Source organism: Melospiza georgiana, chromosome 12, assembly GCF_028018845.1.
Source record: "Melospiza georgiana isolate bMelGeo1 chromosome 12, bMelGeo1.pri, whole genome shotgun sequence".
NCBI classification, from domain to species: domain Eukaryota; kingdom Metazoa; phylum Chordata; class Aves; order Passeriformes; family Passerellidae; genus Melospiza; species Melospiza georgiana.
The window spans coordinates 6321395-6390485 of record NC_080441.1 but is presented as its reverse complement, the minus strand read 5'-3'; the positions used below and the strand labels follow the sequence as shown (position 1 = coordinate 6390485).

General features: G+C 47.7%; 4 protein-coding genes across 6 annotated transcripts in view; 2 read left to right on the top strand and 2 right to left on the bottom strand.

The window, feature by feature from the left end:
* Positions 1-3352: 3352 nt before the first annotated feature.
* On the bottom strand, positions 3353-11272 carry LOC131088735 (V-set and immunoglobulin domain-containing protein 4-like). Its single transcript, XM_058032994.1, has 9 exons — positions 11218-11272; positions 10213-10569; positions 8919-9200; positions 7935-8018; positions 7249-7326; positions 6897-6965; positions 6119-6232; positions 4982-5003; positions 3353-3881 (listed from the first exon to the last, which is right to left on the bottom strand). Exons 1-9 carry the CDS (start codon positions 11270-11272, stop codon positions 3701-3703), a joined length of 1242 nt encoding a protein of 413 aa, XP_057888977.1. The 3' UTR covers positions 3353-3700.
* Positions 11273-14680: 3408 nt separating this feature from the next.
* On the bottom strand, positions 14681-30249 carry LOC131088734 (heat shock factor protein 3-like). Its single transcript, XM_058032993.1, has 13 exons — positions 30112-30249; positions 28887-28995; positions 27220-27347; positions 24202-24326; positions 23267-23342; positions 22542-22603; positions 22041-22122; positions 21630-21763; positions 20613-20858; positions 19321-19426; positions 18713-18778; positions 17794-17860; positions 14681-17177 (listed from the first exon to the last, which is right to left on the bottom strand). The coding sequence occupies exons 1-13, from the start codon at positions 30247-30249 to the stop codon at positions 16846-16848; spliced, it is 1671 nt and encodes a 556-aa protein (XP_057888976.1). The 3' UTR covers positions 14681-16845.
* A 224-nt stretch (positions 30250-30473) lies between these two features.
* Positions 30474-52635, top strand: HEPH (hephaestin). 3 transcript variants are annotated; one of them, XM_058032984.1, is made up of 21 exons: positions 30474-30537; positions 33736-33933; positions 36001-36245; positions 36721-36933; positions 37502-37681; positions 38026-38280; positions 38855-39023; positions 40156-40295; positions 41091-41222; positions 41379-41590; positions 43150-43300; positions 43612-43824; positions 44151-44355; positions 44623-44762; positions 45647-45778; positions 46676-46782; positions 47516-47738; positions 49000-49139; positions 49499-49661; positions 50346-50378; positions 51929-52635. In XM_058032984.1, the coding sequence occupies exons 2-21, from the start codon at positions 33773-33775 to the stop codon at positions 52171-52173; spliced, it is 3459 nt and encodes a 1152-aa protein (XP_057888967.1). In that variant the 5' UTR covers positions 30474-30537; positions 33736-33772; the 3' UTR covers positions 52174-52635. The 3 variants fall into 3 exon arrangements, with proteins under 3 accessions (XP_057888967.1, XP_057888968.1, XP_057888969.1); XM_058032985.1 differs by lacking the exon at positions 30474-30537 and adding an exon at positions 30846-30884; XM_058032986.1 differs by lacking the exons at positions 30474-30537; positions 33736-33933 and having other exon boundaries at positions 36125-36245; positions 36750-36933.
* Positions 52636-68340: 15705 nt separating this feature from the next.
* Positions 68341-69091, top strand: part of LOC131088584 (G-protein coupled receptor 83-like) — a 5513-nt gene continuing 4762 nt past the window's right edge. Inside the window, exon 1 of the mRNA XM_058032753.1 lies at positions 68341-68839. Within this exon, the coding sequence (XP_057888736.1) occupies positions 68462-68839 (378 nt within the window). The 5' untranslated portion in view covers positions 68341-68461. The remainder of the gene's footprint in view (positions 68840-69091) is intronic.

Sequence of the window (69091 nt, the reverse complement as noted above, 5' to 3'; positions counted from 1 at the left end):
AATCTGCAAGTGACACAGTAAAGTCCCCTGGTCCCCCCATGGTGACTCAGACCCTGTTCATAGGGACCAGCTCTGCTGAGACTACATCTTACATTCATCTTCTGACAGAATTTGCCAATGGCCACAGAAGTTTGCTATCATTTTTCTGGTGATGAACAAGATTCTTAGCATTCAAGGAGATGAAATTCAATACTCAACTATGAGCAAATAATCAAAAAAGTAGATAATCTAAGAAGAAGGGTCTTAAAGTGCTCTTTCTCAACCATGTGCACTCAAAAAAGAAGCAATTTTTGCCTTAGACTTTCTTGTTTGGTCCAGCCATAGCTAACTGACAGATCTGACTCAACAGTGTATTTTGCTAAGTACTTTTTGGATGTCCCTCAGAAGCTGGTTGTGTGATCTCCCCCAGCCATTCACACCACAGTTCTGTCACATCAGATAATCATAGAGTCAGTCATCAAAACATGTCCTTGTTCCACTTCAAGAAACAGAAATTGGTGTAAATTAGCATTTCCCCTTAAAGCTTGTGTGACAGAAGAAACATGATGTACAAGTGCTCTCTCTGAAAAATTCACTTCCCTTCCCAGGAATTCCCAGGTCAATGACATTAGTTCTGGGTTGCTTTTAGCTTGGCCAAATCCTTGTAAACAGCTCCTGATTCCAGGAAAGTGCCCCATGTGTTCGATGCCTTCTGAGTTCTCGTTTCTTTCCTGGTGCTGCAGGTGGGCTGCACTCCCCAGGCACCACAGATGTCCCTTACCTGCAGCCACCACGCACCACTGCTGCTGCTCCCTGCAGGCTCCCTCAGCACCAGCTGATGCTGGCTTTTTGCAGGCTGCCCAGCTCCTCCTCCCAGTGCTTTGCAGAGGCTGGCTCAGCTCTGGGTTTGGTAAATCTGCTGCTCTGGGATGTGTCACAGACACATTCTATGAAAAACCCTTTTGTTAGGATCTTTTCTCCTGAGAAGCTGAGGGGCCTCAGAAACAAAATGTAAACAATGATTATCGGCTGCTGTGGAATGCAACAGGTGCATCTTTGATTGGTCTCATGTGGTTGTTTTTAATTAATGGCCAATCACAGTCAGCTGTCTTGGACTCTGGTCAGTCCAGTCATTCAATTTCCCCTTTCCTTTCAATGAAATACTTTCTTCTATTCTTTTAGTGTAGTTCTAATATATCATTTTCTTTTAATATAATATATATCATAAATAATAAATAAGCCTTCTGAAACATGGAGTTAAGATTCTCCTATCTTCCCTCATCCTGGGACCCCTGTGAACACCACCACAGGGATGAGCTGCTGTGACCTCAGCTCATCCTCTGCCACTGCCCAGGGCGCCCAGCAGCTGCTCTTCACCCCAGGTACACCCCAGATCAAGCTGGACCTGGACCTTGTCCAGCTGTCCCACAGTGCATGCAGACACAAACCACATGGAGACCAGAATTCATGGAATTATTTTCAGTTTAATGAGCTTGCCTTACAACAGCTGTATTTAATATCATCAGCTCCTGCTGCTGGCTGTCCAGCCAGGATAACACTGCTGTTTAACCACACTGGGAGGGCTGCATTGCCTGTGGCTTTGCAGTGCAGCTGGAATTGAGTGATTTTGGGGCAAGCTGTGGGATTCCTCGCAGCCCTTACCCATGGGGTTCCAGCAGTGAGAGCTCAGTGTGACTGAGCACCCTGTCCCTCGGTGGGACACCCTGCATCTCTGCCTTCCCTCAGTGCTCCCTGCTCCTCTGGCTGGAGCTCTGGCCACATCAGACCCCTCAGATGAAGAGCTCTGCGGGCCATTCCAGGTGGCCACAGCAGTCAGGCTGAGCTCAGGTGGATGGGCTGTGCTCCAGCTCCTGCCACATTTCCTTCCCACCCCTCTGACCTCACACAGCAGAACGCGCACTCACACCTCTTTTCTCCACATCTGCAATAAGCTGCATGTACATGTTGGCAGTTTTCTCCATGACAGCGCCAGTAGCTGCTATGTATTTCTTTTTCATTCAGAAATCAAGATTTCAGCCCTTGATTTTTAAGTATATTGTTAATAAAGAGAAATAAAACTTGTAGCACAGGAGAAAGTATAAGGTCATTGATAAGTGCCTGGTAGTTTGTGCATTCTGATGAACTTCTAAATCATTAATTCCTCTAATTTCCCATTAAACCTCTGGCTCTCAGCCCTGGGTGAGCAGCACTGTGTTCCACATTTATTTGTGTTGCATAAAAAGAAGTGCTTTTCCTTGCCCCTTTGAAAGTGCTACCAGATAATTATCATTAATTTCTGCATCCTTTTCAGAGAAGCTGTAAACAAGCTGTAGCCTCTTCACCTTCTCAGCCCTGACCCCCATGGGCACTCTGCTCATTTGTTTCTTCTCTTTTTTCTAAGAGACTGTTGGCACAGATGTGGTTTTGTACCAATTATTATTCTTTACAACATTTCTCAGTAACTTTTCTTGCTCTGCTAAACCCAAGATGAGGCCAACATGCACACATAAGTTACTGACATTCCATGGACTTTATAGTACCACAATCCAGGTTTTTGACCAGAATACCTTTCCATTAGCACCTCATACTCCGTTTGAATTCTGGTGAGTTTTGAACTGATGCTCAGAGGCCTGCAGATGCAGAGCTGTCCTGAGTGTGAGTAGCACAGCTGGGGGCCCATTAATCCAGTGTCTGTGTTACCAACATTTTGCTCATCCCTTGGGTCACGCCCTCTGTTTTACACCTGCCTGCATGGCTTTAATGGGACACAGAATTGCCCTGATTGTTATAAAAAGGTTCCTCCATAACTCTGCATAACAGATTAACTCAGGGCAGTAGAAATTATTCATAACTTACCCTTCAGGCCTTTTAAACTGGGAGAAAAGTACTTCTTGAGTATCTAGTGAGGGGCTGTGAGTGGCTTGCTGGCATTCCAGAATGAGCCAGTTGTGCAGAAACGCACACAGCAAAATATGTGAGGCATGTGTAAGCAATCCTACTCCAGACTTATGGAAAAGTACCTAATTTCTTTCAAATATCCATCATGCACTTAAAGAGAAAACAGAGAAGATGAGCTCAGTAAGAAAGTGCCTGGTTGCAGTGCCAGAAGCAGCCAGAGCTGTGGCCAGTGTGCCTGGACCTCACTGCAGGGCTTACAGGGGGATCAAGGGCATCACAAGGACAGCAAGGACATTCCTGCTTCCTGCACTGCTTCTCCTGCTGTGGCAGGTTCCTGAGTTTCTCTTGGCTTTAATCTGCCTTCCGTTGTTTCTATAAAATCTGTAATATTAAATCTGTGCAGCATCAGGTGGGCAGGAGGGGAGCCAGCCATTCCCAAGCCAGCCTCATCCTGCCCTGCTCACCCATGGGGAGGTTACACTGAGCACCCCTGGCTCTCCTCCCATCACACAAAGGCTGCAAACACTGCTCCTTTGGGACAGATACAGCAGTAAGATCAGTACAGTGCTCCTAGCCTGGGACCTGCAGCATTCAAAGGGCTTTAGTGGATACAGGTGTGAAAGGGAATCAAGGAAAACAAAATCAGAAATTCTATACAGCAGTCTGTAACTGAAGTTCCTGCATTTTCACTGCAGGGACTGTGGAGGGAGAGCAACCACTGCTTGTCCAACCTATTTGTCAGGGGCAGAAGGGAAAATAAATATGTATTTTGTCTGGGTGAAGGTGCTCCTCAGGACTGGTATCTGCAGAGCATTGCTGGGTCTCAGGAAGTGTCCCCTACTTCATACTCAGATTCCTGGGCGTTTGCCACACAGCCAGACACATCCTTATTTACTTCTTCAGAGACTTTGCTTTCCCCAAGCTCCATCACATAGTGGTTTTCAGTGGCAGAGATGGGTTCCTCATAGTGACCTGTGCTTGAGGAAGCTGCTCTCGAGTTGTGGCTGAAATTAAAAAAACAAAAAGAACAGCAACCAGAGTAAACAAAGCATCTCCAACCATCAGGATTTTGACAGTATTACAGTCTGACCCAAACCTGTGTAAACTTAGGCCACTGGGCTATAGCAATATTCTGAAGGAGAGAATTTTGTCCTTTGCTTTCTGGTGGGCATTGTGGCAGCTCGCTTCCAACCCTGAGAAAGTTTCCAGGGAGAGGCAACAAAGGGCATGCAAGTAATGAAAGGATTACCACCATTTCTTGCAAAATCACACAATTGCTGAAGAGAAAAAAAGATTTATAAAAAATATTGGAGGAAGTGTAAATTGAGAACTGAAAACAGCTCACATCCACTGTCTGGCTTATGGTATCTAATATTTTTAAAATTAAGGTAGAGCCTCTGAGGAGAAATGTAATCACAGCATTTGTTCCATTGCTCAGGGTTCAAATGTTCTTTAAACTGCTGCCTTACACACTGCTGGGGAGGCCCAGCACTGGGATGCTGGCACAGCCCACTGTAATACTCAAATTAGCAGCACTTTATACCTAGAGAAGTGGTTCTGCTTGTATGTTTTGACCAGATTATGAGGCTTTTCAGTAAAACTTCCACAGGTTACAAGTGGATCAGGATGTGAAACCTGAGTTTAGAAATAGTTATAACTTCCTTCCTAGCTATGGTTAGAAGAAACTAATTCAGCCAGGGATGTTTTCAGGACAAAGCAGACTATAACCAGTGGTCTCCAGAAGGGGAGTTCCTTTCCTTTCCTTTGCATTTGAAAAAACACTGGGAATTTAGCCTTGGAAAAACACAGAGAATTTAGCCTTGGCAACCATCTTCAGTAGCCTCCCCTGGGCTTAGGAGTCAATGAGCAGCCCTTGCTCTCTTCTACAATTCTGATATTGCCATGAAAAAAGCTCTTTCTTCTACATTATTTGTTGCTGTGGAAAACCCACAAGCCATTCTACAACGTGCTGTTGAGCTAATTTTGAACTTCTTCACCCAGACTGCTTAAGGGGGTTTTCATTATGACAGCTAATACTATTTATTTCTGCTCTGATACCTCCCCCCAGGACTCATCAATGTGCCAGAGAAAGGGTTATACTCACAATTTTACATCATAGACTTGAGCTGGAAAAGAAAAATCAGAATTTGTGTCAATAATTTGTATTTACATTCCTTAAAAAAGAATTTGTTTAACTTCTTGGTTTAAGAAAATGACTTCTCAAGGCAGAATAAAAATAACAGCCTTGGATATCATGTCAGGTGGGTGATGACTCAGTTTCCCAGGATTCAGTCCAAGAAAACAAAAACAACTCGGCTATCACACAACTGGGTTACTTTGACCCAATGTCAAAGATAAAGTTGAGGTCAGAAACTAGAAGTTCACAGTTTCCCTATTCATTAGAAGTCCATAAAGAACAGTTTTGAAAGTGGCTATTCTGGATTCCTTTAAAAAAAAGGGAAGAAAAATAAGGAAAACGGAAAAATAAATATCTGACAATTTTATTATTAATTGGTAGCATGGAGTCGTAGAAAGGTCATTAGTGAAACAAAGGAGAAAATGAAGTCTCATAACTCAAAGCACATCTCATAACTCAAAGCACATCTGTGTGCTCCCTGCACAGCTGGTGAGGAGAGGGCTTCAAGGAACATTTGGTCAAGGGGTTTCTGAGCATTCAGTGAATGGATCCTGTGACCAAAGACCAGAGAGGAAACAAATTCACATGGAACAGGGAGAATTGACAGCGACCTCTTCCCTGTGGGTGCCAACTGCAGGAACAGCTGAGCAGCACCTGCTGCCAAAGGCTCTTCCCAGCAGCAGGGCAGGATGAACCCTCTGCCAGGGACTTTAAAGATTTGGAACTGTGAACCTGAGCCCTGGGATGTCTGTGAGGAGCAGTGGGAAACAACAATCCCAAGGCTCTGTGGCAGACTGAGCCACACACCTTGGGATGGGCTGCAGGGCAGGGATTCAGCTGCCCCAGAGCCAGAGCAGGGATGGAGGGTACAGCTCAGGTGCAGGTCAGAAACACCAGGACCACTGCTGCCCCAGTCCCACAGCTGGTGCATGGAAGACCCTCCTGGCTGCAAGGACTTCTCTGCCTCTTTGGGTCTCCCACCATCTGTGTCATCTGCTGCCTGCTGGTGGCTGCCAGCTCTGCTCCAGGCCCCAAAACCCATTAAAGGTAAAGCCATGCTGGGCATGTGTAAAACATTCAGGTTTTCCAGAACATTCTACTCACCTTCTTTGGGCTTTCTAATGCAAGTGATAAGAGAGATGATAAGGAAAACCACAGCACCACACACCACAGCAATCAGGATGACCATGTACAGGGACAAGCCAGTCCTCTGGAACTCTGAAGCAATAAAACAGAGGGATTTCAGACAGGGGAGCCCTCCTGGGTGACAGCAGCAGCAGGGACATGACATTCACCATGTCCCCAAGGCCAGCCCTGCCTGAGCACATGGGGCTGTGTCCCCACAGAGCCTTGGTGCTGTGGCTGTGAGTGGTGTTATGTGTCCCAGCACTGTGTACACCTCACCAAGGGACCCCAGCTGTACAGACAGTGTCCATCCCATGCTGAGGTGACCAGGGGTGTGAGCTGGGCAGGATAACTGCACTGCATGTCATGAAATAAAGCTTGCCATTCAAGGATGCTGCTCAGTTCTGTATGGGAAGTATCTAAACCATTCACAATGCTGCAAAGCTGGAGGATGTGTAGGTCTGCTTCAGGCACACATTGAGGTTTTTCTGCTGTTTCAACTTGGACAGTCCAAGATAAAAATGGACTGACTGCTCAGGAGCACAGCAACAACTCTGTGTGCCCCATATGTCAACATTTTTTAAAAATTCTTCCATAAAAACATCCAGAATCTTTAAAAGAGTCACCATAAATTATCTGGGTCCTTGGAGAACAGCTGTTAATGCAGTTTGCAGCTAAAAAGGCAGAATACTAATTTTGACTACAGAGAATCTGATTTGGGCCCTTAATCTTCTTCTCAGTTTGGTTCTGCTCTTACCCTGAATTGTTTCATTCTTCCCTGGATATCCCACACCACTCTCAGAAGTTGTTGCTGTTATGGGCAGATCTGAAAAACAAAGATGAGTTAAAGTCTGACAGTGCATTTCCAACCTCATTTTAGCACCAGGAGATCTGGAATTCGAGCTGTAGGATCAGAAGAGAATGCCTCCAGTCCCTTTACAAGGCAAACTACAGAAATGAGCACTATGTATACACTACACTATAGAGTGCCTGTAGTACCATATGGTCATGGAATGGATACTATATGTAGTATATATACATATGTATAGCCAAACTGCACAGACACACACCAGGTACGTGTGTGCATTTGCATGTCTGTACACACACACCTGCAGTAGTGGTGGGGCCCCAGAGAGTCCAGGAGATTGCTGAGGTACCTCCAGACACCAGCTCTGTTTCAGGTTTTTCTGCAAGAACAGTCAACATCTGTCAACATCTTCCCTCAGCTTCCACAATCCCCACGTGGTTGCTGGGGCACCATAAATCCAAATGAAACATAATCCAACAAGCAGACGTGCTCGAGTCCAAGCAAAAAGTCCCAAATCCCACAAAAACAAATGGGAAACCACAAGCCCTCCCTCAAACTGCTGTCCCTGGTCAAGTACATGTTTTCTGTTGGGTCTCAGGAAGCTTTTGCAGCCCTTGTGTCTGCCACTGGAGACACCACACCTGCCTCCCCTCAGCAGCTTTTATTCAGGATCAAATAACAGGCAAAAATACCCTTCAGAAAAGAACCAAACCCAGAATATTCCATCCCATATGATCTGCAGCTTAGGAAATGGCATTTTCAGCAGTGCTAAAATGCATACAGTCCCTCCTACAAAGACAACATATTAGCCCTGCAAGGATTGGAAACTGAGGGAAGGAAGATCTACTTTCAGAAACACCGAGTTAAAAATTGAGGCATATGGACTGAAGTTCAGTAGGGTCAAGGCTCTGTTCCCCAGCAATAAAACCACATGCAAGCACTGGTGGCACACTGCCCCAACACCCCTCCCCTGCCATCAGCTGCCACCGCTCTCACCCTGACCTGCGGTTGAGTGGAGTCCCCCCGTGGTTCCCACATTCCTCTGCAAGGCTGCTGTTGTTGTGGGCACATCTGCAAGGTGATGAGAAGGAGAGGCTCACACAGGGGTCTGCCCACCATGGAGATGCTGCTGTGGCGCAGAATTCCCCAGGGGTGGGAGCAGGAGGAAGCAGCCCCGTCCCAGCTGGCAGGAGGGGGATGCTGTGCCGGCGGCGCGGGGCAGCAGCTGCAGCACCGAGCCCCGTTCCTGTGCTGCTCCCTCCAGGGCGGCACTGCCGGGAAAAGCACCCAGGGCTTCACCAGAGCTCCGTGCCTGCGAGCTCAGCGGGCTCTGCCTCTTTCCCAGCCGCTGGGAGGTGCCTGAGCTTGGCTCTGCCATCAGGGGCTTCACAGCTGGGCTGATGCAGTCACCAGCCAAGGAGAGCTGCAGGTTTTCCACCAGGCGCCCATCAGGGAATTGAACAGACTGAAAAAAGCCTCTGAGGCCATTGAGTCCAAGCTGTGACACACTGTCCTGCAGAGCCTGGAGGTGTCAGAGCCTGGAATGAAGTGCAGTGTGTCCCCCTGGGACACGCAGCTGGTGGTGGGGAGCAAAGGCCAGCTTGGTTTGTTCTGCCACTGAATGACCACTCCCTTGTTCCTGCTTCTCCAAATAAAGCCCCAACTCCTTGTCTAAACTTGCTGAAGTGCAGTGGGTAACTTTACAGAGGCAGGGAGAACTTCAAAAAACCCACAGAGGAATAAATAAAGGAGTGTTTGAAGTAGAAATCCCGTTTTGCATCAGAAAAGAGCAGTTCCTCAAAGAGGAGGAAATTGAACAGAGGAAATGCAGCAGGACACAGGCTGGAGGCAGCGGGCAGGGCTGTGTCAGGGCGCTGAAGGCGTTTGGCATTTCCTCCTTGCCGGGCAGGTCAGGGCAGAGGCTGCGGTTCCTGGGCCCCTCGGCAGAGGGTTTGCCTGGCCGGCACTCACCTGTGACCGTCAGGCGCACGGCATCGCTGCGCTGCACGGCGCCGGCCCCGGCCCTGTTGTGCGCCTCGCAGAAGTACGTGCCGCTGTCCGAGGGCCGCAGGCCGCGCCAGGCCAGCTCGGCCCCGCTGCGCAGGAGCTCGGCCGTGCCCGCCGGGCCGCGGCGGAACCAGCGGTAGCTGATGGGAGGGGAGCCGCCGGCCTCGCAGCTCAGGCTGGTGCTGGCCCCGGCCGGCAGCGTCAGCCCCGGCTCCGCCGCTCTGATGATGGGCTTGGTGGCTGCCACTGCAACACAGAGCACAGGGGGGCCGGGTCACGGAGCCCTGGCTGGGCTGGGCACGCTCCCCCTGCCGCAGCAGCTCCCGCTTCCCAGGAGGAAGGGTTGAGCTCGCCTTTAGCATCGCCTCCCTGCACAGGATGAGCTCAGCTCTGCCGCACTGTAGCCATTATAATTATACAATATATAATATTATATGTAATAATAATATATAATAATATATAAATATATATATATAATTATAACATTATATTTTCTGAAAAATCCTTTCCTTACGAATTTTTCTCCTGAGAAGCTGAGAGGCCTCAGGAACAAAATGTAAACAAAGATTATCTGCTGCTGTGGGATGCAACAGGTGCATCTGTGATTGGTCTCATGTGGTTGTTTCTAATTAATGGCCAATCACAGTCCAGCTGTCCAGACTGTCTCGGTCAGTCACAAGACTTTGTTATCATTCTTTTTCTGTTCTTAGGATTTCATCAGAAGGCTAGCTTTCTTCTGTTCTTTTAGTATAGCTTTAATATAATATATAAAATAAAATAATAAATCAAGCCTTCTGAAACATGGAGTCAGATCCTCATCTCTTCCATCATCCTCAGACCCCTGTGAACACCACCACACCTCACGGGTGTCTGCAGCCTCTGTGCCCCTATAAACCCCCCACACTGGGCAGAGGGAGGGTGAGCACATGCTGGTAAAATTTAGTGAAAGAACAGCAATACAGTATTCCTGGGACTTCCCCATTACTGCATGCCACTGGGAAACATCGAGCCACTGGCTACAGATAGAGCCAGGGCTGAGCTGGTCCTTGAGGAGCCACAGGTCCTCCCTGAGCTGCAGGGTGCTGTGTCCTGGGCAGAATTCCTCTCTGACCTATTTGCTGTTTCTTGCTGGAGGCTGACACTGATCAGCAAAATGCTTCTGCATGCAAACATGCAGTCACTGCCTACCTGCTGTAATTCCCAAAAGCCTTCCTGAGCCAAGCCTTTCCCTCCTGAACAGCCTCCTTGCTGGATTTACCTTTAACAACCTCCAAGCTGGTGGTGATCTCCTTTGCTATCAGGCTGTTGTTGCTGTCTCTCCAGGTGACCTGGCAAGTGTAGGTTCCTTTGTCAGAGATCTCCAGGCTCAGGATGATGAGAGACACATTTCCTGGGTCATCCTTCGGGATGCTGACTCTGTCTCTATACTCAGACAGGAGAACCTGGTCCCCGGAGTCATCCCTCCGGATGATGGCACCTGAACCCTCGTCATGCACCACAGTCCAGGTGAGGGTTTGCTGCACGAGGTCCTCCACAGGCACATAGGCACAAGGCAGAGTGACAGAGTCCTTCCAGACCCCTTTGATCTCACTGGGGCCACTCAGCTCCAGAAAAGCTGCAGGAGGAAAGGAAGATGAAAATGAAGCCACAGAGCAGCCAGGGTGAAGGCAGCTCCCAGGTGGTGAAGCCCTAGCAAGAGCATGGCATGGAGAGCCCACCAGATGAGAAACACCAGCAGGCAGTGGGGAGTGTGAGGGGTTGGGCTGCCCAAAAATCAGTGTGGCATGAGGATGGGAGGTGGCTGATGGCTGGGCCACTGACTCCTGCCATGGGGGCAGCCTGGCCTCCTGCTCTGCCTGGTGCTTTCCTGCCACCACCAGCCCTGAGAAGAGCACAGGCTCAGAGTTATTGGATAACTCAGGCTTGGGGGAAGGAGCTGGTCTAAAGTCCAACTTGCAGCTCTCTGGTCTCAGCCAGTGTCTGCCCCCAACATCCCCCTTGGGCCTTCTGAGGAACAGCAAAGACTTCCCTCCTCCACTGCCTCTTTCCGAAACACACCATTCTCTCAGCCTAAGCCAAACATGAGAAACTTAAACCACTGGGTAAAGAAACTGAAAACTCTTTCTCCTGTAAAAAAGCAGCCCATTGCCTTTGTGCCAGTACATTTCTCTCACTCTGAGGAGTGAATCTGAGCTCTTCCCAAAGCAGAGCTGCCCCTGCCCAGCCCAGCCAGGGCAGGGCCCCGTGCCCAGCCCAGACTCACCATTACAGTGCAGAAGGGAGCTCAGGAGCACGGCTGCTCGCAGCACCGTTCCCATCCTTCCTGCAGGGCTGCTCCCCCTCCAGCCAGGCTGATCTGCCTTTCCCAGGCTGGGGTAAATCAGGAACTGATTTACCTGCCCTGCCCTGCCTGGGCTCTCTCTGACACCGAGCATCCGAGACAACAGCTGCTGGTTTTTCCTTCCTCTTTATCAGAAAAGTGTCTCAGTGACCACCAGAGGCGTGGGCAGAGCGGAAACCCTGAGGAAGGGTGCGAAGAAGAAAGTTCAGAAATTACATCTACTGTTTTTTGTATGTTCTGCTATGTTTTTCCCCCTTCTGTTTTTAATTTTTTTCCCTTTATTTCTTTTGATTCCCAGGCAACCATTTCTTCCTCTTTTCCTCCTTGTGTTGCTTGCTAACAAATAAGGTTTAACATGAAATTACACACACCCACAGGTCTGAGAGAGGACTCATAGGGAACTGAACCATCTAGGTCCTCATAATTCACTTTCTCACCAGCTTCTGTGGCACCCACCACTATGCTTTAAGTTAAGGATCATTAAACCCTTTAAATCTTTACATTACCAGTGCAAGACAGATTGCTGTAGACCTCTTCCAGCTGAAATACTCTATATCATTTATGAGAGGATGAATTCAGGTATACAGATCTAAAGCCAAAAGTTTCCTAAGAGCTGCAGGCATCTGAGCCACCAATCCCACTGCATCTCACAGATGGATCCTCCCTTCTCACAGAGCAATTTAGCTGCTTGGTTTAATTGGTTAATTGTTTTTAATTACAAGCCCTGATTGGGGCCATACATCCCTCCAGTGCCTTCAGATTACTTGGGAAACAGGTGAACATGGAGATGCCCAGAGAGAAAAACAGGAGCTTGTCACAGTCAAAAATCTTTGGGACCATGAAATCATGGTTTCTTTACTGTAATGATATATTACTATTCATTAAATGTTATAGTTAATCTCTATAATTCAGTAATTGAGCACTAGCCATAAGAGAAGTATCTGTTTTTCACTGAAATATCCCTTTCAAGGGATTTCACTGCCTTTTGCTGTTTTCTGCAGCTCTCAATTTTCCTTCTGCTCCAGTAAAAGAATCTCTTCTGCTTCCTTGCATTCAGCTGAACTGAAACGAGCCTTTGCTGTTGTTACACCCAAATTCAGCTAATTCAATGCAGCCAACCAAATCCCAGCCCCTGGTGTGGACACTCTTGTAGTGCTGGTGGGACATGGTTTGGCTCTGCAGTGGCACAGAGGGATCCTCCCTTGTGGCCCTGTATTCCTCCACCATGGCCATGAGATGCCAGAGCAGCCTGCAGCCACTGGGACAGGGGGAAGCAGCAAAAGCTGCCATGGGCTGCACTGTTCGTGTTCTTCTTGGTTCAGGGAAGGAAAAGACCATGTTAAGGTAAATCACTGCACCTCCTTTGCAGGGAACAGAGCTTGCTGGAGGAGGGTAGAAGCCTACATTGACTTGAACTGAGTCAAAGACAGTGGTTTGGCTGGGGTAGAATTAATTGTCCTCACAGTGGCTAATATGGGGTTATGTTTGCATTTGTGCTGAACATGAGGCTGACCATGCAGAGATGTTTTTGTTATTGCTGATCAGTGTTTACACAGAGCCAAGGCTTTTTCTGCTTTTTGTATGGCCACACTGGTGAGGGGGCTGGGGACACAGGGGAGATGGGGAGGGGACACAGCCAGGACAGGTGACCCCAACTGACCCTGCCACATGATAGCATTGAAAGCTGGGGGGAAGGAGGGGGGACACATGGAGTGTTTGTCTTCCCAAGCCACCATTACACGTGATGGGGCTCTGCTCTCCTGGAGGTGTCTGAACACCTGCCTGCCCTGGGAAGCAGTGAATGAATCCTTTGTTTTTCCTTGCTTGTGTGCCAGCTTTCACTTTCACTATTAATGTCTTTATCTCAACCCAGGTGTTTTCCAGCTTTCTAATTCTCTCCACAATCTCACTGGTGGGAGAGTGAGTGAGTGGCTGTGTGGTGCTTGATTGCTGGCTGGGGTGAAAACACAACAGGAATGTATCACTAGCAGGATCTGGACCAACCAGGAAGCTGAAACTCAAAGTGTGTGACTAAAAAAGACGTGTAGGTATTTTTTCATGTATTTACATTTACCCTGTTGGCTGGGGGGAACAGTGGCAGGAAAAGTTTTATCCTTTATAAAATGCAGGCATCCTTTATAAAATGCAGGTGCACCAGGCACCTGACTGTGGCAGCAACCCCTGGCTTCTGCTTTGGGCATCTGTGATACCATGATGCTGCTTTTCAAAACAAGAATCTTGTTTTAGCAGACAGCAAAACATTCTGAGCATGGATGGATGAGGTGGCATCACACAGCCCAGGAGAGACAGAGCAAAATCAGTTTTTCTTGTATTCTGGAAAGCTGTTAGCAAGCACACAGGAGATAGGAGCTGATGGCAAGGCTCCCACAGTTGGTGTGGGCAGGGCTGGGTGAGGACAGTGCAAGAGTAGATCTGAAAGGAGCTTGCAAGAGGAACTTGGCACTTTGTCAGCCTGCACCCGCCACGCCCGGGATGTGAACGATAAGGGAGAGCAATCTTTCCTCCCCAGACACAGAGATAAAGCCAAGGAGCCAGGCAGCAGCCATGGGCACTGATGTTGGACAAGGAAGGAAGCTGCTGCTGCGGCGGGGCCCTGCGGTCACGGTGACAAACTGGTGACACCTCAGGCTGCAGAGGGGCAGGGCCCCCACCCAGAAGGGCACAGGGGCCTGGCCACGGCCCTCAGGCACAGCCTGGGCAGCAGCTGCACTGGGCTGCAGATTCAGCCAGCTTGTCACAGCAGAGGAGTCTGTCCGCAGCTCCACATGGCAACTCCACGGCTGTGTCCTTGTTCCTGTCCTGAAGAGCGGCATGTTCTGTATAAAGATCCTTTTCCTTGGCAGTGGAAATGATCAACAGCTCCTTACTGCAAGGAAAATCCCACAAAAACTGTAATGCCTGTGGTGCCAGTCACGCTGGGCAGAGTCTGCACAAGGGTGCCAGATCTGGGGTCTGCCTGATGCTACAGATGATCTGGGCTGTTCCATTTCTTTCCTTCCATTTCCATTCACTATCTCCAGTGAATATTTTAATCCATACCTTATGGAGCTGAGGGCCTTTCCTACTGGGGTCTGTGGTGAATAGGTGCAGGTCTGCCCTAAATCTGTTGTATTTTTCAGCACACATGGTATTTTGAGCTTTCATGTCAACTCTTTTGAAAAACCCAGTCCCAGGTGCTGTTCTCCCATGCTCTGGAAACAGGCAGCAGGCTTTCCTCATCACCCTCATCCTGAACCAACAGCAGCTGCATCATGAGACCACGCCCCAGGAGCATGAAAGGTCTTAATTCTGGAGAAATCAGTAAACAGGTTTGAGAAACATTGGCACAAACAGGAACACAAAGAACGTACAAGAAACACAGTAATCTTTTTGCAATTCTTGAGTTTAATTACTTCAGCATGTGGGGTTTTTTTGTTATTCAGTCTTCCCCTTTCCATTGCAATCTTTCTTAGGAAAGTTGCACAAATACTTTTCCCAGACCTGTACATGAACCAGACACATAGATTTACAAACTTTTTTTTTCTTTTTGCAATTTTTGTAAGCCTTGGTTTCTTAGCTTCTTAAGAGAGAAAGTGTATTAAAAACCCATGATGCACTCAGACCCAATACCTGACAGTGAGCTGCACTGAGGGGAGATGACTGAGACAGAGGAACAGGACACTAATCCATCACAGAAATTACAGTCCAACCAGTGCAGGGAGTCAGAGACACAGATCAGCCTCCCAAAGAACTCTGCTGTCTGCACGGTGCTGCCAAACAGCACACCACAAAAGCCTGGTTTTCACTGATTCACTCTTGGCAAAACTCTGGCCTTTGGGAAGGAATTAACCAAACCTGACCTGGGACAGATGCAATATGCTCACCTCCCCCTCTCCCTTCAGCTCATGAACACTTGAGACTATTCAGCCCTTGACCTCAACAAGCCAGTGAAAGAAAGACTGAAGGCTTGAATAAGACAAACTTGACAAAAGGCAATTCAAAAGATGGAAACGAGAAGGGTCACGAGGTAAGAACAGGTACAGAAGCACAGAAATAAAATCACACTGAAGGTGTTACACACTCAGGAGCAGGACCTTCCTCTGCAACTCAGATTTGACAGTGAAGCACAAATCCAATGAAGTTGGGCCAGCACAGGTAACATGCATTATCTAGCAGGCTTCAGAATATCTACCTTGGATTCTCAAATATAGAAGAGCTCAGCACTTATTAGATCAGGAATATTAGAGAGAACAAAGCCTGCAGGTAGCCTGAATTCCTAAAACTGGAAAAAATTTAATGTAGTTGTGCTGGCAGGTGATATTATCCAAGGGGGTTTCTACCTGCATCCAGGCCTCTTGCAGCCCCAGCTGTCACCCCAGCACAGAGCAGGACTGAGTGGGCTGGTGGAGCTGTGCCAGGCTTGGAACCAACACACACCCTGCTGCTCCACTGACACTGGGGCTGGGCTCCACAGGGCAGCTGCTCAGAGAACTTGGGAAACAGTGCCAAAAGAAACTTTGGGGAATGACTTTTTGGTGAAGTAGAATAGTTTGTGTAAATCATTGTCAGAAGACTCAGATGCATCTGGTTGATTTGGCTTTAAGATTCCACGGGCAGAAACTGCAGCGTGAAACCTGAGTCCATACAGGGGCAGGGAACAAAAGCTGCTACCAGCAGAGACACCTTAATGTGAGTCAGTGCAAGGCACCCCAGGGCTCCCCTTCTCATTTCAGGGACAGCTGCTGGCCTTTGCTAAACATGAATCAGTCCTAGTGACTATCTCCAAGGACACACAACCTGTGAACTGGGGGCAGGTTACCCCGGAACTGCCATGCAATGTGCATGAGAAATCAGCACTACACAGGAGGGCAAGCACGTCCTACCACAACTCCTACAATCCAGGGCAATGGATGTGTGCTAGCATGTTAAAAAATAATACTCCACAGTTAAATGTCATTTTCCATAGGAAAAATGTTCCCTAAACCTAGGAGCAAATCTAGGAGTATGAAAGTAATCTAAGCAGATGCAAACAATCGTAGCCAGTAACTATCAAAAAAAGAAATCTCAAATTAAAAACAAAATTTAACAACAACTTAATTTCAAAAAGTAGGCAAGCCACCTATTGAAGCAGGCTCTCCAAAGAGTAAAACCCAGGTTTAAAATATTACACACCACATTACTATCCAGCTAATAAAAACAAACACCACCCCCCAACAAAAAAACCCAGCCAAACTTTACAAACAGGATACAAACAGATTTCCTCTTGCAATAAGAATATTGGATAAAAAGTTATGGAATACACTGTGGTATGTTTACAGGGTTGTTGTTCTTCCCCTCTGTCTGGTGCCTTCACTCCACCAGCTCTTGTTGTTGTTGAGCTTGTGTTCAGTTCTCCCAGATGTGCTCCCTGCTTGCAGCAAGAGAACTCCCATTTGTCTGTGCAGAGCAGGGTCCCCAGGAGCAGGTGAGGACCCAGCTCACACTTTTTGCTGCTTCACTCCTTTGATGGTTATTCCATAGCACTAAGCTGGTTACAGATGTTCTATGAGTTCAAGAAATTTCTATCTCAGAGGCCTCATCTATGAAGTTAGCAACAGGACTGAGAAGCAGGAGTGGAAACAGTTTATACTCTCCATTCCCATCTTCTGGGAGGAGAGGTGCATCACCCATTCCCAGAGTGTCCAGAGGCTCGGCCTGGCTTGCTGGAGCTGCAAGTGGCACCACAGTTCCACTGGCTGATGGAGGCTGGAGAGCAGGTTTCTCCTCCAGGGGAGGCAGCAGAAAGTCTTTGGGATCCTCTGCCTTCCCTGCAGCTTCACCTGAAGGCAGCTCTTCAAATAAGGAAAGCAGAGGGTTGGCCCTGTACTGGATCAGCTGCATATCTGAGGGAAAAACAAACAGTTCAAAGTGTTTCACCACCTGAAGGCTCTTATTCAAGGCAAGGAAACCTGGAGAGGTTGCCTCAGACTTGGTGCACAACAGGAAAGCCCAAGCTGAGCTGGGACAAACCCCACACCCCATGGCTGTCAGAGTGAAGCCAATGCCCCTAAGCCTGGAAACATCAGTGCCTGAAGGCCACTCCAAGCCCTGACTCCCACAGCACGCAATGGCAGCACTGCAGGGGAAACCTGAGCAGCTCTGCAATGGCAGCACTGCAGGGGAAACCCGAGCAGCTCTGCCTCTGGGGGATCACAGCCTGTGCAGATGTTGCCACAAGGGCATTTGCAAATCTGCTCCTCACTGTGGCACTCGTGTCACGTTTCCATATGAAAAGGAACACAGGATGGGACCCAGGTTTTCAGTGTGAAAAACCTCAGGGCATAGGATGGGCCTTTAAAGAGTGAGGCATAACTTCAAGATCAGTGAAACAGCACAGTCTTCACAAAAAGCTTAAGCCCAGGCCAAAGGAGCTATTATAGGCTCCAACAATTCCATTCCAAGATACAGTTTGCAAAGAGACTGGAGCTGCCACAGAGCTCAGTGTCCCTTCCTGCCCACCTTTGCTTCCTGCTGTTTCCCTCTCACTTGCTCCCAGACCTTCAGTGCTCTCTGCCAAGTTTGCCATCTGAAACAAAGCAGACAGAGAGTTATGGCAGAATGTTTAACAACATCAAAATGGAAGTCTTTACTGACTTTACTGGTGAACAGAATTAGATGTGAAAGGAGGAGGAAAGAGAGATGGAGCAACCAAGCAGTGATCCTGTCACTGCACACAAAAGCCTGCACACAGCAGCTCTCAAAAGGAGGCACAGTGAAATACAGACAAACTTAATTTACTACACAAAACAAGTTTCTGACTAGCAAATATTTGTTCTACCTTCCAAACCAGAAGTTTTATTATAATAGGTCTTGTTGGGATAACAGTTAAACACGATTTCATCATGTAATTGAATTCTGCAGGCATTGCTTAAACACAGCTGCATTTTCTATCAGTTGTAGTCAAAGCTCTTCTGACTGGGAAATCTTAGTTTAAATATTATTTCAGGACTACAACAAAAATAACACTTGCAGGGCTATTTTTTTAGTAGTATGAATCAATTTTAGGAACTGCACCAAGAGAAGTAAGTTTGTGCTGAACTTCTGTGTATCTTCTGAAGAAATCCCACAGAGCTATGCTCAGAACAACTACAGTATATTGCATTACAGATTTCATTTAGTACTTTTCTTTTAGTCTTCCTTCAGACAGGCATTCCAAGTGTATGACTGCACTAGGAATGTAGGACTGGAAATTATCATCTTGAGATCCCTCCTAAATTCCAACAAGATAATTGAAACCCTGGAGTCAGCTGGATGAGATGAACCAGCAGTGTCACCCTGTGCCACCAACCCTGTTCCCACCCTTGAGCTGCATCAAGCAAGGTTCAACTCCCAGCATCACATCTGCCCTCCCCAGCACAGAAGTCAACCTTACTCTTACATTTTCAATACCAGGGGGAGTTTCCATCAAGTTCATATCCAGGGCTGGCAGCTCCGGATTAAATGTCTGAAAATAAAACCAGATCATATGTCAACCAATGAAGTTCTTGAAATAAAACTGCAGAGAACTCCTGAAAGCACTGCAGGACCCAGTGAGCTGCTCCTTCCACTGAAGCACAGGGACAGTGGCACCTCCATGGGCCTTCAGCTGGGGGCTTCAAGCTGTGGAAGTAAACTGAGGTCACAGGAGGAGACAAGGTCACTCTATTTCCCAGTGATTCCAGGAGTACAGCTAAGTTTCACTCCATATCATCCAGATGGATCAAATACAAGGATGTATGTCAGGATGTGATGGTATGTGATTAGGCTTGAGAAGGGGAAATGAGGCAATTTTTTTCCTTTTTTCCCCTCCCTTCAGTTCTGTGGAACAGACCTGGAAAGACTCCCAGTATTACCTTGTACACTGTGAACACCTACAGATAATTCTATTTGTAACTACTTGCTTTTCAAGATGCTGCTGACTCTTACCCATTACAACATGAACTAAACTAGCAGCATTTCATGGCACAGCCTGAGCAGTATTTCTCAGAACAGTGGGAAGGCACTCACGTCGCTGAAGGCCTCGGCACCGAAGTTGTACTGCTTCCCTGACAGCATTGCCTGGAGCTCTTCAAGGCTGGCATCGATGCAGTTCAGAAAATCCTGAATTTCCTCTCTAAAAACACAGAATGACATAGCACTGTAAGGCACAGCTGGCAGGCAGAGCTTTCTCTTGCTCCACAGGGCAGGTTGGCTACAATCCAGAACAGCCAAATGGATGAAATCACATTCCCACATCACCTTTCACTCCCAGTTCTTTGAGGTACAGGTACAAGGGAAGGCTACCTGAACAGCAAGCACAGCTACAGCTACCAGGTCAAAAAGCAGCTCCTCCTTCCACACCTACTTCCTCCCTCATTTGAGTGCCTGCTGAATGTTCTCAGATCCCAGCATGTGCACCAGTATCTGTGTTTAAACAAAGGTCTGATGGCTTTGCCCTGGGACAATAAATGAAAAGCAAAGGGCTGGAAATAATCTGGGCCTGAAGGAACTCCACCTACTTTGAAACATCAGCTTGTTGCCAAACTGGACACGTTTCCAGGGACAGTGGGAAGGACATGAAGGACAGTGCAGAACCTGAGAGGCACTGCAGGCACAGTGCCCACACTGCATGTCTTGCTGTGCCATGAGGTGCTCCTGTACTGAATTCCCTGCATGAGGAATGGGCAGTTCCAAGGCACTGCCCCACATCCTGCAGTGCCAGGAGGGAAGGTACAGCAGGGCCTTCAGACAAGAGTGCTGGGACATCACCCCAGACCCTCCCACCTGCTGCAGACCACAGCAGAAGAGCTGTAGGAGCAAGGGTTAAACCTCTGTCCTTGGTACAGCTCCCTGCAGCCAGAGAGGGGCAGGAACCCACAGCCTGCACCCCTGATCTGTGTGATCTGACAGGGCACATGGGAAACAGCTTTGTACAAATGAGGGGCAGAGGAGGAAAGGTACAGTGAGATGACCACCAGGACAATCCACCACCAGGAACAAAGTGCCCACAATGCCAGACTGAGATCAGTGCCCTGCACCTGCTGCTTGGCAGCACCTGGCAGTGACAGCAGCGGGCTGACGGGACACACTGACATGCACTGGCAGTCAGGTGCACGTGTCACCATGAAGGTGACAAAGACACTTGCCCTTTCTTAATGTGTGATGCCAACACTTGGCTTTTTCAAAGTGTAGAGAATTCACTTTGTCAGTGACAATTCAAAAGCTAATTCCCTGTTGTGCCAAACAGCACACCCTCCAGAACTCTAACAGCATCCCACGAGGTGACAACAGCGTAACACCTTTCAGAAACAAGTTCATACCTGTCCAGCAAAGGATCATTTTGGTTTCCAGAGCTGCTCTCATTCAAGATGGAGTCAATTACTGACACAGGGTCCTCTGGAGCAGTTGGCTGTGCAGTGTGGAGCTCCACAGCAGCCGTGCCTATTTCACTGGGTTTGCTGACATCGTTTACAGGAATTGATGGGACAGGTTCTGCACAACTTAACTCACTTGGCTGTGATACTTGACAAAGAGGTAAGCCAGGATCTAGAGCTGCCTGTGGCTCTCTAAAATGTGACCCAAACAGAAACAACACATAGGAGAATGTATCAACTGCACTACTATTCATTTCAGGTTTACTATCTCAAATCTAAATAAGATTAGGTCAAGGATTCAAGTAACAAACTGGTCTTTGGAAAAAGCAGCAAAGTGGCAGATGAAGAATCTCTTACTACAGCTTATACAGAGACCATGTATCAGAGCAAAATATCTCTTTTTCCCAGGTCAAAAGCAGCGATATAGTATATAGGAATTAAGCAGGAGGGAAACTCCTAACAGACAGACTCTAGAAAGAAAAAGATTACAAATCAGATTCCATATTTTACTCTGGGCATTAACAACTGAATAGTTTTCAGTAAAATCTCTTGCCTTCCCTAGGATATGATTAGTGAGAGCAGTATTGAAACTGGAGTTAAAACTGTACATCTTGATTTGTTAGCAATCTATATACATTTTCTATTATTAGAAACCTATATAAGCATTCAGGTCCCTGTTCAGTTGAAAAGTCAAGTATGTGTTCATTTGTTGAATAGACAGAAAAGCCTCAGCAAATTAAACCTGCAATGCCATCAGCCTGACAGGCCTCCAGGGACTCCTGAAGAGCCATGAGCTCTGACAATGACCAATGCTACATGCTGCAGAAGGAAAGCCTACAACAGGCCTGTCATGCACAAATGGACATTCAGAGAGATATTCTGTTCCCCAGATGGATCATCAACATTAACAGAACTACCCAGTTATCAACCCAAGCATAAATACTTCATATATTTTGGACATACCTGGCTCTGCCACTTGTGTGTGCCACAGCAAGGAGGCCATTGGTGGCATTTTCCAGGGTGTCAGTGATATCTCGGATTATCAGACCTGTACCATTTCCATCCTCTTCAGCTGCACTATGTTCAGAAAAAGCCATCTGCAGACACAGCACAGAACGAGTAAACCACAGGCTCTGACCTTTTCTCATACTGAAGCCCCATTCTCCTTGCAGCTTCTCTTTCCTGTTCACATTTTATCTGTGACCAGTTGCACTGATTTGCACAATTTTACAGCCAGAGCGTTGCTCTAAAGCTGCCCATTACAAAGGGAGAGCATTTGATTACCAAGTTAGGATATTTGTAGCTATGAGGAAGACTGATATCACTGTGTTTCATCCTGTCCAACCCACTGCCTGTGTCCCTGGGGAGACTTACAGCTTGGCCACTCTCCACAGGGATGCGCACATACTGACGGCTGTACTTGGAGGGTGAAGCACCCGCAGCATCCGTGAGAGACCTGAGACAGAGCAGAGCTTTAGTTCATCCTGCCTGCCACAGCAAGAGCTGCAGCACTGCCAAGGACAGGCAGCAATGGCTGTCACTCCTGCCTCCCAAGCAGCCTGGCTTTTGGGATTGTGTGTTGGGCAGGGTACTGCAGGCAGCCTGTCCTACACACACTGTGGTTGGGAAGAAGTCAGTCACATGTGCACATTTTGTGATTTATCATTTCTGATAACTGCGCCCTTTGGAATTGAAAATGTACAGAATATTCCCTTCCCACCTCTTTTAGTGATAATTATATTGTGCTTGACTGAACTTCCATCAGCTTTCTCAAGTTTGAATATAAAAGTGATAAAAATACCTGTCACACAATAGAAGCTGATTTATCCCTACAATTCACATCTGGCACTGGTCTGGGACCTATCAAGTAATTACCTTTTTCTTTTGACCCCAACAATATAATTTCCTCGCATCAAACTTAGTATAAATTGAAGAATCTAAAAGGAAAGACAAAAGAAAACCAAAACCAAATGGTCAGCATAGCAATCCTAATGACTAATTCTTAATTCAGATTTTACTATAAAATGATTTAGTTACATGACAGAAATTAACAGATATTTTAAAAAAAATTTGCAATTATATTTTAAAGAAGAAAGCAAGAGTTACAAACTGCATAGAAAAATTAGCTCACTTTGCACAGTTGGCTTTTTTTTGAAATGCAATATAGCAGCACAAGTCACTAGAGGATTCCAGACCAGAAACAGCTGAGGAATAAACCAGAGAAAATTTTTTCCAGCGTGCAAACTCCTACAGTTTCTGCGTTCCAAGTTCACTTCTCAAGTGGTCTAAGTGTATCCTGGTCCAAGATCTTTCACAGACTCCATTCCATGTGCCTGCAATCTCTCAAGTTCTGGGCTCCTGTTACCATGCACTGTCTCCACACACTGACATCCTACTATGACTTTTCCTTAGTGCTTTGCTCGTGGTTCTTTACTGTGCTACTTCTGGGACACTCAGGAACTGTGACCATTTCCTTTATGCTGTATTAATACAGCCTGTTCAGCTCTGTGTCATTTGTCATTCTACATAAGCAAAGAATGCCATGAAGTATCACAGAGGCAGGAATAAGGATGGTAGCACTGAAGATGCTGCAATGGTACCTTAGACAGCAGCTTCTGTTGTTGACTGTGCTTCTGCCTTAGAACTGCCACTTCTTTCCACAGGGCCTTATTTTCTCTGCAATGCAGAATAAATCAGAAGACAGAGGATGAACAGAGTTTACTTTATATGCTCTAGTTTTACAGCTTTTAAACTTTTAGAGTACCTTGCAGAACCAATGGCAACATTCCCTCTGTGGATAACTAACCCTCAGTTAATTCGATCCACTAACAAACTCTGGGTTAACTTAACTCCATTTTCCATCAGCAGCATGAAACACTCACTTAAAAAGACACCCTCATCCTCTGCTGCTCCACCAATAATCTTGATCTGAGGTATTCCTTCAAAGCCTCAAAGCTGTTGAATAAGGACTTTGTGTTACACTCAGCCTGTTTCCAAACACTGATAGCCTTGGGACAGATCTAAAGGTGGTGTTCAAAGGGCTTGGCTATTTTTTTTTTAAGGAACAGAGAGAGAGAAAGGTATCTCCTGGACTCTGGTTGATATCTGCTGGCAAAGCAATGACCTGAATGAATTATCAGTGCCTATATGAAGGGGATCTGAGAGAACAGAGACAAGGATGTGCAAAGTCCACTTCCAGTTAGAAAGAAAACAAAACACCAATTGTCCCTCACTGCATCCAACCCTGTTTGTTTTCAAAAAATGAAATGCTTTTATTGACCCAAAAACTACAACAGGTGCTGGCAACCAGAGTGAAATCTCAAGGCAGCCAACAAACACCCAGTCTAAATCTCCAGTCTGTAACTGAAGTACAAAACCAAACAAGATTCAGAATGTTGTGTGGGGTGGAATGGGCATTCTTAGGAAAAAATATAGCTTCACCTGTTTCCAGTTCAAATGAAACCCATATTTAGCCAATCTCCATCAGATAAAAGCAACACTCAATGCATAAGCACCCCGAAACAGCCGAGTCTACCTCTTCATGTTAGCCAGCCTGACATCCATGTTGTTCTGCTGCTCTCTCATCTCCTGCACCTCAGACAGGACTTTGTGCAAATCTTCTGTGCAGACCTTGAGATCCTCAGTTCTCACTGCAGACACCTGGAATAGGTACACACACTTTACTACAAACAGTGCATGCTCCTTGGTGCAGGGAGAGTGCAGCCAGTCTGCAGGGCAGGACCAGGCCCTATTACAAGATCAGGTAAGGCTGCAATTCTTACATGGCACAAAACACCACAACTGCTACAGGTGACCATCCTTAGGACAGGCTGCACTGTATGAACAAAACAAGATGCCAATGAAAACATGAGATTAGCACTTTGTACCTGGAGAGAGTAGATTCCTGACTGTAATTCACAATAAAAACCACTGACTGTAAAGGGCATTCCCTGGGGGTTCCCTGCCAGGCCTGGTGACAGTTTGCCCTCTAGTGTCACAGAGTGAACACCAGCCAAAAAAACCTCACAGCTGACAGTGGAAGAACAAGATGATCATATTCCTTCTAGGTGTGGGTAAATCTGCCAGCAAAGGAGTAACAAATTTCCAGTAAGTTACCAGGAGATAAAGGTGTCTAGTTAGATGCATTCTACTCAATCTGAAAATTTATCCCACACCAGGTGAATTGCAGAGCCCCCTATTGGTGTTTCCTCTGCTACCTCTCTACTCAGTGACATTCCAAAGTTATGGAGACTTGGCTGCAGCAGGAAGAGTCCAAACCATCCTTCTGCTCACAGCACAATCTGTGAATGCTGCTGCTTCAAACGATGGTGGAATAGCCATCAGAGAGCAAAATGTTCACCATCTCCTTCCTGCACTTCCAAATTAAACATTTTCCAGTTCCTTCACCACCTCTCTCTGCAGCAGAAGCGTTGTTGGCTGCAGCACAATTCAGGACTTGGAAAAAGACAGGTCTATAGTGCATCACATGCACATGTCTGAGTGACATATCCAGGTTTTGTGGGCATAATTTTGAACATAATTTTGCCAAATACTATAATTGACTATATTTGACTATATTTTGCCAAATACTATAATTGACTACATATATTTGCCAAAGACTATAATTGAGCCACATGGAGTAGTACCAGGCGTCCCTCCCAACCTACAGCCTGATGGGAGTTTTCTTGTTACTCTGCTAAATTCCAAGGAGGATGTGAAAGCATCTCAGGTGGATTCCATGGGGGAGATGGTATTGGCCTGCTGAGGTGGTATTGGCCTGCTGAGGTGTGAGGTAACTCCTGTGCAGGCTGGCTCACACATCTTGTCTTCCAAAGGGGAGTGGAATGGTCAGAAATGAACCAATGGTGTTATAAACCAACATCCCATCCCTCTGTGCTGGAACAGAACACAGCTATTGTGCAATCACTTCTCAGACATGACTAATTACTTTTTTGACCCAATCCCATGGTGCAAAGGATGGACTGAAGGGTCTGACAGTTCTCCTCCCTGTTTGCAGTCTAGATGCTCTGCTGTTTGCTGCAGTTAATAAATTATGCTAATGAACACAGGGTGCATCCCAAATGGAATTCAATGCTGTCTGATTTCTCTTCACATCACCCCTCAGTGGGAAGACAATGAAAATTTGTAGGAACTGGATAGAAATTCCAAATGCAGCCAGTATACTGGCCTCCAAAAAAATTTGGCCAGTATAAATTTTGCCCAAGCACAAGGAACTGCTCTTCATAGTCCCCAACTGGCTAATCAGGGTGTCCAGTCCTTGGGTGCTGAGGCACTGGCACAGGCTGCCCAGGGAAACCTGGCAGTCCCATTCCCATCCCTGCCTGGATGGGGCTTGGAGCACCCTGGTGTAGTGAGAGCTGTCCCAGCCCATGGCAGTGGGTGGAACAAAATGAGCTCTAAGGTGCCAACCCAAACCAGTCTGGTATTCTGTGAACACACACAGGGTGTCTGCACACCAGCAGAGCTAAAAGTGGAAGGGAGGAAGTAAAGCAAGTCCTGCATTCAAGCCTGCATTCCAGACAGAGGCTTGAAATACAGTGTAGAGTCAATACTGGAATCTGGCCCCATTCCAGGCAGTAGAAGAGCAAGGAAATTAATGACTGCTTTACCAAAAAAAAATCACTAACATTTCCTGTGCAACAAAGAATATCTCTCCAACCTATTCAACACTTCACACGAATATCCTTGGCACTGAGCAGAGCTTTTGTCTTTCCATCTAGAACACTCCACCCAGCGCACCGGCCCTGGGGCACATGGTGCCACACCTGACGTCAGGGTGCACCTGCCCTGCCAGGCCTGCAGGCTGGGACACGCTGGGCACACAGCAGGGGGGGACAGGCCCCAGGCAGTGCCACTGCATCGATCCTGGCTCCCAGCAGGGGCGGCTCAGTGAGGAATCAATCCAAACATCATTGTGCCTCTCCAGCCTATGCTGGGCTTTTATTGCCCTGGGCAATGCAGCCACACCTGACAACAGCCTAAAGAAAAGATCCTGCTGTTCAAATGTCAATGTGATGTATCATGATACTCTCTTCCTCAGGATATTATGGGCTGTAATGTGCCAATAGAGGATAAATATCTGTGCAGAAACAGGTCACACAAGGCCTGAACAGACAAAAGAAAAGCAGAAAGTGCTCATAAGGATGTAGCTTAGTGGCAACACAGTTTTGGAGGAGCAATATAATTTAAGCAAACTCATCTAAATGAACTGGTTACTGATATCTCTGCTAATTTTTAATGAGTGCCAAAAGGGAATGTAATTTTTTTTTTCTTATTTTACTTTGTGCCTTTCTTGGAGCTGGAGATGCTGACAGAACTGCAGACCATGGTCCTACCCCAGTTCAGAACCAAGAGCAGGGCAGGTTTTGTCTAAGCACTGGCACAAGGAGGCCCAGCCAAGCACTCGTCTGGCACGGTGAGGGAGCTACCTTGGCTCCCATGGTATTTGCTGGCTGTGTTTGGAACACCCATACAAACTCCTGATAAGCCACTTTTTGTTACCAAGTGAAGTAAACATGTGCTTAGACTGTACCTTGCGCTTGATGTTCTCCAGTAAATGTGCCTTCCCTTGCTTGAAGAAAGGGTGCTGGAACTCAATGACTGAGCTTTTCTCTGCTGTAATGATACCATTCTCCAGAGCAATCACCTTCCTGAAACCATCTGTGGAGAGGAAATCAACAAAGCCATTTCTTGCAGTTGAAAGCTGACTTGGAATACATACAGCTTAAGAAAGTCCAATGCTACCAAAACACCCACTGCACTACAGTTACTGGGGGCAGAAACTATGAAAAACAGCCAAGGTAGCCTTCCTGGTGCTCAATGCCAATGATTTCATTGCTCTGATTTTCACAGCTAGAGGATATGTCCACTGCCTGCCCCTGGCAGGCTGCACAGCAGAGGCCAGCCATGAGCAAACCATCACAGCCACGTAAAAGCCTTCACAACAGTTAGTTAGAAATTAGATTTATTTTGACATCTTCAATAGAATCATGTCCCAGTGGATGCAGAGGAGTGGTACACTTTCCCTTTTATCCCTGACAACCATGGTCTACAGAATAAAGGAAGGCAGAGAAGTTAATTCTTTGCCTGCCCATGCAAACACCTGCAGCAGAGCAGCTCCTACATGCTGGACTGCCTGCACAAAGTAAGGCATTGCCAGTTCTATTTCCATCACTGCTCAAACACCACAGGGTAGAGATGCATGATTCAGCTGCAGACCAATCCACATCTCTCCTCAGTCAAGGTTTTAACACAATTAATGCACTCCAACTATTATTAGAAAGCCAGGATAAATCCAGCAGGAAAAGCAGGCTGCCACTACATTCTACAGCTACATAGGAATATTTACTTTTTTTCATTTATCCTGGCTACAAGGGAAGAGGTGATTGTTTCTCTGGATTATCCTGTCACTCAAGTGATGGATCTCACAAATACAAGCACGGGACACGAACAGAAGTATCTACCCTCTGCCCAGAGACTAAACAGATGTGCTACAGGTTACAAAACTTACACAGGCATCAGCTAGAGAGATCAGGCAAACCTTCTGGGCAAGGACAGAGAGCTCCTCCCTCTCAGTCTGAAATTCTAACTAAGGCAGCACCTCCCATGCTGTTTGTGCCTCCACCGGTTCCAGAAGCTTCTGCAGTTACTCCTGTTGGTTGCTGCAGCCCTGCATGCTGCACTGTGCCCTTGAGCCACCCTCACTGCACATGTGCTGTGCAATGCTGCCACACGATGCTCTCAAGTTGAGCAGAGAAAACATAATGAGAAATGTAGTGCAGGACTGATCTGGTTCCCACACAGCAGAGCAGGCAACAGCAGTGGCAGCCCTAAAATCCAGGCAATTATTTTTTTCACATTCTAGATGTAAGGGTGCACACACAACCTCTTCTCCCCTGGGTACACACCTATTTGCTGCAAGAGCAATGCTGGAGCTCAGGGAACCTCACGCTACCTCTAGGCACCAGCACATGTTCTTGCAGCTGATACTCTAAAGGACTTGGAGCTAAAACACAAAACCCCAACACTAAACCACGCTCTACCATCAATCTTTTCTTCTGTAAAGCAAACTTAAGTCCAGGGCTTGGGTTTTTAGGGATGAAAAACTTGCCAAGTCCATTTGCTTGTTTAAAGAAATGCAAACCAAAGCCCAGTAGCCATGAACTTGGCAGAGAGAATGCAGAGGAAGCTGATGCTTACACATGTTGAGCTGCCGTATGAAGCTGGAGATATTGTTGTGTTTGAAGTACTTGGGGAGCAGCTCCTTGGCAAACCTCTGCTCATCCAGAATGCAGAAATTCTCGCCATTCTAGGAAACAAGCAGAAGCAACAGTTAGTGAATAGCACAGCTTTTCTAAGGTGTTGCTCTTAAGTGAAGATCATAAATCAGCAAAGACTGTTTTGACAGCAGAGAAAAGCAAAAGACTTCACCAAGTGAACAGTCTGTGGGAACACTTGGGGCTGGACTAAAAAGTGTGAGTTCAAAAACACAATTACATAGAACACTTCTATTGAACAGGCAATTTTCTTAAAGCCCTGACACACTGATCTTAATCCAAAGCAAAATTTTTCTAAAAACTCACTTCCTTTGTCCCAAATAAACATAAGCATTGCACAAGCCCAATGGAATTCATGCCACTAAAGAGATTGCATCTCCTTTCATCAGCCTGCCCAGCTCCTGACAAGATTCTTCCATTGTATGTGCTATGTCATCACTAAAAATAACCACGTAACGTTGCTCAGTTACCGAAAGTTCAGACAACACAACCCAGCGGTGACCAGGGGTAAGTGTGACACCAGCAGTGCCAGATTTTTAATATGCCCAAGACCAAACTTCCTGGAAACAGGAAGAGCTTTTTGCATCACTTTTATATTGTTCATGAAGAGAACAAAAATACTGCGTTTCTTTTCATCTTTGTCTTTGTAAAGGGCAAACGGCTGGGAAAGAAATGGAGAAAACCCCTACGGGTTTACAAATGACAGGGAACAAAACTAAACACAGTGCGCGTCTGGGTGCCTGGTCAGCGTGTCCGTGCCCTGTGCCCGCGGGGCACATCCGTCCCCGCTCCGGAAGGAAAGCGGGCAGTTAATGGCTCCTGACGGCGTCCTTGTCCCGCTCGGAGCGCTGAGCGGGGATTCGGGGCCGTCCCCGGGGATGTCCCGCTGCGCCGGGCCCGCCGCCACCGCGGCCCGCACGTTGCCGGGGGGGCCGGGCAACGGGGGAGGGCCCGGCCACGGCCCCGCGCACGCCGGGCCGCCCGCACCCCCGCGAGGAGGGCGGGGAGGCGGGCTGGGCACGCTCCGGGCAGCCGGGGTCTCTCCGCCGCCGCCGCCCGCCGGGCTCCGCAGCCCCGGCCCGGCGCCCCCACCACCCTCGAGTCCTTCGCGCGGGCCTCCCCGGACCGGGCCCGAGCGGCCGCCTCACCCTGCTCCAGCAGATGACGTCGTCGCTGTCCGGATCCTCCAGCAAGGCCCAGAGCTTGGCCAGGAAGCCGGGCACGGCGCCGGGCCCGGGCGCGCCGGGGGCGGCGGGGCCGCGGGGCAGCGCGGGCGCCTCCCGCATCCTCGGACCGCGACGGGCCGCGCCAGCGGGGACGGGCCGCGCGCCGCCGCGCGACGCACCGGGGGGCGGGGCCGGCTCGCGGAGCGGCCGCTGATTGGCGGGAGCTGCCAAACCCCGCCCCTCGCCCCGGCGGCCGCGAGCGTGACTCTTGTTGTGCTCCCGGGGGAGCGCGCGGCTGCGTGACGTCACCGCAGGCATTTAAAGGGGCCGCAGCCACCGCCACCGCCGCCCCCCCGGGAGGTCCCCGGGGAGCGCTCGCCCGGTGCCGCCGCCGGTCCTGCCCAGCAGGTGGGTGCTGCTGGCCGCGGCTCCGCCCGCGCTCCTGCCCGATTTCCCGGGGCTCCCCGCAACGGGAGCGAGCCCTGGGCAGGGCGGGGCGGGGCAGGCAGGTGCACGCCGCGGATCGGGCTCCGCGTGCGCGGCCGGGGCGCGGCCCGGCCCGGCAGCGGCGCTCCCGCAGGTGCGGGGCGGAGCAGCCCGGTCCGCCCTGTGGGCGGGAGCGGGCGCGGTCGGCGCTGCGGGGCCGGGCTCGGTCAGCCCGCGGAGGCAGAGCCCCTTTGTCCCTCCTGGGCTGGTCCCCGCCGGCGCTCCCGGTCCCGCTCCGCAGCCCCGCCGCGCCGCCTCCCGCTCCGCACGTAAGGGATGAGCCGTCCGTCCTCCTGCCTTCCTTCTGCTTTCCCCTCGCTCTCGGGCTGTGGTTTCCCTGCAGTCAGGTGTCGGGGAATATCCGTGCATCGTCTGCCTCGGTCAGATAGGAGTTGGATCCCACCACCCCGCCTGAAATCTGATTTCCCTTCATTCGCGATTCTTGTGCTGTCGGGGACCCGGTATAGGGCAGTCCTGGGGAGGATTCTGCTGTGAAGTACAAGATTCGGGATGGATGTAGTATAAAACTTGAGTTGGTTTTGGTTTTTTTTCTTTTTCTTTCCTTAATCAAGGCAAATATTAATATCAACGAAAATTTGAAACCAAAAACTTTTGAAACTAATTTAGTTACTTTGACGTTGCACTAATCGAGTAAATAAATGGTGATTAGTTACAGTGAAGGGTATGTGAGCACCGACTTTGTGACATCTGCTACCTCTCCATTCAGGGATATTTTTTGCTGTTCCCTAGAGTTACCCTAGGGGTGTGTGCGATGTTGGTCAAACTCTAAGCAGAGTCCAGGTGGGACTCTTGTAAAGCCTTGGGAAGGCTGTGCCAGAGACCTGTCCTTGACTCACCCATGGCAGGGCACAGCGCTGGTGGCTGTGGGTGAGCCCGATGGGCGCCATGCGGGGTTCGGGGCGGTGAGCTGGGCTCTGGCACGGCGGGTTTGTGTTCATGGGCAGCTTTCCCTCCCAGCCTGGAGAGCCGCTGCTCTGCCATGCCGTGGTGCTGCCCGCATAGAGAGCAGTCTGCCCCCGCTGCCCGCACAGACCCCGGCCTGTCCCGGCTGCCGCCACAGACCCCGGCCTGTCCCGGCTGCCGCCACAGACCCCAGCCTGTCCCGGCTGCTGCCACAGACCCCGGCCTGTCCCGGCTGCTGCCACAGACCCCGGCCTGTCCCGGCTGCCGCCACAGACCCCGGCCTGTCCCGGCTGCTGCCACAGACACCGGCCTGTCCCGGCTGCCGCCACAGACACCGGCCTGTCCCGGCTGCCGGCCTTGAGGAGGCCGCCCCCGGCGCCCGGAGCTGCCGCGAACTTTGCCCTGAGTTGACACGAAGGCCGCAGCTTGGGCTGAGTCAGGAGCATCCCGCTGCCCTTCCCTCGGGCTGGGTGGTGGCAGGCTGAGGGCTGCTGCTGCTGTTTCTTTCCGTATTGTTGTCACCATTGCCTTTTTCTGGTCTTCTGCCGTGTGAAACAGCACAGGTATGGCTTTCCAGGCTCCTTCCTTTGAGTCTACGTTGGCATAGAATGAGTAAAAAAGGCGTTTTAGCTCCCTGTGAACAGCAGCAGGGAATAAGCTGAGTGGTGGGTAGGGTGGGCATGAGCTGGTGTGCTGCTGTTGTTCCCACGCTGCTGAAGCTGCTCTGAAGGGGCTGTTCTGTATCTGAGTTTTATCAGGTCTATGACCAGGAGCTGCCTGTGGAGCCACTGGAGCAGAGCTATGCTGTGTTGATGGATCCAAAGCATCTCAGATTTAGCTCTCCCTACAGCCCCTTTCTGAGAAAGGAGGGAAAGATGTCTCTCAACTTTGTCCAATTTATTGACTGTTTGGAAACAGCAATTCTTGATTATCATTCGCTTCTGAGAATAGCACAGCGTGTTTGAAAATCACGAAGTGAAGCTTTGAGGGTGCTTAGTCCCTTGCCAGGTGCTGGGGTTGAATCATGTCTGTTGGGTGTCAGATTTAGAAGATGTTTCAAAGCAGCTCTGTGTGATGCTGTGCTGACTGAAAGCTTACAGAACTTCCAGCTTTGCTGCAGACAAACCTTATTCGTTCATGTTGCTGTTACAAAGACAGTAAGAATAAGTAATGACAGTCTCTTTATGAAAAACCTTTGCCATGGTGCTGTGTCATTGTCCCTTTCTGTATGAAAAGGAAAACTGATTCTTCTGAGTTTTCTTGTTGGGTCATGCTTCTCATTCTGTTGCTTTCTGTTTCTCTCTGCAATTCTGAGTTGCTGTTGCATGTCTCAAGGGCTGTATCTCAACAGCTTGTTTAGGTGGGGTTTGTTTGCTGGCTACATCCAGCTTTGTTAAGGATATCATTGTATAAGAACTTCTGTAGTCATTTTCATGTGATTTTTAAATGCAGTTTAATCCTTCCTTATCTTTTGGTGTAATTCTACTGCCTATATTGCATCAGGTTCTCCTTCATGCAGGCGGTTCTTTGAGCCTTTATTCACAAGGTTCTTTGAGCCTTTATTCAACTGTATTTTGATTATTTCAGACAGTTTCCCCAACTATTTCCCAACCCTCTTTAGAGTATTTCTGGTGCTTAGTGCCAACAAGCTTGGTGTCAACTGGAAGTTTTATGAGTAAAACTGATCAAAATCATGGGGAAAAGAATGGAACAGAAAGGAAAAACTTTGTGCAGCCTATTTGAGATATACTCCTGGATTACAGATAGCTGCTCCCTAAGAGCCATCTTTAAAGAAGTTAAAATTTAAAATTACTTCATAGTGACTAAACTGTACTTCCTCAGGTTACTTAAAATAGAGTGACCTTGGTGACAGTTTAAAGTGTACATATACCAGGACTATTTTGTTGAGCTTTGTATCTGGACCCGTAAGATGATTTGGAATGTGAGCAGTAGTGAAAAAAGGGTTAAATAAACTATTATGAGAGCAGCACATTTGGTATTGGGGGCTCATTACCAAGGCATGATCTCCATCCACCTTGTGTGTCAATTTTGTTACGGAGTGATTTCCTTCTTGAATATTTGAGTAATAATCCCAACAATACTTACACTTGATTTCTTCATAGTCTCTCAAAATGTCCAGCACCTTCAAACCAAATGGTCATATCCTGTTTTTTTCTTTTTGTCTTTCCCAAACAGGTGTAGCTTCCAAAAAACCCCTTCCCTCCAGGCTGAGATGGACTCAGTCTGGTGGCTGCTGCTCTGCATCCCCCTGCTGTCACCCACATCTGCTGGGGGTGTGATCCGAGTTTATTACCTGGGGATCCACGAGGTGAACTGGAACTATGCTCCAACAGGGAGGAATGTGCTTGCTAACGAGAGTATTGCACGTAACAGGTACAGAACTTAGTCTGGGGCTGGCTTTGAGCTGTCTTTTGATGTGGAATTTAATGCAAGTTCTGTGGGGCATCTGAGCAAGCAAGAGACACACTCCTATAGATTCTGATCTTTATGAGCTTAATGTTTAACTTGTTTTATGCTCCTGTGGTAAAACCTGTGTCAGTGGGAAAAGGGATGGTTATTCTGGAGAGTCCAGAGCCCATACACTGGAGAGAAGGGTATGGGAAACAAACACAGAACAGAAAATGGAGCAGATGCAGAAAAACTGTTCTAAGATTGCCCAGATTTTGCAATGCTCTACCCTGAAGTTTCATTTTGCTTAGTTCCAGCTGGTGATCAGCTTGTTTATCCTGAAGCATGATGACTTTTCATCTTTATATAAATGACTTCACAGAGCCAGCTTGTTTTTGTTTCAGTGGAATTTTGAGCCTTAGACTTAATGGGACTTCCTGCATGGGATTTTAGGGGCTGCTTAAAAAACAATTTTGTTTCTCTTGCGAAAGTAAATCTGGAAACTGCAATAATTGGTTCAAGTTACTGCACAAATAGTATTTTGGGTTTAGCTTTCATAACATCAAGCTTTTTTCTTTGTTTGGTGTTTTTTTGTGTGCGTGGTTTGTTTTTTTTTTAAAGGTTTCCATAGTATTTTAAAGACATTTGTACTTTTTTTCCTTGCTCCCATTTTCTGTGGCAAATAGCTGGTATTTTTTGACCTTCTCTCACTCCTTTATCCCTCCAAAATAACTAACACTCAGGTTCAGACACCTCCTTCAGAAACAGCACAACATTAACAGGAAGGGTGCACAGAAACATCAAGGTCTGTCAGTTTAGCACGGAAAAGTCTCTGTTCTCTGGAGATGCTGTGTAGATGTAAATAAGTACCCAGGAAACACCCCAAAATTGAGGGTTAACAAAGATGTTACTGCTGGCTCCTAAAGTGGTAATGAATGCACTGGATTTTGTTTGGTTTCTCTCATTATAAATGAAGAGAAGGAAATGAAATTCAGGGCCATTGAACTTAAAAGCTATTTAAAAACTCTTGACACTGCAAACAATTAGTTAATGGGACCTGTTTGTCCAATGATTGCAGAAATGAAAGTGACAATTAGAAAGGGATGAGATGTTGATATGATTGATAGGAGTAGTAAATTATTTCAAGGAGTTTTTTTTGTTCAGAAGAAATGGACTGTGTGGAGAAAGAGGCACATCTGTAAAACGTCTTAAACTCTGCTGATAATGGCTGCAGGGATGACTTGGCAAAGGGCTGAACTCTGGATTGTGTAGCCAGAGCCAAGCCCTGCCTGTGTTTGAATGATGAGGCCAATGTTTAGTATCTGCAGCTCCACTGTTCATTCTCTGAGATTTGCATCAGGGTTTTCCTCCCTTGCAGGGCTGCTCATGCTGGGGGTGATCAATCCCAAGGGGGAAGTGAGGGGAGTGACCTTGTCTCTCATTTAGGCTGGTTCCGGTAATACCTGGACTGTGATTCATCTCTTATCTATTAAGAATTACCCATAATGAGCAAATATGCTTGTGAGTTAGACTTTAGTGCCTGTAGGAGGTTTTAGCTCTGGAAGCTGGTTATGTGCTGGGTATGAACCTGCCTGATCCTTCTGCCACTCTGGAAGGAATTTGGAAACTGTTAAGTAGAATTTCAGACTTCAAATTTTGGCCAGGGAGCTCAGGGCTCCACTCTCCCTGCCTTGTGATCTACTGGAAATGGCACAGAGGAATCAAAGTGAATTTTGAAGAGCCCAGTGAAGGCTGAAGGAGGCATGAGAAGGGCTCTCCCTGTGACACCCACATGGGGTTGTCTGGGAAGCACTGTCCTTCCTGTGTCTTGTGTGCAGGGCACAGTTCAGGGAGCACTTTGTGTGTGTTGGTGAAGAGCTGGGGTTGAGGTTGTGGCCGTGCATGGGTGGCTTAGAGCATCCCAGGGTCCTCTAATGCCAAAGCTTTCTGCTGTAGCCCAGAGAGTGGAGTGTCACCATCCCTGTGCTGCAGTATTGACCAGCTGTTGTGTGTAATGATGACTCATGGTGCCTTTCCCTTTGAATTCAACAGCCAGGCCTCAGCATTCCTGCAGTCTGGGAAGGACAGGGTGGGAAGTACCTACAAGAAAGCTGTCTACAAGCAGTACACAGACTCCACTTACACCACTGAGATCCCCAAGCCTGCCTGGCTGGGCTTCCTGGGGCCTGTCATCCGAGCAGAAGTGGGGGATACCATTCAAGTACACCTAAAAAATTTTGCTACTCGACCATATACAGTCCATCCTCATGGTGTTTTCTACAAAAAGGACTCTGAAGGTAAATGAGCTACTGCCATCATGGAGACAGATTTTTCTCACTGGGAATTTAGGAGTATGCATGAAGGAGAACTGTCCATATAGCAACTGCATTTGGGTGTTTGGTGAAGACACCAAGCATTGGTTTAGCAGGGTCATGGGGCTGGAGTCCTGACCTAGGCCCAGATGTCTTGATTTTACAACCTCTAAAACACTGATCAGCTCTAGAGATTGTAGAGAGACTGGCTGTGGGGGCAGAGTGCAGAACTGAAGGCAAAGCAGCACTAGGCAGAATGGAAATAATCCTGCTGACTGTGTGCTGACCTGTTCACTGGGCAAGTTGCCTTACAGTGGCTCTGTGCCTCAGTGCCTTTGAGGAAGTGATGATTAAACACTTTTTCAGCCTTGGGATGGTGACTCTCAGCTCAGTATAAGGTGACATGTGTGGGCATCTTGGCTCTTCTTGAATGGATGTTGTGATTGCTCAATTGTTCTAGGATCCCTGTATCCTGATATGTCCCCCCAGGATCAGAAGAAGGATGATGCTGTTTTCCCAGGAAGGAATTACACCTATACTTGGACTGTCCCTGAAGATCACAGTCCAACTGATGATGACCCAAACTGCTTGACCTGGATCTACCACTCTCACATTGACGCACCTAGGGACATTGCATCTGGATTAATTGGGCCTTTACTTACATGTAAAACAGGTAAAAACACCAAGAGAAAGCAGCTGAGGCCTGCATTATGAGGACCAAAATGTAAAGGTCTTGTGGTGACATGAATAAGGATAGGATGTGAAGATACTCTGTGCAGCTCCCAGCTTCAGGGGGAAATGCAGCTTGGTTAGAGAGGACAGTACCTGGGCTCTGGCTGGATTCTGGTCATTGTATTCATTGCATTCTCCTTATCCCATAGTGGTTAGGCAGGTGAGCTTGCAGGCCTCTTGATCCAAGAGAGCTGCTTGGATCCATGTTAAAAGTAAGACTCTTCTCCAGGATCTAGTTTGTGTATGAAAATCATGGTGACTGGTTGGTTCCAGTGAGAAGACTGCAGGTGTAGTAATTGAGGTCTGCAGTGGCAGAGCAGCTTGGGAGAGAGAGCTGTATTGGCAGGGATACATTGGAAAAGGGTGAGCTGTGAGGATGGTGGGAAAGCATCTGTCTCCAGCTCAGGTGAAAAGACTCTTTCTGCTGCTGTGGTTCTCATCTCTTGCCTGATGTGTGATTTTCTGCAGGAGTGATTTTCTGCATTCATTCCTCTCTCCTTTCACCTCAGGAACGCTGACTGGCAGCTCTCAAAGGCGCTCAGATGTGGATGTTGACTTTTTTCTGATGTTCAGTGTGGTGGATGAGAACCTAAGCTGGTACCTGGATGAGAACATTGCATCATTCTGCACAGATCCTGGCTCTGTGGACAAAGAAGATGAGGAATTTCAGGAGAGCAACAAAATGCATGGTCAGTGTCACCTCTGTGAGGCCACTGTGTCTGCTGAGACACTCAGGAGTGTCAGAGCTCCAGGATCTGCTCTGAGGTCATGTGCTTAGCAAATATCTCAGGGACAGGGCAACAGCTCCAGAAAATTGAAGTATTGTTTTGGTTTCTTATCTTTGGCTTGAGTGAGCCTTTATACCCTTTGCTTTAGGAATGAGCTGTGGAGCTGGGCTCTCCAAAGCAGAAGAGGAGGAGGAGTTCTGCTTAGGTCCCTCCTCCTGTTGTGTCTGTGCTGTCACCCACTGGCAGGAAGGCTCCTCTGAAGGCTCCTTTTCTGCTCTCTAATTTTGGCTTGCTTGTTTTTGCAGCTATTAATGGTTATGTGTTTGGCAACCTCCCTGAGCTGAAGATGTGTGCTGGGGATTCTGTTTCATGGTACCTCTTTGGGATGGGCAATGAGATTGATGTTCACACAGCCTACTTCCATGGAGAGACACTCAAAATCCGGGGCCACAGGACAGACGTGGCCAGCCTCTTCCCAGCCACTTTTGTCACAGCAGATATGATCCCCAGGAACCCTGGGAGATGGCTGCTGAGTTGCCAGGTCAATGATCACATACAAGGTAAGGCAGGGGGTGGATTATGTTGTGGACTCTGTGTCCTCTGGTTTTGATGTACGTGATGTACAGTGTGGTAGGGAACAGTGTCTTGGGTGTGGAAAAATGTCCCTATGACATTTTTCCCTATCACCCACAAATGAGTGGGTGATGCCTTGGACTTGATGATCTTAGAGGTCTCTTCCAACCTCATTCTGTGTGATTCTGTCTTGTAAAATTGGGGTAGGTTGGTTACTAATGTGCAGGGCAGCTTTGGTGGGGGTGACTTGTACCATGGTGTAATGTTTGATGTTGGGTACAGCTGAAAGCTGAGATGAGGCAGTGCCTTAAGAGCTCTGGTCTCTGTAAGAGGCACTTGCATGATAGATCTGAGGACAGCAGAAGACTCCAATCACTCTAGGTCCATACTTCCATAGCATCCAATATCTAAGGTTGGAAGTTCTGCTCACAGAACTCCTTGCTGTGGAGTTTCTCAGCTTCTGCCATCCATGTGCCTTTTGGGACAGCAGAGGGGAGCTGGGACTGCCCATCAGGCTGGCTGGAGGGGCTAAGTGAGTGTCCACCTTCATGTTTTGGGCAGCTGGGATGGGGGCACTCTATGAGGTCCGGCCCTGCTCTCGGCAAGCTGCAGCCGCCAGCCTGGGAGGGAGAGTTCGGAGATACTTCATAGCTGCCAAGGAGGTGCAGTGGGACTACGGCCCCTCAGCCCTCGACCAGCTCACTGGGAAGCAGCTCACTGACCCTGACAGGTGAGTGAGAGCCTGCTGGGCTTGGGCAGGGTTTGGGGAGTCTGGCCTGCATCAGGAACACTACTTAAGAAAGTGTGGAATTTCTTTCTTTTCAAAATTCATGCCTGCTGCTCACATGGGGTGCATTTCCTGGGAAGGCAAATCAAACCCTGCTGTGGCTGGACTGCACTGAGAGCAGTACAGGTACCTTGGGGCCTTCCCATGAGAGGACTGTGTGGCACAGCTGTACCCACAAGCAGCAGAAGTCCCAGCAGATGTACAACATGAGCTGCCACATTTGTCTCTGGGCTTCCTTTCTGTTTGCTGTGCCTAACCTAGGAACAGATTGATCTATTTGAGAAATGATTCAAAAAGCCCCTGGTGCAGCAGACACAGGGTGGCATTGCTGGCCTGCAGATGGGCCTCAGGCTGGTGTTGCTGCAGGATGCAATTTCTAGGAAATCAGATACCAGCACTTGGGTGGCAGCTCTCCATCCCATGATCAGGGCTATCAGTTGAGAGACTTCCTGTTCAGACTTTGGCTAACTGAAAGAGATTCTTCTCCTTCCCAGAGATGACATCCCTTCCTTAGTAATCTGTGGGAGAGGATGTTCCTTATTCAGATGGAGAAGAGGAAATGTAGAGTGGTTAATTATTTACCCAACGTCATGCAGCAAACCTTGCAGACCTTAGACCTGTGAGCTGGCCTTGTAACTGCACTGCCTCTCTTGCAAGGCTTGTTACTTATATTTGGTGAGGGTGGTAGTGGAGGAAATAAATACCTTTACAGCTGTTTATTTTATTTGGGAATGGGGCTGTCCCCAGCTTCTGAAGAGGTTGGAGTTCTAGCACTGCCTGCCCACTGACTGCACTGCAGTTTTGTTCATTCCTTCACACATCTTGTGTAGTGATGCTGATCTCACCTGGGAGAGGGCTTTGTGCTACAGGTGCTCCCTGAACACACGCACAGGTGATGAGTCTGTAAGAGCAAAAAAGCTTTGTAGAATCAAAGCTGTGCTTGTTCCAAACTAGAGATGCTGTCCTTGTCTGAAATACTGCTTGATTTGGAGATGGTGATGGCCTTGCCAGTGGGAGCAGGGGAGCAGGGCTCACTGTTCTGTGACATGGCCTGACATTTGCTTTTTGCATTTAGTCCTGCTGAGCAGTATTTCCAGCGCAGCCTCTACCGCATTGGGGGCATCTATTGGAAGGCAAAGTATGTGGAGTACACTGATGAGAGCTTTCGAGAGGAAAAGCAGCAAGCAGAAGAGGAGAAACACCTTGGAATACTTGGTGAGAATCCTCCAGGAATACAAATCCTCTGCCAGTGTCTGTCAGAAGGGTGCTGATGGTGGGACTGCCAGGTGGCTGTGCCTGCCTGCTCATTTTGGGGGGCAGGGAGGGGCACAAGAGCTGCTTCACAACAGTCACATCTGAGCAAGGCAAGGTGCGGGGTGGTAGAATGGACAGAATCACTTCAGGGGTCATTCTGAAGGTGTTCTAGAGGTAAAAGTGAGTGATGCAGTACAGTTTGTGTGACTAGAGCTAAACAGATCACAGCAGTAGCTCCTGGTTATGTGTTTTTGACTGAGCCCCCTTCAAGGCATGCTGCAAATCCCCTGTTCTCACAGAGAGCTTTCTCTCCTGGATGGGTTCTCAGGAGCAGGCATGGTAATGGCTCATAGCTCCTCTCTGGGCAGCTGGGTTGTGAGCTTACAGACTCTGGTGGACTTGGAGCATCTCACACCTCTGAAGCACATGTTTTGGGTGGCTGAGGGGGCCATATGTGGGTGGAGGAGAGGCTTGGGCTGATCCTGAGGGGGTTCCAGCACATCTGCCTGTTCTGTTACTTCCCTGTATGAAGGTGTGATGTCTCTCTGAGGTCTCCTGTGCACCCAAACTGCTTTCAGACAATCCCTGCCAGTCCCTGCTCCCATTGAGCTCCCTTCAGCAGCAACAAGGCCAGACCATCTGTTGCCTCTCATTTTTGGCCCTGCAGCTTGGAGGAAGGTGCCCTGTTTGCTTTGGTTTGTCTGATGGCCTGTGGAAGTGCTCTGTTGCTGATGTGCTCTCCCTGCTCTATTCTAGGTCCAGTGATCAAAGCTGAAGTTGGTGACACCATCCTGGTGACGTTTTTTAACAAAGCCTCCTGGCCCTTCAGCATCCATCCACATGGAGTGTCCTATGGGAAGGCATCAGAGGGGATGTGGTACCATGATGGTTGGTGGATCCCTTTCCTTGAGTACCCCCCATCAGAGGTGCTGGGTGTTTGGTTGACAGGAATGAAGTAGAGTCTGCTCTGAAAGTAGCTGCTGAGACAGTGTAACTGAATTTGTGCAGGGACTTGGGAATAATCCTGTAATCCCTGTTTTAAAGGCCTGAACCAGAATGGGGTTTCTGTGGCACCACTGCACAACTTCACCTACCACTGGACTGTGCCAAGGCACGTGGGGCCCACATCCAGTGACCCTCCCTGCCTCACCTGGATGTACAGCTCAGCTGCAAACCCTGTCAAAGACTCCAGCTCAGGCTTAGTGGGGCCTCTGCTCATCTGCAAGGCAGGCACTCTGGATGACAACAACAAGCAGGTAAAGGGGTTTTCCTGCCCTGTTCATATCAGGGTTTTGCTTTCATGTAGAGAAAGGAAGCATCAGCAAAACATTAGGGAGCATATTAAAAACAAATGTGCAGTAGTGTGAGTCCAGGAGAGTCAAATCAAGGCCTTGTTTTTGGCCAAGTTGATGCTGGTACAGCTGGTATCAGCTTTTTCCAGGCAAGTAGTGTTCTGGGAAAGGCCAGTAGTGTTCTGGGCTCTCAAGAGCTGCCCTCAAAACAGTTCCTGAGCTCTGCTTTTAATTCACAGATAAACTTGGCTAAAGAACTGTATCTTGGAGCAGTTACTTTATCTCTTGCCCTGAGGCTTGTGTAGCAGGCTTTCAGAGAGGCACTGAAAAGGCATTTTGCTTACAGGTGTTCTGCTTGGGTGATACAATGCTTTGAGGTTTGGGTGAGCCTCATTTATTCTGCCAGAGAAGTTAATTTTCAAGCAGACTGGCTACAAAAAAACATGTGAAAGTCCATGTCAGTCTTGGAATTTCACTCAGATTTCCTGGCAGTAAATCTAGGGAAGACAGTAAATTGATATCCCTGAGGAGGTACCAGACAGAGGAGGCGAGCTTTGTTCTAAAAGACAGCAGATGGCAAATCAAACCCCAACTGCTGTCCTGCAGTGTGGCTCAGGGACTGGTGACAGATCTGAGGACTGCTGTCCTCAGAGCCTTCCTGGGGGAGCTCACAGTCAGTGGGGACACCGTGTGACTAAATCAGGAGTGCAGAAGAAATCAATGTGCACCCAAGGTGGAAATGTGGGTCTGCTGAGCAGAGAGGATTGGGAATATATACAGCCCTTGAGGTGAAGGAACTGTGATAATGATAAACATGGGCAGGTATTGGAAGCTGCTCAGCAGAAGAGACAGACCTTTGTGAATGTAAGACAGAGAAATCACCTGGAGTGACAATTCTGGCTCCACAATCTCAGGCAAACCTTTAATGACTTGTGGAAGGTGCATGGCCATTCTGCTGTACCCATGTGCTGCAGCCTGGGAATGGCTCACCTTCTCAGCAGGCTGGCTGCCTGTGTGCTGCTGGGGACAGTGACACCAGCAGGAGAGTCTGGACACCATCAGAGTGTTCTTTTAGTGGGGAAACACCATGATTTGGAGTGCATTTCTTAGGAGAATTAATACTCAAGTATTTAGGGTAATTAAAAAATCTCCCAATCCAGGCCTGTGATAGGAGGCAGGAGGGGTGTGGTGTGGTCATCAGCCTGCCTTGTGTCTGGACTCTGGTCTTGGGACTGGTTTGGACAGACAGGTGTAGGGGAGGAAGGGGACACGGACACTAACTTCATGGCCTTGACTGAGTTTTGTTCATTTTATTCATGTGAAATATAATGGAAAATGCACAAGTAATACCTTTTGTGAAATAAAAGAGGAATGTTCAACATGAGTAAAGTGACAGAGTCCTGTCCCTCAATAAGCCATGTTTTAAAATAAAGGAGAATACAACACCCAAGCAGAAGAGATTTATCTCTAAGGATACTTAATTGTTGCATTTTAAAAGTTAACAACCATCATTGTAATTATAGAAAGGGATCGACAAAGAATTTTATCTTCTCTTCAACGTGTTTGACGAGAACCTCAGCTGGTATTTAAATGCCAACATAAAGTACTACTTGAGGATGGAAGAGACAGCTGTGGAAAAGGATAATGACTTTGAGGAATCCAACAGGATGCATGGTATGGTTGGATGCTGCTCTCTGACAGCAGGGATGAAGCTGCAAAGCATGGGCTGATGTTCACCTAAAGGCTGAGCTGGGGGCTGGAAGGGCTGTGTGATGTTGGCCTGGAATCAAGCCAGGCTGGAGGCACCAGGAGAGACATGGACAAGCAGCACAGCTGTCTGGAGAAGTGTGCTCTCAGTGTACCCAGGGGTGAATTACAAACAAGTTACCTTTCTTCTGACTGACAGGCCTGTCCTGCAAGGTGTGTGCTCAAAATCTCCTGGCTGACACCTACCTGCAGAGAGTTAATTGCTTTCTCCTTTCCAGCCATCAATGGACTTATGTTTGGTAACTTGCCTGGGCTGGACGTGTGTGAAGGAGACAGAGTGTCCTGGCACCTCCTGGGCTTGGGCAGCGAGGCAGACGTCCATGGAGCTGTGTTCCAGGGCAACACCCTGCAGATCAACGGCATGCGGAGAGATTCAGCCAATCTGTTCCCACACACGTTTGCCACTGCTTTCATGCAGCCTGATCACAGTGGTGAGTGCCTGCACAGCTGACTGGGCAGATAGAAGAGTCTCCCATTGTGGTATTTGCTCCTGTGACAGATTGTCTAGCATGGGATGAACTCTTACAGGGTCAGCTCTGCTACAGGTTCTTACTGTGTAGGAAAGCTTCCTGAGATGATGTTTGTGTAGCACTTTGTAGTGCCATTCCTGCTTGATTTCTCCAGTGACTCCTTTTGACCTTGGCCTGTGGCAACCAAGCTCCCTAAGCAGCACAGAGATACACCAAGCACATACTGACACCCGTCTGCTGGAATCTTCAAAAGCAACTGATTTCCTTGTTCATCCTGCCTCCCCCAGGGACTTTTGAGATCTACTGCCAGACGAGCAATCACTACCAGTCTGGGATGAGGCAGCAGTACAGCGTTTCCAGGTGTGGCAGGACGGGCCCTGCCCATCTCTACAGGGGAGTGAGGACGTTCTACATCGCGGCCGAGGAGCTGCTCTGGGACTACGCGCCCGACCGCAGCTGGGAGAGGGAGCGCCACAACCACTCTGCTCAGAGGTAGAGCCCACCCTCTGGGGAAGCCTCTGCCAGTGGCCCAGCTGACCCTGGTGGAGCCTCTTGGGTGTTTTGGTCACCCTGTGTGACCTGGTGCACGTGCTGGTGGTGCTGCTGGTGGGAGCGCAGTCCTCCATGTCATTATGCTCACATTTGCCACCCAGGCTGGCTCTGGGAAGCCCCTTCAGCTTGTGAACCCCCTGACACAAGTTAGTTGTTTGTTCCCCATGAGGTTTTGGTTTATCTCAGCACTTGTTTTGTATTTCCCAGCTATGCTGATGTGTTTCTGAGCAATGAGAATGGACTGCTGGGCTCCAGGTACAAGAAAGCAGTTTACAGGGAGTACACAGATGGCACTTTCCAAATCCCCAAGGCCAGGATGAGTGGTGAAGAGCACCTAGGGATACTGGGTAAGGATTTGTGCACAGGGTTCACCTTCCTCTCACACAGAAATGGGAGTGGGGCTCTAAAGCTGCAGTGGCTCACAGCTGTAATCTGAAGGCTCACTGGATATTTAGGCATCTGCTGTGTCAGTGCAGAGAAATTGGGGCTGTCTCCTATTCACATCTGCCACCTTGGAGACAGCAGTTAGAGGAGTCCTGTGCACAGCTTCTAGGAAAGTCTGGGCTTTTCCACTTGCCTTTGCACCAGTGTTCTGTCATGGCTTGGGCAAAGCATGTTTCACAGCTGCATGTCTCTGACTATGGGACAGAAACAACCGCTGACTTCTGGACAGGGGTCTGAGAAATAGAGGGGGAAATCTGTAGCTGTGAAAAATGCTTCTGGGGCAAGAGCTGGCAGCCTTGGGAAGTGGAGGAGCATTTTGCACTGACTAGTGGAGCTTTGTGGAGACAGAACTCTGAGTTATGAACCCAAGGCTGTAAATGGTGTCAGGGCAGCATCTGCAACTCAAAATAGGCTGCAGCTCTGATTTGTGACACTGTCAGGCTCAGTTGAATATTGCCACATATTTTGAAACTGATAGCAATGGGTGATCAAGATGTGACATTTAGCATAGCAGTATTCAGAAATCAAGCCTTAGCTGTGCTGGCCCCATTTAATATATGTAACCACCTTCATTGTCCTCTTTATGAAAATCAGTCTGGTTTCCTAAGACTTGGGTTGGGACTAACATCCAGTTCTCTTTTTGGGAGGTAGCAAAGAGAAAGGGGAGCATCATAAATATTATAAGGTAACATTTCTGAGAAGAAGATGTTGAGAGAGGGGTGGGAATATCCCAGGAGATGTGCTGATGGATTTTGCTGGTCTCAGAGCTCACTCTTGCTGTCTCAAGGCCCTTTTCTGTGGGCGGAGGTGGGCGACATTGTCAACGTCGTGTTCAAGAACAACGCCTCACGACCCTACTCCATCCATGCACACGGGGTGCTGGAGCAGCAGGCTGGACACCCCCAGGTGGCAAACCCTGGTAGGTCCCTTCTCTAGCTGCATTCCTGTGTGGGCTCACTCACACTGCTGATTTTATCCCAGAGCCACACTGGTTTCCTTCAGCAGCCTCAGATGTCCTGGTTTTGTTACAGTAGAGTGCTGGGACTGGGCAGTAACTGGTTTTTCAGGTCCAGCACAGTTTGTGGTACCATTTGTGTAGGGGTGGCAGTCCACTGGGACATGGGTAGGACATTCTGTGTGCAGCCTTATCCCCCCACACTGAGTGTGGTCTGTCTGTGGGAAGGGGAGGGTGATGGCAGGTGACAGCTCAGCCACTCCTGGGATGGGGGAGTCTCTTCTTTGGGATGCATGAGCACAAAAGTATGAAAATGGGATGAAATGGGAGAAATGCACAATTGCTTGCTGGGATCTGACTGAAATGGCCACTTTGTCTCATGATCCAGATACCAGTGTATTTAATTTTTGGTCCCCTCCAGCTTGCACAAACTGTCCAAGCCACAGTCAGGCTGTCAGCCAGATCCTGTCTTTGTGAAATGGGCTGTTAATATGAAAAACGGATGATTTTAAACCCCAATTTGAATCAGCATCATAAATTCATTTCAAAGAGAAGAAAGATTATCTTAAGCCCCATCTGAATGAGCTTCCATGGTCATTTCCATGGTCAAGTCCAGTCTCAAAAGCAGATAAACCTATATTGTGCTGGTACCAGACAGTGTTTACATCCTGTGACCCCTTGGTCTTGCTCTGAGAGGGGATCTTCCAGCCTGCTTTGTGTTTGGGTGAGGCAGATGCAATATCTGGCAAATACAGAATTGAATTTGGGCTTTGGAGACAGGTTTTTCTTTTTCCATTTGGTTTTGCTGCTGCCTGGTGAGTGGGTGTGTCACGGGGTGTGTGATGCTGCTCTGTCCCTCAGGTGACATTGTGACCTACCGCTGGGAAGTTCCTGAGAGAGCTGGGCCAGGGCCAAATGATTCAGCCTGTGTGCCTTGGATCTACTACTCTGCAGTGGACCCAGTAAAGGTAAAATAAAAGTTATAGCCAGAAAAGCATAATTAGATCAACTTTTTACCCTGTTTAGAAAACAATGTGAGTTGGGTACAATTTAGAGATTGGCCCAGGTAAGAGGTGGAAGAATCACCCGGTAACATGTCCAGCCTTCTCCATGGAGAGGAAATCATCTGAATTTTCCTGATGTCTGTCCTTATTTTTTCCTAACAAACCTTCATAAAACAATTCCATCGTCTCTCCTAGCTACTAACCTCCCTCCAGTTATTTGTAGGCTTTTAGAACATCTCCCAGTTGATCATGGTTTGTACTGGTGAGAGCCATAGGGCTAATCTACAAAAGGCAGAAATTGTCCAAAATAAACCTCATGAATAAAGCAGGCAGATTTGACCATTGCTAGTAGTGTCATAGCACTAATTTCACAGGGCAACAACCTGGAGGGTCCTGCAGTAAACATTCAACCCAGAAATAATGGCCTTTTTATCTCAAGTTGCAGATGTTTTTGCAGTCACCAAGTGCAAAATACTTTGATACCATCCATATTTATGACTTTTGGATTTGCATTTATAAGAGCACGTACAATTCCTGTTCCTGTGCTTCAGTGACTGATGCTCTCCAACAAGAATACAGCAGCACTGGTTGTTTTAAGTGGGGTGATGGGGAAGTGGAAAACAATTGCTGAAAGGCAAAGAACTGCATAAAAGAGGGTGAGAAGGTCCCTGGCTCAGCTCTCCTTCCTTCTGCTCAGGACATGTACAGTGGGCTGATCGGGCCCCTGAAGGTCTGCCGGAGAGGGGCCCTGCGCTCCAGTGGGAGCAGGAAGGATGTGAAGAGGGAGTTTGCTCTGCTCTTCCTGGTTTTTGATGAAAATCAGTCCTGGTACTTGGAGGAGAATGTGGAACGTTTCAGTAAGGGAAATCACAAGATCAACCTGCTGGATGAGAAATTTGTGGAAAGCAACAAAATGCACGGTAATGTTGGTGTTGATTCTGCAACCTCTCTAAGTAGGGAGCCTGACTTGTGGTGAATGTCCTCATCCTTTCCCATTATCAGTGGCACAGACAGAACTAAACTGTCTGTTCTCAGTGTTGCAGCACACCTACAGCCCTCATCTTTGATCTGCAGTGAAGGCTGATCATTGTGGCTGTCTCTGTAAGGAGGAACAGCAACATCCAAGCCAGAGAGGTTAATCTCTGATGTGTCTGAGTGACTCAGAAAAGGAAATAAAATCAAACATGAAATTAACTTGTCAGACAAATTTAATTCTGTTTGTCTCAGGGACCATCAGAGTATGTTAGGCTTCAAATTAATTTTCTGAGCTGTGTGACTGCAAGATGTGGCTCGGTTATTTTAGCTGTTTTAGGTTATTTCTACCATAGAAGGATGAACAGATTTGTTTAAATTAGCATGTTGTTTATGTTAGTTTCTCTCCATATTATATCAAAGATAACCTCAGCAAAACAGGTCCCTTGACAGTTGTGGAAATAAGAATAGTGAGGAGTTGCATTTTGTGTACTGTCATTACTCCTGGTTTTGTATGGGAGATAAAGACTCCAAATACACATCCATGAAGGTGTAATTGTTAACCCTGTATTACAGCTAGCAGAACCACCATGCTGAACTTGGATACTTGTTTTAGGCTGCACAAATTATCCAGGTCAGACCTGGGAGTAAAAACCTGGTGCTCTGCCCTCAGATCCTACCTCTTTCCATCTTACTCCCTCTGTTGTCATCTGAGCATGAAAGTCTCCATGTGTGTGCCATAGCAGTCAGCTCACTCACTGTTTTGATGTCTTTCCTGTATGTGCAGTCACAGCAGAATTCCTTCTTGAGAAAGTAGGTAAATCCTACCCACTGGCAGGATTTACCCCTTTTCAGTGTTCATCAAGGAAATTGCTCAGACATTTATGTGCATGTAGATATATGCACATTTCTCCATCATTGGGCTGTAAATGCCATTTTTATGCATTTTGACTTGTAGAAGCAACCACTACTGGCTGACTGCAGGTTTTCAGCAAAGGTGATTTTTGAGATTTATTTGAACTGAGCTACAGCATGGCCTTGAGTGCCAGTGACTTGTCTGTGATCAGGGAGCATAAGTAGCTGAGCTGGGGGACACTACTGCTGGTACACTGGGTGCTGTATGAGCTTTGTAGCTTCTAATTTGTGCAGCACCCATACAATTTCACTGACAGCTGACAGCCTTTTCCCCTCTGTGTCATTCCCTCACAGCAATCAATGGCAGGCTCTATGCCACCTTGCCTGGGCTGACCATGCATGAGGGAGAGAGGGTGAACTGGTACCTGCTGGGAATGGGTCACGAGGTTGATGTCCACACAGTCCATTTTCATGCTGAGACCTTCATATACAAGGTAAGAATATCTGCTGATGGTAAAGCAGATACTGACCACTGATACCAGCACTTCTACTTGTCTCTGTGTTTGAATGTATTTTAATCAGACTGCTGAAGCTCCACCCAGCTAGGGAAAGGATGTGGTTTTACACATCCCAGTTTGACTCCCTGAGCCTTTGTTGTGCTGACATGTCCAGTTTAATCCTTGTTAGCATTACAAGACTGTTTGCTTTCCAAGCTGGAGGCCTGGAGCTGCTTTTTGAAAGCTTTGGGGTTTTTTGAGCATTAAAAAGCTGAAGTCCCCAGCAACACTGGCAGAATTTTCTTCCTGAGAAGATGGATTGAGCTTTGCTGCTAATGGCCTCCCTTTTCTGACAGAATGGCAAAAGCTACAGAGCAGATGTTGTGGATCTGTTCCCTGGGACCTTTGAAATGGTGGAGATGCTGGTTGGGAACCCTGGGACGTGGCTGCTTCACTGTCATGTGTCTGACCATATCCATGCTGGCATGGAGATCCTCTTCACTGTCCTGCCTAGAGGAGGTAGGGAGCTGTCACTGTGAAACATCCAGCAGCACTTCTGCTACTGCTGTGGAATTCTGAGTGTTTGTATCTCAACTCTCTCACATACTATAAAAAGCCAGTTAATGGAGCAGATAATTACTTAAGTGTTATTAAATTATGATATTCCCTTTAAATATGTTAATACCTGGAGCTGGAGTTAAAAGAAATTGTTTTCTGGAGTTTACCTGTGTTGTTATTCTGAGTTTGATTTTTAGTTTGTGTGTGAAATGCTGTGTTCAGCTGTCAGCCAGTAACTGCTGTTACTGAGAACTGGGAGGTGCTCAGAGGTGAGTGACCCTCAGTACTGGAGCCCACATGGTGATGTGGTTTTAGATCTTATTACCAAAACAGTGAATGCCCCAGTGTTTTAGCTGTAGGTGACCAGTGCCTGCCCAGTGTCAGGGCCATCTCTGGTTCTCCCTCAGCACTTTTCCTTCTGAAGGATGGAAAGGGTTGTGCACTGCAACTGGGGCTGCCTCTGGAGCAGGTGATACAAAAATTCTCATGTCATGTATAGAGGGAAAATATGGGCAGGACAAAGGACAGCCTGCTAGTCCTGGAAAACCATGCTGCCTCTGGATTTGACTCTTGCCAGATGTGCCTTGTTCTGGGCTTTTCCTGTTCAGCCCAACACCTTCTCACCCTCCTTTTGTTTCCTTTCAGAGTCAGAGCTGGAAGACATCACTGCCACCCCAGGTATGGTGTGTACAGCCCTGCCAAGCTCTGTCTGTGAGAAGGGGAGAGGGCAATCCCTGAGCAACACAGAGGTTTGGGTCAGTGTAAGGGGAGGGAGGGACACACAGCACCCACAGCCTCTACTCTGCCAGCCTGGCAGGTCCTTGGTGTGAAGCCTTGCTTCAGTAGATAACAGGGAGGGCACCAGTCTGTCCTCTGGTGATAGAAATAAGGGAGTTGGGCTGGTTGGGTTTGTTTGCCTGTGTTAGGTGGGAAAGATTGATGACCTCACACCCTGTTGTGCCTGCTATGGATCTGAATGGATTCAGATTCAGAGTCTGAGCTTAGGTACTGGCAGAGATTTGGAGCAGGGTGCCTGGGATGGGTTGTCTTCCCTCTTTGCACTGTCAGTGACCCTGTGGTTTAGGGAAGTTTCACAATGATCTCTCCAAGCTGAAGGGATGGAATCAGCATGCAAACAAGCACATCTGCCTTCTGCTCTGATGTTCCCCTGAGAAAAGAGCCCAAGCATGTGCCTGGAGTTTTTTGAATGTTGTAAAGAACAGATCTGAAAGGCATTTGGTTGAGCAGCACAGGGAGAAGGGGAGTAGTAGATATGATCCCCTTGAAATTTTCTGTGGTAGAAGTCTGAGTAATGTTCACTGGTGGTTTATTTTCCTGATTTTTCATCTTTCTTCACAACTCCATTTTTCAGCTGCTGTGAGGAAATTCAGCTGAGCTGATTTGAGAGCCAGTTCAGGCCAGCTGCAAATGCAGCCACTTACCTTCAACTCAGACTTTCTCCACTGTTATTTCAGTCATTTTCTCCCAACGTTTTCTTCACTCAAAATGGACAAACCAGAAGAGGAAATATTTGAGAGCAGTGGTGGCCATATATTAAACAATTTGGTTTCATACAATAAACAGATATCAGCTTGTGTGTGCTCACCAGGCAGAAACCTTGGCCAACAGTTGTTGCCTGAGCAGACAGCCCTTTTTCTTAGGAGGTGGCTGCTACCTCTGTGGAGGCACAAGCAAGCTCAGGTGACTCAGCATGGGCATGGCTGTGTGAGTGCACTCAGGGGTGTGTAGGACAGCAGCCATGGGCACAGGGAGCCTGCACGGGGACAGCTTGCAGCAGCCCCAGCCTGGACACGTGTTCTCATCTCTGGGCTGGGCACTGCAGTGGCTGACTGGGCCTGGATACCTCTGAGACACTGTCAGGTTCTGGGGTGGAGCAGGCTGGGGAAGGAACCATCCATCTCAAACCTCTGTGTGGGCTCAGGGATGAGGGTCTGACAATGGATGGCACTGGGGCCTCCTTTGAATCATTGAATAATTTGTAAAAGACCTCCAAAATAATTGAGTACAGCCATGAACTCTGCACTGTACTGTCTACCACTGAAACATGTCTCTAAGCTCCATATCTACACATCTTTTGAACATTTCCAGGGTTGGTGATTCCACTACTTTGCATGTTTTTCTTAATGCTCCTTTGTTGCGTTTCTTGCAACCTTTCATTTCTGGCATTGCTGGCTGTTGTTGCAAATACCTTTCTGTTTGTCTCTCAGGGTTGGCACTTGAGGATGAGGATGGGTCCCAGAAGGTGATGCTGTTTGGATCTAAGGTGACCCAAGGACAGATAGAGGCCACAGTCATCTCTCTGGCTGTTGTGGGAGTGCTGCTGCTCGTGGCTGCTGGTGTGCTCCTGGGAGCAGTCATCCATCTGGAGAGGCAGAGGAGGCTACGGCGCAATCGCAGATCCATCCTGGATGATGGGTTCAAACTCATGTCTCAAAAGAATTCTGGGCTCTGAAAGCCATGTACAAACACTGGGCTGTGTGCTTGGAGCTGGGCTGGATCCTTGTCCACAGCAAAGATTTTGGGGCCTCATTTCAATTGTGCACTGTGCTTCTAGAAGCTGAGGAGGGAAAGCTGGAGCCCTGACCTCTTCATATATTCTCCTCAGCCCTCTCCTCAGCCATCTCTCTCCAGGAGAGATCCAAGGGCACTTTGAACTGACTGAAGACAAAGAATGTTTAGAAAAGCTCCTTCTGGAATACTCTCCTTCCCCAAGGAAGAGAGGGGACATTTTCTTCTCTCCAGAACAGCTCCAATTGGTCTTTCCTAGCAGAATAGCTTAGGCCAGATTCCAGTCTTGCTTCATTGCCAGAACTGAGTTGGGAATTGTTTCCCAAGAAACTGTGAACCATTAATGTAATTAATTTGAAGGAGAGAAAGATAATATTTTGAATTTTGTGAATCAATGAAGAATACAGAAAAGAGATTGTTAATTTAGAGTTGGATTGCTGTTTTTGATGAGTAAGTGGGCAGACACAAATTCAGGGCACTGCATACCACTGTGAGAACCCCATCAAAGACCATGGTGAGCTGTGCCTCACTGTCAGCCTTGCTGTGACACATCCTTTTGCTCTTTGCTGGGGGTGGGTGGTGGGACCAGAGTTCTGTAGCTCACCTGTGGGCTGTTTTAGCCATCCTCCAGCATCAGTGTGCCCACACATCACCATAACATCCTCCTGCCCTGTGGGTCCAGTACTGGGCCCTTCCCTGTAAATACCTGTCCAGCTCCCTCCCCTGAATCCCCATTACCCAAATGGATGCAGGTTAGTGCCTCCATATTTCTGTGCCTGGTTTTAAAATGGAAAGAGCATAAAAGCAATCTGTTCTGGGTGGCTTTCAGAGGCAATTAAAGCAGCTAAGTGGCTCTAATTACAAGGGCCTGCTGAGGGCTCCTTAGGTATAACAGCACCATTTTCTTCAGAACAGTGGTTATCACATACATAATCATGTTCAATTCATATCAAGCCCCTGCATATTTCCAGCTGCCTTTTCCTTTGGCAGTGAGGACAAAGCTCATTCTTTTTCTTTCATTACACTTCATTAAGTCTGGTGAGGTGCTGGAGGGCTGTTGAATACTCTGAATATGGATGAACTTTGCTCAGATTCAAGGCTGGTTCAGTTGCTACTGCAAACCAGAGATTTCCAAACCCATCAGTTGCAGGGAATTTTAGAAGCTATGACATGAGAAATAAGAATGAAGAAAGAAGCCTTTATTTTCTTTTTTACCCCTTGACTTGTTAAAAAATAGATCAAAAATGTTTTGGGCTTGAACTGAGACAAAGGAGTGAGTTTGAATGTATTCCATTGCTTCAGGGCAGCAGAACAGGGAGATTGCCCTTCCTGCAGCTCTGCAGCCTGGGCTCAGCCTGGGCTTTGGGTGCTGGCCCCAAGCAGGGCAGCAGAGGGTTAGGAGCTGGATTATGCACGTTCCATAAACAGCAGGCTGCCAAAATTCCTCCAGTGTAATGTTTTATGGGCCAAGTGGAGCATCAGTGGCAGAGGTGTCCTCTCCAGCAGGGGTTGTGAGGAACATTGGTGGGGGCAGGCTCTGGAGAAGCCTGTGCTGTGAGGGCTGTGTCCTGTGAGCACCAATTCCTCCTCAAACTGAGAAGACTAAAGGGAAAGCTTTGGACAAAACAGAAACACATAAATTGCTTGGTGATCCAGATTGGCCGTGCAGCCTGTTTGCAATTTTGTTGGCATAGCAATTATAGGATGATGGCAAGTCTGGAGTGATGTGCTCACAGACTGCCTGGGGAGAGGAATTTTGGCACAACAGTTGCCAAAACAAGGGGATCTGCAAGGTAAAATCAGAGGATGGATCTGAGCAGAAGAAAAAGCTGCATCTGGTGTGTTCATATGTGGAGTCTGGGATGTGGGATGCAGGAATAAGGCAGTGTGCTCACACGAGGTACCAGACCTGCTGCAGCACTTGGAAACAATCAATAAATTCAGTCACAGACTGTTCTGGGATGTGAGAAGAGCAGGACTGGGCATGAGATTGATCAAACAGCTGTTGCTGAAATTAGCATTTATGGTGTTAAAAATCAAAGCCAGCCTGTCTTGGAAATCAATTTGTTTGTTAATTTGCTCTTATTTTGGGGAAGTAAATATGTTGCTCACCAGGTGCTTTGTAAACCTAATATCCTTTGGTGTTCTTGAGAGACAGGTTCATTCTGCATTCTTTAACTGTGGGAAGGATGGGTGAGATGAAACAGTCATCTATCCCTGAGGACACACAAGGAAACAGTAAAGGAGGAGTTCAGGCTGTTGGAAGAAGGTGTGGGCAGGGAACTTGCTGTGTAAGAGAGTTCAGTGCATGCTCTGCATGTCTGGTAGGCACAGGAGAGAGAAGTACTCTCTTATTCCGTGTCATCAAGTATAACAAAGAAGTTGTCTTACTTTGTGTGTGTCAGTATGGGAAGCTTTGCAGTCTGTCACTGTAAGGAGCTGACAGAAACCCAGCCTGTAGGACCTCCTTACTGGATCCTCATTTTTCATATTTAGGTTTTTTTCTTTTTTTCCAAGGAAATGTTTCCTTTTTAGAGGCAAGTAAAGAGTAGCCATCTTCTTTGGGTCAGGCTGCCCTGCTTGGTGAGAAGCAAACAAGCCCAAAGCAAAGCTGGGGGTGGAAGTGAGCACAGTGTGTCCCTGCCTGCCCGTGGGCTCCTGCTGCTGGGACTGCAGTGGCTCTGTGAGGGAATGGGGCTGGCAGTGGGACAGTTCTGTTCCCCATGTCACTGCCAAATGTAGGAAGGTCTAAAGCAAAATATAACATGCAGGAGAGGCCACTGGTGTGGGTGCTTTGGAGTGTCAGTCCCTCTAAGTTTGGTGTTCCCTCCCATCCTTTTGAAAATTTCCAGGTTGTTGCTCTTTGGAGCCAGTGAGGTAAGGGATGTGCAGCCAGATTTGGATGGGCTTATCAAAACTGAGCCTCTGGTACAAGGCTGAACATGAGAATTGTGACTAGTCCAATTTGCAGACTCTCAGATTGTTAAACATCAAAAGAAGCCAAGGAGTGAGAGCAGCATGGGAATGAGGAGGTGACTGTTCAGCTGTGAGCTCTGCAGTGCTCCAGCAGGGCCAGGAGAGCTTGTTAGAGCTGAAACAATCCTCAGCCTCCTTTCATCAATGCCCTGTGAATATACAGCTCAGTAGGTTACAGCTGGCATGTGACCTCAGAAAACTTCCCTTCTGCTTCATTTTCTCAATGCAAAAGAAAGAATTTTTCTTGGGAAGAGCTGCTCTTTGATTTATCTGCTCAATGGTGCAGATGTTCGAGCTCATGCTGCTATAAACCTGCCTACAGATGTTCCTGGATACATGCACCTGGATTTTTGCACCAGCCCAGTGTACAATACGTTATTCCGAGGGCTGTACAGCCACCAGGGAGGGGCCTCATAGGTTGTGCAGCTGCACAGGAGGGCTCTGTCACCCACTGCCAGCCCTGGAGCCCGTGGCTGGCTCCTGTCCCGCACCAGGGTCTGGCCACACTCTTAAACATGGAGCTCCTTGCAAAGCTGAGCATTTAAAACCATTTCCCACTGCTGAAGGCGTGTCATGCCTTTAAGCTGTAATCTCTTGTTTCACAAAAATGTCAATGCACATTTCCTAACTGAAAGATTTTGCTGCAATAAAGCTGGAACAGGCATTCCAGCTCTACTTTCTGAATATCTGAAGGAGATTTATGTCAAAACTACCCTCTTTCTTTTGAAGAGTCTTCACAGGGGAAAATGGAAATTATCCTTTCAGTTCACAAAGCTGTTTTGATGTGACCAGAATGATTAATTTGATTTTTATGAGATATGACTGAAACTATTAAAAAAAATATATCGACCTTTTAGGTTGGGGCTAGAGCCTGCAGTAACTGAAATTTGAGTTTGTCCCTTTGTCCAGTCATTGGCATAGACCCAAGGCAGCTGCCTGGGAAGGGCCAGAGATGGTCCTTAAGTGAAGCTGCCAGCCAAGTCCAAGCTGCCCTTTCCTTGTGAGCTCCTCCCTGCCCATCCTTGCTCCCTCTGAAGGTCTGCCTGCAAGTCTTGTGTCACAGTGGATTGTGGCTCATGGTTCTCTCTCTGCAGCCTTTGGAGATTTTTGGTCTGGGGGTGTTTTGTGGATTAGCCTGGAAGAACTGACCAGGATCCCCTGGCATTGCTAATTGCCAGTCTGAAAAGCCCAGTGGGTGAGGAGCCATGGCTTTTATGCCTTTGTTAATATTCCAGATGCACAGCTCAGAAATGGATCCTCTTGGCTCCTGTTCTGATCCTCAGTGAGTGGAACCCACAGACTTAAGGCAAATTTTAGGTGTAAAAATACCAGGTTTCACAGTTGCTTTATGAGGACCATCCTGGGAAATGGATTACTGGTGCTGTGGCAGAGTTTTGTGATTTCCCTTGGGTGAAGCTCTAGAAAGATTTGATAAAACTGATAGCAGTGTTTCATTAGCCAGCAAACTCCCAAAAGGCTGATCATCCAGCAGAGCATCAAATTACTGTCTGCAGTGATAGAGGATGGGAGACTGGGCCACAGCTTTTAATGCTTTGAGAAACTCAGATAAATCACTGTCAGGGTAAGTTATCATCTTCAGTCAAGTTGAGAGCCTGAAGACTGGTTACAAGGGGAGAGGCTGTGGGGAAGGATCTGGAATCATCAAGCTGAGCCACAGTAACACAGTGCTTGAAATGCCCAGGGGCATCACTTAGCATAATGGTTGGTGCCTACATGCTGTGACCTCAGGGTCTGTCAGGAAGCAGCTGGCATCTCAAAAGGCTTTGGGAGTAAATTGCTGCTGCTCCTTAATTTTCTAAGAATTTGAATAGAAGTAGGTGATGTTGGTATTTCACCCCATGTTTCAGACAGCAATTTCATTCAATACCCAGGGGGATATCAGTATTGCTGAAACACAAATTATATCCTAATTTGTGGGATTTTAATAGCCCAGTAAAATGGAACCAAGATTTAAAATTCTTCTCATTTCAGTTTGCCCAAATATTGCCCAATCAAACCAAGCACCTCCTCAGACTTTGCCCATATTCAATCAATATCATCCAATTCTTGTGTCCTGAGCCATGTGGCTCCTGCACTTGATCTGTGACCTCTGACAGCTCTTTAGCTTCCCAGTCATGCTCTGTTAGGGCTTTCCTGTGCATCCTTTTCCCTGGGCTGCTTTGTGCTGCTTCATTTATCTGCCCTTCTGTGGTGGTGTTCACAGGGGTCTGAGGATGAGGGAAGATATGAGGATCTGACTCCATGTTTCAGAAGGGTTGACTTATTATTTTATGATATATATTATATTAAAACTATACTAAAAGAATAGAAGAAAGGATTTCATCAGAAGGCTAGCTAAGAATAGAAAAAAATTATAATAAAGGCTTGTGACTGACTGAGACAGTCTGGACAGCTGGACTGTGATTGGGAATTAATTAGAAACAACCACATAAGATCAATCGCAGCTCCACCTGTTGCATTCCACAGCAGGAGATAACCATTGTTTACATTTTGTTCCTGAAGCCTCTCAGCTTCTCGGGTGAAAAATTCCTAAGGAAATGATTTTTCAGAAAATATCATGGCTACACCCTTCCATAACCTCACTGCCTCAGTAGTGCTTCATGACAGCAGCTGCTTTGAGGGCTCCATCCCTGCCTCCTCCCCAGGATTTGTCCCACTGACCCCCTCTCCCAGGCTGTCCTGGTGCTGCTCTACACACTCCATTGAGCAGTTGAGTCTCCTGCAGCACCCAGCTTTACTGCTGCTTCTGCCTGAATGCTGAGTCTCAGAAGAACAGAAAATCCGTTTTACAAGAGTGTTGTCATGGCAATGCCACATCTGGATCTTGTACCTGTCTGTACCTGGACTGTACAGGTACATCCTGTAACTGAGAGTCTGGGATCAGGGAGCAGATGAGGATTTTGATGCAATGGCAATAAGTTGGAAAGCACATTCTGAACATGTCCTGCACCTTTCTGGGTCTGTCCTTGTCCTGCCAGCTGACAGTCATGACCCAGCTTTCTGTAGGCTAAAGATACATAAATTACTAAACCAAATGGAGGAGAATCAATGAACCCCTGTATGTCTTAAGGTGATGGCAAATAAATGTCACAGTGTGGACTAGAAGGGCAACAAACCTTAACTGGATTCATACCTAGCACAACAAATTCCTGACTTCAGGACACAACCCCACACGTGACAGAACTCAGCTGGGCTTCTCTGACATCCTGGTTTGTTTTGTGTGATAAGAAAAAATCTTTTCAGCAGGTTGCCTACCTGCTCCATCTGACATTTCGATGCCAAACCTCTGTGAAGACAGAAGTAATTTGTTCTGTTCCTGCAGAGTGAGCCCCTCGCTGCTCCTGGCTGTGTGTCACACTGATATTGGCTGTGGCAAACGTGATCAGCCCAGGCTGGAGCACAGCACAGAGAGGGAATGTGAGAATTGATTGAGGGAAATCAGAGCTTTGCAAGGAAGGAGGGTCCCGAAGGAGCCTCAGTCAGGAATGTGAATTGCAGTTTGTGTGCTGGCTCAACCTCCTCTGTTTATCTGGAGTTTGTGGCAGTGGCCCCAGCCCAGGACTGTGGATTCCAGGCCTGGGTCACCACCCCCAGCCCTTGCCAGTGCACTCTCAAAACATCAGTGTTTGTGCTGATGCTCCTCACAAAAGCCTGAGGTATTTTCATTGCTGTCAGAGCATTTAGCACAGACATTAGCACACCTTCCCTGTCCTGTGTGTAAGCTCTGGGAATTTGGCTGCACAGAAAACAGGAAAAAAGTCATATTGTCCTAGATGCTGATTAGTAACAGATGGAGCAAGGTGGTGGCCAGAGGTTCAGGGCTGCTTTTGCCTGCTTTCCTGTGGCAAAAAAGACACTACAACAAACAAAACATCCTAAACCAGATGCTTGTGCAGAAGTAGTTTCTTTTGATTTTTGTTTCACACACATGGGGATGTTTTCAGTGTTTTTCTTGCAAATTTGGCTGGCTGCTTGTGCTTACAACTGCTTCACCCTGCAACAGCTCCAGCTGCTCAGCAGTGGCTCCCAAAGTCCCTGCCCAGCATGGGTCAAAGCAGAACTATGGATCAGAGGACAGAAAGGCATCCTTTGTGTGCAGGGCTGCTTGTTTTGCTTCAGGTTGACTCATGCAAATGTTCCAGTGATTCAGAAAGAGACGATATTTGGTCATGGAGACCTGCTGTGCTGGGTCTGAGGTTCAGCAATTCAGGTGCTGTTGTTGATAATTGAACCTTTGTAATTAATAGCCACTTCCACTCAGGGCTCTCAAGGTTTTTGAGTGTTATCCTGTTAAGTTGGCAGCAGAAGAGGTTTGTAAGACTGCCAGGCACAAAATCCTCTGCTCAGCATGGGAGAAGTTTGGATGTGATTCAGGGCCACTTTGCTTCAGATGGACTATAATTAAAATTTCATAATACCTTCTGGAGGTCAGATTTCTGTGCAAATCAGGTACACAGGTTCATAAAAGCTTTTTGGCCAGTGTTAGAGGTGCTGAAAGGAGACAGCCTGTTCCCAAACAGCTCATTATTTTTGAACATTCATGGGGCTAAGTTCTGGGAAATTTTAGGAAAACATAAACAATAACAATACCATTCATTTTAAAGGGATCAGGATTAGAGCTAAAGACAGGAATAGCTGTGTAGACTTTTAAGCTACTTTTATAAAATTAAGTGCATTTCTCTATGTTTTGGGACAGTCCTCAGCACCTTTGGAGCTGCTGGGATGTCAGGGGTTTTTTTCTCCCTTGTTTCTTTTTTTCCCTCCTGTATTTCTCCCTTGTTACGCAGTGTTCCCATTCCAGAGTGATGTGTAATCACCCAAACCAAATCACTAAGTGATTAGAGAGAAACATTTCTAAATTAGATTATTTGGCTCCCAAATTGCATCTTCCCCCTCTTCCCCCACAACTGATTTCAGGACAGCTGCAATTGCAGCCATGATCTATTGCTGACCAGAGGAGATGGAGGCCCTCAGAGAAGCTGCCTGTGTTTGATTGATGCCCAAATCTGTCCAGCCTAAGGAGAAGGTCCTTAACTAAAGTAAACAGCAGCAGAAAAAGAAAAAAAAAACAAAAACAAAACCAAAAAAACCCCAAAAACCAAAAAGGATTTGTAGTCTGTGTTGAAAACCTCACACACAGGAAACCTTCTCATAGACTTCTGTATTTTCTGTATTTCTTTTCAAATTCTGACTGTTAGAAAAGAGGTAATACAACCTCAAACTTAATTTCTTTCTCTTTTTCAGTTATCTCCTTTCAGGCATTTCTTCCAAGCTGAGAGCCCAGATACAATGGTAGTCTCTGAAAGAAAATAGTTGTGATGATGACTGCAGCCTTAGTGGCATTGTTCCTCCTTGACATTCTCCAGTATGAAAGAAATGAATGACATTACCTTAAAAAATATGTTCTGGATGCAGGTGAGGTCTCATCAGCCTGATTCATCAAGCAAAGCCTTTAGGGTACTTTGACTCAGACACTTTTTTCTTTCCCTAGTTCCCTGCACCAAGGAACTCCCATTCTCCTTGATTCAGTCCTTTGGAATGGCTTTATCTGTCCTTCAGAACATTTTTTTCCTTTATTGTTAGTTCCAGGACAGTGAAGGGTTCAGCACTTGCCAGTGGGTCTGGCTGAGCTGTGTTCCTTCTGCTTAACAGGGAACAAATGAAGATGTTCTTGTCTCTTGCTTATTTTAGCTGGGTGAGGTTGACTTTTTTTCTTTTCTTTTCCTTTTTTTTTCCTTTTTTTTCCCCATACTCCTGTCACTCATGTTACAGAGAAATAAAGAAGAACAAAGGCTGTCTCATTACACTTTCACTGCCAAGTAATTCATCTGGAATGTATTTGTGTTTCTGTAATGTGGAATGTTGTGTGCTGGGGAGAAAACAAGACCAGATAATTTCTACTCTGCTGATCACTGTCAGTTTACAGTATGGATCAGAACTTTAAAATACCAGTAACTTGGAAACTAAAAAAGTTTTGGGAAAGGTTTTAAAGGAGAAAGTGGTTTACTGGAGAAGAGTTTGAGACTGATGGGGTGATGGTGTTGGGACTGCAGAGGTGCCTGGTGCTGTCATGAGCTGAGGGTCAGCAGAGCAGCGCTGAGGTCAGTCCTGGGGCAGCAGCAGGGAGGATGTGCTGAGCTGCAGGAGGGTCAGTGCACCCATTCCTTGGGTGTCCTGGTGCCCACAGCTCCCTGATGCCCAGGTGAGGAGTGGGCAGTTCAGGCTGTGGTGCCCCAAGCTCTCCTGGCTGCCCTGGGCAGGTGATGGGCAGAGAGCAAGGTTCAACGTGGATGTTCACTCTTCTGTCTTAAAAATACTTCTACACAGTAATTTATATAAACACCCCCTGTAATGCCCCACACCTTTGCCAACTCACCTCATCAAATTACTGATGGTACCTTGAAAAAAGTGCAGTCCCCCCATACAGGGGGCTGTGCCAGGGCAGGGGATGGTGCCACAGCTCTGTATCCTGGTGCCAGCATCAGACCTCTGCAGCAGGAGACACACTGAGACTGAAGAGGAAAAAGGATACTTCCAAAGGGTTTTGTGGTTTTTCTAATATATCTTTATCTTTAGGACCAGCTCAAACAAACATCCTTTCCTGGATACACATTCAGCTTCTTTTCTTCCCAGCTTTCCTTCAAATCCAAGTGTTACATGGAGTCCCTCCAGACCGAGCTGCTGCCACCTGCACTGTGCTCACTTCAGGCTGGAGCTGCCAGGTGGGAGCTGTGGGACCACAGCAGGGGTGTGGTGGGTGGTTCCTGGCACCTGTGCCCAGCTTCTGCTCTCAGCTGGGAAGAGCTGCTCTGAGACCACCTCCTGCTACACTACCCAAAGCCAAACCCAAGCAGTTTGGGCTCAGGTTTGTGCCCCTCCCAAGGCTCTCAGTTTCCCTGAACTGAGTGCTGACACCACCCACCTGGCTTCCCCCAGCACCAGCAACCAGGCAAAGAAGAAAGGCTGGGATGTTATGGAGAGAGGATAGCAGCTGTGTAATTTTACATAACAGCACAGTTTTGGGAGGTTTCAGGTGATTGTGCCGTAAGAGCAGCTGGTTTTGAGCTGCAGTTGGTCTGTGCTCAGAAATGGGTCAGTCAGTGAGAGGAAGGAGCTGTGAGGGCCATCACCCCTCCATCAGGGCAGCAGTGGGGCTGTGCATTTCACCCTGAGCCCTGCCCTTGGTCTCCATCCCTGTGAGGAGGTGCTGAGGCACACGCAGGCAGGGTTGGGCTGGGAAATGGTCAAAATGGTCAAAACCCCTTTAACACCAGCTGTGCCCCTGCTGCACAGCAAGCAGCGCTGAGCAGGATCCTGCCAAGCTTTCCTCCAGCCCCAGCCCTTGTTTGGAGCTCACTTCTGAGCACTGACATCACTCCTGTGCTTGCCAAGGAGCCTCTGGGGCCCAGGGAGCAGGAGGGCTCTCAGGAGGGGCACCAATATGTTGGTGTGCCAGAGAGAGGTTTGTCTTTGGGGTGTGTGCTGCCTCTGCCCCTGAAATGTGGATGTTGAGAAGAGATTTGGGCATTCACAGATCATCTGGGAACGTGGCAGCTGGCATCTAAAGGAAAAAGTACATGTAAATTTTTTCCCCCTTGCAAGCCAGGAGTTGTAGTGAGTGCAGCTGGGGCTATAAGGAGAGAAAACAAAGCCATGGATAATTCTGCTTTTCCTGGAGCACTCAGATAAAGGGCAGTTGAAAGGAGAGAAGGGAATGAATGCAAGCAATGCTTTTCATACTAAGAATGCAAACTGACCCAAGCTGGAATCGTCATCAGTGTTTCCAAAACTTAGCCCCTGAAATATCTGAAGAAATAAAAAAGAACAAACAAAATCCAAGAGGAAATAAGAGGCACTGCAAAAGGCTGTGAATGCTTTAAGGGCAAAAGAATCCCAGTGGGAGATGCCCAGACTGGCAATGATGTGAAGGGCACTGGGGAGCAGATGAGTGCTGGCAGGTGGGGTGAGGGCTGATCTCTTGGCTGAGCTGCTTCCAGAGCCAACCTCCCACACCTGAGACAAGGCCATTTTCTGTTTCTCACTGTCCTGGAGCACCACTGCACTCCCTGAGGCACCCCTGCACAGGGCCACGTCCCCTGGAGGCATTGCCTCCTCCAGCTCTGTGCCAAGAGCCCAAACTCAGCAACTGAACTCTGGGCTGAGAGACCGAAGTTGGAAATTTTATTAATTTAGAGAAGTCTTTGCTCCTGAAATATAGCAAAGTATTTTTAATTTTTTTTTAATTGAATGAGGTAAAATATATTGTCCATAGCTAAAACTTCAGATGGTTGGTGATGGCATTTATGTCCTGGCTTTCATTCAGATTTTCAGTGAAAAACCAGCAATTTTTTCAGAATATCACCTATTCTCCAGTCACTCTCTCAAAAAGAAAGCTGCTGCTCCTGGGTGGGTTTTGGGACTGTATGTTCAGGGCTCACGGCATCCCTGTCTTCAGAAATGTTTCCTTTCAAATCATACTTTATCTTCTGCATCACTTATTCAAGGACCCTGGCTCTTGATTTCTGTCTGAACACTTGTAGCTGTTCTATAGTCAGTCTGTTTTTGTGGTTTTTTTCTTTTTTTTTTTTCTTTTTTTTTTTTTTTTTTTTTTTTGGTTATTTTTCAAAACTTCAAAGTAGTTTTCCTTCCAGAGGTGGTCCCTTCAAACTAAACTAAAAAGGCTTGACAGAGGCTTCAGGAGCAGCTGCCCACCCTTTGCCAGGGTCAGCTGGCTCTGGAACAACCCACCTGGAAAACCCACCTGGCCTTTTCCTCCTGGTATTGAATCCTCTAGAAAGTGAAAAACCCCCAACATTTCCTGAACATGGCAGTGCTCACTCCTGTCTCCTGAGGGACCAGGAGTGACAGGTGCCATGTCACCTCCCCTGCACATCCTGTCTCCTCTGTATCTGCTGAGCCTTTTTTGCCCAGGGCCAATCTTCTGCATTAGTGCATGTCAAATTCCATGTCCTGAGCCACCAGAGACTCCCTTGGCTTTACCTCACAGCCATTGGATAGCCATGGGGAATAAACTGAAGTTTTAGAATAGAACTCTGTCCTTTCAGCTGAGAACAGCTTTCCTCTGCCCTCCTCCAGTGCTTTGCTCTGTCTGCTGCTCCTCTCTGGGTGTCTGGCACATGGAATTAGAAATAATTGCAGCTACAGTAGAGAAGTCATGGTAAACCTGCCAGGTACATTGTATTGAGCTAGAGCTGACTCTTCCTCTGGCCCTGGGGAGTTTCTCCGGGACACTCAGCTAAGCCAGGCTGCTCTCTAGGAAAGGACATGGTCCATTACAGTGCATGCAGCTCCTCCCCAGTAATTCACTGTGAATAATTCTGATGTCAGGCTTCACTGCAGAAAGGCTGGCCTAGTGTGTCTGAAGAAGTTATTTCCAGCTCCTAAGTCAAGCATCAGCACCCTGGTATCCCACACATGTCCTCCATTGTTTGTTCCCTCTGTCTGTCTGTAGCATGAGAATCCAATTACACTGCTTCCAAGAAAAATCTGAGAATAAAACCTCAAATTCTCTTTCAAGGGGATATAATTCAGTATCTGGCAGAGACAGTTTGTGCCTAGCAGCTTCCTTCCACATTTTTCCCCCAAACAGGGATTTTTCTCAGGGAAAAAACAAGAGCCATTGGGACTGGTAAAGTGACCACATTAAGAGTGGTAAATGTTATGATTTTGCCCAAAAGTCTGCCCTCATTAAGGGAAAATGTTTTGTAAAAGCTGGGTTATAGCTGCAATGGCTCCCACATATCAGGAGGGAGCACACAGTGATTGATGTGAGTGGGATGGAGGAACACACAGATGACCCTCATGTTGCTGGAGCTGAGCAGAATTTTCCCTCCCCAGAAGCCAAACCTTGGCTCACCTGCACAGAAAGGCATGGTGTGCAGTGTGGTTTTGAATGGTTAGCACCTGTCTGAATTACAGAGCTGCTTTATTTAGTGTATTACTGGGGTATTCACTCTGTCATCACCAAATGTGGGTTATTTATTATGATCAAGTCCATGAAATGTCCTGTAAAATTCCTGTTCCTGTTCGTCCCACGTTTTCTGAGTCACAAAAGCAGGAATAACCATTGCAAATGGAGAAGAATACAGTGTCCCAAGTGCATTAAAGCAAATATGAAAAGAGAAAAAGTTGCAGATTCACGGTATGAAAGGAACGACCAGACCTTTATTTCTAACACACCTTTTGAGTGAAATAAAATGTCAAGGGTTGTTCTATAGCTCTTGTTGTTTCTGTTATTTATCAAACTTTTATTTCACATAGAAAAGAGTAAACTATGAACCTCTCTAGGGCAGAGAAGTCTTGCAAGAAGGTGAATGATGCAACAAACACATTGAATTGAATTTTCCTCATTTGGACTTGACAATTTCAGCTGTTGAATTTTCTCCCTTTGGATGAGGCTCAGGCACTGAAACCTCCTGCCTGCTTCCAGCTGCTTTCAGCTCTGAATGGCAGAGCAGAGACACTTTCTTCTTCAGCCCAGAAATCTGATTATTGCACCAGCAGAGCTTGGTTTAGTTTTGCCGGGATCCCAGCTCCCAGCTGGCAGGAGAGGATTCTCTCAGAGGCTGGAATCTCCTGGTGGGTGCTCTGGGCATCAGCTCTGGGGGTCCTGAGTGCAGACCCAAAGCAGAGCAGCACTTCATCTCCAGCAGCTCTCACCTCCTTTCCTGATGACATGGGGACCCCACACTCAGCATCAGGAGTGGAGCTCAGGGAAGGATGGATGGAGAAGACCAAGGCAAGAAACCCAAAAAACCCACAGCTGGAACATGATGGGAATATCTGCATTAGGAAAGTTTTAATGCAGTGGCCTCGGGTTCACAGAATTTCCCATCTGCCTTCTTGTGAAGTCTTTACAAACCTCATAAATATGAAACATAACAATCTGCAGGGACCTGTGGGGACAACTTTATTCAGTTTTTGAGCTCAATACTCCAGTGATGAAGGCATTTTCTGTACATCTTCGTGGGAGCAGACAGGGGCAAGCATTTGAAAGCATGTACTGACTGAGCCTGTAGTAACAGCCTGCAGAGAAAATCTCCACTGCTATTATGATTTGTCTCATCAATAAATTTTGTCCAGTAGTGGAGATGACTCATGTCTTTAGAATTCATTTCCTTAAAATAAGCCTAAATTCAGGTGCAGGTGCAAGCAGCCTCGACCCTGGATGCTTTTACATGCTGTACAATGAGTGTGACTGCTGAATTATCTCACTTCTCTCTGTCAGGCAGGAAAAACTCCCTGGAGGGAAGTAGAGGAAAGATTCCATGAACCCACTGAGCTCAGGGACTTGTTCCCAACAGGCCCCTTGGCCTCCATGAGCAAAGGCAATGAACCATGGCAATGTCCTGTGAAAATGCTTGAAATCTGGTGATTTCATGTTCCCAAGGATCTGAATTTTTATAGTATAGCTCTGATTTCTCTGGCCCTCATCAACATTGATCTGCTGATGAGATTACATTAGATCTGTTCAGAAGGTGGATATGCATCTCAAATGACATTTCAGCAATCTGATATTTCTTTTCAAAAGAGCACTACTAACAAGGAGAATGCTAAATAATCTCACAAAAATGAAAATTTCCAATAATTTGTGTCTCAAGTAGTGTCAACATGTGAAAGCCAAAAATCTTCTACAGAAACAAGGGGTGGCACAATTCGCCTGGATGGGTTGGCAAAAGTGCATTTCTCCTATGCTTTGTCTGTCTGCCTGAGAGGAGCCAGCACCAATGCATTATGAGCCCCAAATCCTGCTTTGAGCATCTCAGAATGTTTGCAAGTGAATAATAACTGCAGCAAACCAGTGTGTGATTGCTGAAGTATTTGTACCTGCAAGAGAATAAATCTGTTCTGCAGGAATATGGGATGAGAGTCACCCCCTCTAGCACCTGGGACATCTCACTGCTGTTGGGTTCATGCATGTGCATGTTTCCTCCTCAAATCCCAGCTTCTGGAACCTGTACTGTTTTGAGACTCAGGGAGCAGAGAGAGAGAGGAGGGGAGAAATGCAGCTTTTGTGGCAGTGGACAAAACACAAGTGCTGCTGTGCCCCCTCTCCCTCCTGGTGCACAGCAGGGAAAAGGCAGGGAAATACAAAGGGGCCTGTTGGGGCCATATACAGCAAAGGAGCCCAGGGATGGAGCTCTGTGTGTTCCTGCACCTCTGCCAGGCTGCTGCAGAGATGCCAGAGGTGCCTGAGTGCCCCGGGGTCAGCACAGACCCCAGCCCAGCCGGGATGCAGAGAGTGGCCATTCTGAGTGCCCCCTGTGCGTGCTGGGCTGCTGCTCCTATTGTCAGATTGCATTTCACTTTTCACTCTGTCCTCTGCACCACATGAGAGCAGGAAGGGGCTGGGGCCAAGCACAAGGCCCTCAGATGTTCTCTGCCAAATCTCTGGGATGAAGAGAAAGAGAGGTGCCATAGAGCAGTGAAGATGCTTCACCCCCACGCAGCAGTTGTGCTGGGGGTCCAGAGAAGAGCAGAGAGCAGACAGGGGAGATCATAGCACATCCACCCTCTGTCTGTGTTTTGCTGCTCTCTGGATCTGCACATGTCAGGCTGTGCTGTTGCCCACGTGTGGGTTGTGATACACCTCAGGAAAAACTGGGAAGAGATCTGCCATTGGCTCCTTCCTGTGCAGTGTGTCATCTGGCAGCTGTGTATATCACAGGGAACACAGGGACCATTCTGCTGCTCAGCAAAGCTGCTTCACTGAGTTGTCAGAGATACTTGGAGGGGGAAAAGCAGAGCGAAAGACATCCCTTGATTTTTTGTTTCTGCCAAGCTCTGAAAACTCTTGGGAAACAGAAACGTGATGGATTAAGGACTGTGTGGAGAACTACTAAAGCAGATTTCTGAGGATAAGTTGCAGATTGAAGAAGAACAGTGCCCAAAAGGAATTGTTCACTAAGATTTCTTCCTTGGTGCAGAGAGAAAGTGTTTGGGGATCTCTGATATTTCAGCCTCTGAATCAGCATCTCTGAGGGGGACATATGGGACTTAAGGACAGCCTACAGGGAGCCTCTGAGGTGAAGCTGATGTGTCCCCAGCACAGGCAGAAGGACCCATTTATCAATCCTTTTCTCTAATTTGCAACCATGGGGCAGATTTTGAAAAGGCAAGTGTGTGTGTTCCCTCCTGCAACCACTGGCTTTAGCAGCTGAGCTGGCAGAAGGCGCTGACGAGTGCGGCTGAACCAGGGCTCAGCTGCCCCAGCCATGAGACAGCACACCTGGTTCCCCTTGCAGTACATGCCCAAGCCCTTCTGGAGAGCAGAGAACCACAACACCACCAGCTTCTTCTCTGCACTGTACGGCTTCCCCAACCAGTCCTTCTTCCACAGTGACTTGAACCTGGAGGACCTGGGCGACTTTGACAGCGGAGCCAAGTACGAGGGCGAGTCCCAGAGCCGGACAGTGCAGGCGCTGCTGATCGTCGCCTACTCTGTGATCATCTGCATCTCCCTCTTTGGCAACATCCTGGTGTGCCACGTGGTCATCAAGAACAAGAGGATGCACTCTGCCACCAACCTCTTCATCGTCAACCTGGCTGTTGCTGATGTGATGATCACCACCCTGAACACCCCCTTCACACTGGTGAGCCCCGTCCAGCCGGTGTCTGTGTGTGCCTGTCAGCTGTGTGCACTGCGACTGAGGGGCAGGGACCAGGCTGGGATACAGACTTACTTTTGCCCCCATTCCCCTTTTGCCTCCTGGAGAGGGTGCAGTCATGGCCCCCATCCCAAAGACCCCCTGAGCAAGTGGAGCTGGAGGCTCACATCCCCTCCAATCCATTGCAGGGCTCTCTCTGCTGCAGCCTTCCCCCTCTGCCTGGGCAAGGCACAGATC

Excerpts from the sequence above, each read along its gene's own strand:
- LOC131088735 (XM_058032994.1), bottom strand. The coding sequence starts at position 11,272 with ATGGGAACGGTGCTGCGAGCAGCCGTGCTCCTGAGCTCCCTTCTGCAC. Across the intron at positions 10,570-11,217 it reads CTCCCTTCTGCACTGTAATG|CTTTTCTGGAGCTGAGTGGC; the intron begins GTGAGTCTGGGC and ends TTCCTCCTGCAG. Across the intron at positions 5,004-6,118 it reads CATTAGAAAGCCCAAAGAAG|CTCAAGTCTATGATGTAAAA; the intron begins GTGAGTAGAATG and ends TTTCTTTTCCAG.
- LOC131088734 (XM_058032993.1), bottom strand. The coding sequence starts at position 30,249 with ATGCGGGAGGCGCCCGCGCTGCCCCGCGGCCCCGCCGCCCCCGGCGCG. Across the intron at positions 22,123-22,541 it reads GTTGGGGTCAAAAGAAAAAG|GTCTCTCACGGATGCTGCGG; the intron begins GTAATTACTTGA and ends GCTCTGTCTCAG. Across the intron at positions 18,779-19,320 it reads GTGCCGAGGCCTTCAGCGAC|ACATTTAATCCGGAGCTGCC; the intron begins GTGAGTGCCTTC and ends TTTTATTTTCAG.
- HEPH (XM_058032984.1), top strand. The coding sequence starts at position 33,773 with ATGGACTCAGTCTGGTGGCTGCTGCTCTGCATCCCCCTGCTGTCACCC. Across the intron at positions 36,934-37,501 it reads TTTACTTACATGTAAAACAG|GAACGCTGACTGGCAGCTCT; the intron begins GTAAAAACACCA and ends CTTTCACCTCAG. Across the intron at positions 40,296-41,090 it reads GAAACACCTTGGAATACTTG|GTCCAGTGATCAAAGCTGAA; the intron begins GTGAGAATCCTC and ends GCTCTATTCTAG.